Source organism: Eucalyptus grandis, chromosome 7 (assembly GCF_016545825.1).
Source record: "Eucalyptus grandis isolate ANBG69807.140 chromosome 7, ASM1654582v1, whole genome shotgun sequence".
Lineage (NCBI taxonomy): Eukaryota > Viridiplantae > Streptophyta > Magnoliopsida > Myrtales > Myrtaceae > Eucalyptus > Eucalyptus grandis.
Genome location: NC_052618.1, coordinates 9,140,196 through 9,209,823, shown reverse-complemented (window position 1 = coordinate 9,209,823; position 69,628 = coordinate 9,140,196). Strand labels below are relative to the sequence as shown.

Genomic DNA, 69,628 nt, shown 5'->3' with positions numbered 1-69,628 from the left:
ACTTTTGCCTCTGATCGACCAGCTTCTTTCTCGAGAATCACTTCCTTCATTTGTTCGCATTTACTAATTGTTAGCCACTCAAGTTTCATCAGAGTTGTGGCCGTATATTTGGGGAAGAGATATCTCAGGTTAGAGCAATTCTCAACATAGACAAATGTAAGACTAGGAAAATTCAAAACCATTCGGGAGTGGCTCATGACCACGTGTCTAAGCTTTTTTGCTTCACTCACCGACACGTTCTCCAATTTAGGGAGCAATATAATTTTGTGCTCCGCATTTGAATCAGGGGACCCACAATTAAACAATGATTTTATGGAGAGACATCTTTCAACTTTGATCCTTACCAATTCAGGGAGCAATACCACGTTTTGTTCCGTATTTGAATCTAAGGACCCAAAATCAAACAACGATTTCAAGGATGGACAGTTTTCAACCTCGACACTTTTCAGGTTGTGCAATCTCCCTATGATTGTCGAAGGGAAGATGTGGAGTAGGTCAGAGCAATTCTCGATAGTGATGGTGTCTAATTTGTAGAAGGAACTTCTGAAAAGTTCATCGGGCCATATCCTTTTGAAGGATCCCATAGAGTCAAGCTTAAAGTCCTCCAAGTTTGGTAAACTAGCCTGCTCATAAGAGTTATGCGTCGGATTACAGTTGTGAAAAATTTGACAATTTGGCCTAATCCTAACCACCAATCTAATGCAGTGGAAGAATTAATATTCACTAACAAATGTAATTATAAACTATGAACACATTTTAACAAATAAAACCAAATGACAATCTTCAAAGAGATATTATTACCTTGCCCTAGCAAGCCGAGTATCAATGGCTATTGTGGGTAAAATCTCAAGAGAATGGATGTTTACCTTTTTGTCGAAGAAGGAATCCGAATAAGTATTCTGTAAATCTAAAGTAGGGGTTACTAACTCTGTCCCTTCATCTCCTCCTCCTTCATCCATAACCCTCGCCTGAAAGAATATGAATGGACCCAAAGTGTACGAATGGGCTTATCGCTTTTAAAAACGTCAAAAACTTAATCGATCAATATAAAATATTTAAATTTCAATTGAATGGAGAGCAAAAGCTTAAGATCTTTCGATGAGCCTGAGAAAATGGAGAAGGAAAAATCCCCAAACTAGTTGACGTTGACACGGTTATGATGGCATGATATGTTGGAATCAGTTCCAACTTGCATGAAGTTGGGACATGAATTATGTGGACTTTCTTTGCTATGTGACTCTTCGTTCGCCTTCGGTTTATTTAATCTCCGGAGGTTGCTTTATTCATTTTGAAAATATTCAATTCCGTTCATTCATTCCAAGGTTCATTCGTTCAATACACTGTTTCTTCTACTCATTAAAAATGTGACATGAGTAATAAATTAGTCATAGTAGAAACCCTTGAGCTCAAATAATTAGTGCAATTATCTAAAATTGGGAAAAAAAAAAGAAATAAAAAGCATTTGTAGAAAGAGGCTTCCCTCTACCTATTGTTGAATAAACTTATACCCTCTCGATAAGACAAACTGACATGGGAGAAAATGAAGAAGTTACCTGAATTGGAGTACCTTCTGAAGTCATCTCAGCTCTTGAGCAAAAACTCCTCATATTTGGTAAGTTAGCCAAATACAGATGTCGTAGGTAAGGCAACTCAACTCTGCAATCGGCAGGGACCATATCTTTTCTTGCAATGGCTCGCATTGAGTTACAATTCCATACGTCAATATTTTCTAACTGTACAAGATTTTGCACATGTGAAAGACTCCACAAGTATTCCAATCGGTTGCACTTTTTGACGCTCACAGCTTTTAGTTTGCTGAAGCACTCTGCGGCGATGTGACCATGGCATATCTTCCCTAGATTGATAAGCTCGCTAAGGAGCAAAGATTCTAAAATCGTAAAAACACTATTGGATGAACTGACAATATACTTTATTGATGGGCTGTTATGAATGTCGAGATGCTTCAATTGTGGAAATTCTTGAATGCACAACTCGCAAGCGTTCTCAAACTCTCCCAATCTGTCCAAACACAAGTATTGAGTTTTCTGGAGAGTTTTCCGGACCCATATTTTTGAAAGAATACTATCATGCCCTTCCAAGTTGATTTTCATGGTTCTCAAACCTTTAAATTCCCTTCCTTCAACATTTCCTATGTTGATCCAAAATCTAGTCAACTTCTCAAATGGCAGGTCATCAACCTCCAAGAGTAGGATGGGATCACGAATCGATATTTCCAGAGAATTTAGCTTTGTCATGCTCCTCAACTCGACAAGCCTAGCATTACACAATTCCAATGATTTTCATTTTTGCCCATCCATCGATTAAAGCTTCCCTTCATATGTAGCTCTTCTAATTTGATTAAGTGTTTTAGGACACCAGGCTCTATTCTTTGAAGCTCTTTGCAGTTGCTTAGATTCAACGATCTCAAATTTGTAAGTTCCCCGATTTCTTCAGGTAGCCTAGAAATTGGAGACCCTGCGAAGCTGAGAATCTGCAATGCTTTGAGCTTGCCAAGATTTGCCACATCCTCCACATGGCAATTTATGCTTAATGACTGGAGATTTCCGAGGATTTCCATCGAGGAAGGTAAACTGGTGATATGCATGGAGCGAAGATAGAGGACTCGAAGCTCCTCCATGTATGTGAAATCAATTCTACTACGATCTCCCATATCGGCTTGTTCCGACAACATAAGTATCTTCACGTGGGGAAACTGACGTAGCATTAGTTCAGCAAGCTTGTCATTGCCAACATTAACCAGGCATGCCCAACATTTCTCAAGCTTTTCCTTTGGCCATAAGCCATAATTGTTGTTAATCATTAAGGAATCCGGACCACTAAATGCATCTGAGACGACCGCCTCGCTGTAAAGATCATGTATGGTCACACTGTCCTTGTCATTGCCACCATCCAACAACAAACAAGCAGAACGGAGTTCACTGAGCATATCATTCAATCTATCCCTCGACGCTTGTATAGTCTTATTAAATCTTTCAAACAAGCCCAACCCCATGGCTAGTACAAACAGAAGTTCGACTTGAATGGTCCCACCAATAAGACCACAGAGCAAGAATAAGTACTTCGCGTCCTTACTCTTCAAACGGTCATAACTCAACCTGACTATCGTTTCTTTTTTTCTTTATTTGAATCATCTAATTCTATCAGCGCGTTTCTCCATGCGGACTCATCGCTAGATTTCAAAGTGTTTGCAACAGAGATAATCAAAAGAGGCAAACCTGCGAGCTTCTTGACCACTTGATCTGCTATTGATTTCAATTCCTCATTGTCTTTGAGCTTGTCGCCAACCTTGTTTTCAAATAGCCTGGAAGCTTCGCCGTCCGTTAAACCTCGAAGAAGAAATGTTCGATCGGCACCCATCTCTTGCTCCAGCACATCTTTAAATCTTGACGTGAGCAACAACTTGCATTTGCCGCTCACTTCTCCCAGGGAATTCCAACCGCCTCCAAATCAAGTTTTACCCACAGGTTGTCAAATATTATGAGAACCTTCTTATCCGGATCACTCTTCAATCTCTTCGACAGAACATCTGCTTTTCCCTGTGGGCTTTGCTTGTCCTTCAGATCCAGACGCAAGGCGTCAGCGATCTGGTCTCTGATATTGTTCAAGTCTGGAATCTGCGAAACTTCCACTTTGACGATCATGCGGAACGGTCTCCCTGCTTCTCTGAGTTTCTTCTCAACTTCCTTCAACAGCGTAGTCTTCCCCACACCTCCAGGCCCGTACACCCCAATGACTTTGAGCTTCTCATCATCCAGAGCTTTCATTATGTCTTGAAAGATGGAAGCTCGCGAATCGGTGATAGTGTCGCCCCCATCACCAGCCGACGAATGGACGCTGGAAGCGACAATGACAAGCCCTGGCGGAGCACTTTCATAGAAGACCCTCTCGAATCGACCGTCCGGAATGAGTTTCTGGATTGCCTGGACTGTCGTCCTTGCCTCCCTGCCGAGACGATAACGTGCCTTTGGGTTGGGAAGCCACCCGCACAAGCAAGTTTTCTGACCTCTTCCGTTTTCCAGCACGTCGCGCGCCTTGTTAGCGATGGTCTCCACGTCTGCCACCCATTTCTCAACGACAGCTTCAGTCGGCTTCATGTTGTTTCGAGCTTCATCAATTAAATGCTGCACCCTTCGCCTCTCATTTTCCAGTTTCTCACGTTCTTCCTCAAGTTGGCGAACGTAGCTGTCGGCGAATATCACGTAGCCACATTGACGACTGACGGGAGCCACCAGGTACACTGCCGCTTTGGAAGCTAGAGAGCAAACAATATCCGCCATTTCCCCCTTTATGACTTCTATCTTTCCGGTTTTCTTTCCTTCTTCTCTGTGGAGAAATGAAAGTAAAGAATTTATATATGCTGAGGAAGGCGGAACTGAAAGAACCCGAAAACGAAATGACTGAAGAAGAGGAAATATTCAATAAGATGACTTCAAGGAAGAGCTGAGAGAGAGAGAGGCAGGGAGGGAGGGAGGGAGGGAGGGAGGGAGGGAGAGAGAGAGCTAGTGGCTTGAAGAAGACAATGAAGGACACAGAGTGAAAGTGCGAGAGAGGAAATGCGACAGATGTCTGGATGAAATGGGGTGAAGCTCCCAATTTATAGACGTAGATGTTGGCCAAGAAAAGTCCTGGAGACAATCTCATTTTTCCTCGACCAAGAAAAGAATAATTTGGAGAACAATTTCCTATGCTGGAGGAAAAGAATGCTCTGTCACAGAAGACAAGTATCTGAACTGAAAGGTGAGAAAGAATCCTCAACATGAAGGGAAAGAATAAATGAAAGAATCCTCCCGTCTCATGATTTCTTCACTCTGGAACCTTTAAATAAAGCGAAAAAGTATCCTCGAAGCAGGAAAAGATAAATATGAAAGAATCATCTTTCACGAAAGAAATCTCTGCCGCTTCTCTTTTTCTCTCTATCTCTCTCTTCACTTGTACTGCTTTTATAATCTTCCATCGTGATTTCTACGACTTCGACCCGCCAAATGGGGAGATCGGATTTGGGGTCAATATGAACCAGGTTCTATCCTGCTGGATTGTTGCCTTTTTTTTTCTTTTTTTTTGCGATTTCTCCCTTCGATCAAGGAATAACTCTAGCCTCTGGTAAGTAAAAATTTGACCCGACAAAACATAGTGTCTTGTACTTCGTTCCTAATGACACAATATTCTTCTTCTAAAATTAGGGTAAATGTATTTAAAACATCAACAAGAACTAACACAAAACATACGGTACGTAAGCCAAGTACACAAGTGATGGTTCTCCGAGAAGGGACCAACGAAAGCACCTCGCAAGATGTGTAGAAATCAGAGAGTTTGTTCCTACTCTCACTTTTCTTCCACGACACGACGGGCGTAACTATGCCACGCATCGCGGTTCTAGCTTCTGTGAAACAACCATTGATGGTCTGTTGCACTTTGCTGCCTTCACAGAGACAACTGAGAGGCACGATGGAGCCTACCGTGGCCTTCGGACCCTCTGATCGCCTTTCAAGCATGCCACTGGAAAAGCTATTTACCTTAGAACGTGTAAGCATACCCAAGAAGCACTAAGGAAACAAACGCCTAGCCTAGCCTGCGAATGTAATATAGACAAGTAAATACGCTTGTGTATCGATCTTATCAAATATTTATTATGCATAGCAAGAAGAGACCAGTAGATTTCTACGTGAGGTGCACCGTGACAGCAGACAACATAACTCAAGATCGACTCATGTCGTCACCGCATGACAAAATAGTTGGCCAGGGAACGAAAAAGGGGGAATCACTAAAAAAGGCCACTAAGGAAAAGATTCGCACCTACTTATATCTTAGTCAAACTCATTAACTAAAAGAAATACCTGCCTCAGAGAGGAACTTCCCCTCAGAATACCTATGATTCATGAATATGCATAAAAATATCTACGAAGGTTCCCGTAGATTTGGTTGGTAAACCTCCAGCCGACTATGCTTGAGATCAGCTGTCTCTGCAAGTGCACTAGGCCGTGACGTTGTGATGTGTTGATTATGAGTCAAAGTTAATCCCAATTGATTTGAAATTCGACTCATAATTGAATCGCAAAGCAATTTAGGCCATATTAGGAAGTCCAAATTGGACTCTTGCCAAAAGGAGTGTGGGTGATGCAGGAAGGGAAATTAATTTCTCACAATAATTCTTTTCATTATGGAAGATGAAATCAACATTGTTGTCAAAGAAGGGCTGATAATTTCTTTTGCATATAACTATTTTATTATTGAGTTTAGTCTTTTAAGCATGTTGGGTGTGCTTAATATTTATAAAAGCTTGTGAGAGACAGAGACTATTGAGAATCATCATCCAAGCAAGAGAGCCGAGAGTGTGAGAAAACTCATTTCTTGTGACTGATTCTTGTGATACTCTATAATTGGGAAACACTTATGAGTGAGTGTAATTGAGCGGTTGAAATCCATTTTTCGCCGATTATCATGAAACCATCTTGTTAACTCGCCCCATAAAGTAGGTTTTACCATCGGACAATGTAAATCTGCTGTGTTAAGGTTTTACTTATGCAATTTTTTTCTTACTTGAATCATTTTCTTCTGTTCACGTTTCTGCATTAGTCATAACAAACTGGTATCAAAGACTGGAGTAGCTGTTAATTGATTGTTCTGGGTGTTTTGTCAGTTTTTAATTATTGCTATGGCTTCTAAGAGATTCAAGTTGGAGAAATTCACCGATAGGAATAATGTTGGTCTATATGGCTCATTACAATGTCCGCGTTGCTGGAGATATGGGGTTTGGATCTAGCGTTGGAGGGAGATGATGACTTTGGAGAAGAAAATAATAATTTGAATAATTTGAGGAAGAATCTCTATGCTGGAGGAAAAGAATCCTCTATCATGGAAGCCAAGTATTTGAACTGAAGGATGAGAAAAAATTCCTCAACCATCTCATCATTTCTTCACTTAGGAACCTTTAAATAAAGGGAAAAAGAATCCTCAATCATAGAAGCCAAGTATATGAACTGAAAGGTGAGATGCTGAGAGATGAGAAAAAATCCTCAATCATCTCATCTTTTCTTCACTTTAAATCCTTTAAATAAAGTGAAAAAAGAATACTCAAAATAGGAAAAGAAATATATGAAAGAATCATCTTGCACTAAAGAAGTCTCTCTCTCTCTCTCCCTCCCCTTCCTTTTACGGCTCTTAGTTTAGTCTTCCACCGCATATTATGGGACTTCGACCCCAAGTCATTTTAAACGGGTCAATATTTGATCAACATATACCGGGTCCTATTCAACTAGATTTTCCCAATTTTTTGGCCCATTTCTCCCATCGATCAAGAATTATCTCTCTAGCCTTTGGTAAGTAAAGATTTAATGCAACAAAAAATATGGTGTCTTGTACTTTGTTCATGATGACATGATATTGTTCTTCAAAAATATGTTTGAAACATCTACAAGACAACTGGAAAACGTGTGGTACATAAGCTGTGCACGCAAGTAGTGGTTCACAGAGGAGAACCACCTTTCAAGATGCAAAGAAGCCACAGTGCATGTTCCTTCTTTCACTTTCCTTCTAAGGGAAAATGAAACAAGAATAGTCCATAAACTTTGATTTAATATGCAATGTTGCTTATGAACTTGTAATTTGTTAGATGTAGTCTTTGAACTTTTGTAAATGTTCAATGTAGTCCACAAACTCTAAACTATTAACAAAGGTTCAATCTAATTTCTATACTATATCAAATTATTTAATGTCGTCCTTTCATTAATTAAAGTTAATGAAATATGCTTATGTGACTTCCATTCCATTAATTCTGAATTGTAGACAAAAAAGTATATACATGGATCATCCACGTAAGATATTTATCTCAAATCAGAAAAAGAAATTTGCACATGGGATATTTGAAGTCCTAAATGGTTTTTTCCTTTTCTAAAGTAGATAGATAAAAAGATAGATATATTGACTCGTCATTTTTAACAATTCAACTCAACATATAATAATCTGTGTCATCATATTGTTGTTTGAACAAATCGAATGACTATACTAAATATTTACCAATAGTTCAAAGATCACCTTAAACAAATTAGAAGTTTAGAGATTATATTGAACATTTACCAAAAGTTTATGGATCACATGAACAAATTAAAAGTTTGAAGACGACATTGCATATTGGACCAAAGTTCAGAGATAATTTATTGTCCATTGCACTTTGCTACCTTCATAAAGACTATTGAGAGGCACGATGTAGCCCCACCATTGCCTTCAAACCTTCTGATTGCCTTTCAAGCATGCCATTGGAAAAAGCTATTGACCTCAAAAACTATTGGATGCTCGATAACTTCACTTGGGGAGAATGTGAAGGAGAGTTTAAGTTCAAGCTTCTCAACATATCTAGTTTTGGGTCAATTAGGATATATTAACTACCCTACCAATATTCCAATATAGAATTTCTTTAACACAACTTACATTTGTTTCTCATCAATCTCCTCCTCACTCATGTATGACTTCAGTAATTGGTCTGTTCTACCTTAATTCAAATATGAATCTCCACTTTGTTGCGTGTGAGAGCCGCAATAACAACAATGTCCACCTTCATCACAAACTATCGTTGAGACTGCTGTGCTATGCCACGATGCTACGGTGCCCGGAAACCACTGATCATGAGAATTCTTCCTTGACATATTCACTAAACACTGATACAAATTAATTTCCTTGAGATTTTTACCAAACATTAATACACATTGGGAGTCTAGGGAGATTGTCAAGAGAGAATCCAAATCTGAGCCTATCAACATGTCCAGTCGACCTTCAAAAACTTAAGCCAATAAGTTATAGACCAACTATGATATAACTACTTACATCACATCAATTCTTCGATGTGTAACTTTTTAATACAACTCACGCATGTATCTCGACAAAAATCTAGCAATGACATATAGAAAAATAAATATGCTCGTGTATCAATTTCTCAAATAGTCATTATGCATAACAAGAAGAAACTAGTAGAATTCTCCATGAGGTGCAACCGTGACGGCAAATGACATAACTCAAGATCGAATCATGCTATCACCGATTGAGAAAATAGTTGGCCAGGGACCAAAAAAGGAGAATCACTAACGAGGCCGCTAATGAAAAAGATTTGCCCTACTTTAGTCAAACTCATTCCCTAAAAGAAATACCTGCCCTCGGAGAGGAACATAGCAACCCGGGCACATGTTAGGAAAGTCGGGATTCAACTCTTGCCAGCAAGACTCCGGGTAATGCAAAAAGGGTAAGCTATTTCCCACAAGAGTTGTTTTCTTTTTTGAAGATGAAGTCGATGTCGTCGTTAGACAAGGGCTCATAGCTTTTAGCATGTAAATACTCTGTTGTAGAGTTTGGTCTTGTGCGCATAGTGAGTGTGCTTAATATGTGTGAAAACTTGCGAGAGACATTAAGAGCATTGAGAGCTGTCATCTAAAAGAGTTAAGAATATGAGAAAAAAAAATTGGGGATTGATTCATGTGGTTGATATATGTTGTCAAAATCTTTGCTACAATTGAAAATGTCATGAAATTCTCAGTATCCGTTGTTTAAAGTATGGTCTTTTTGCCCACCCGATCAACATAGAGGAAAATCAGAAAAGAAGCTAAGATTGAAGAGACCACCATTTTCGCAAACTAAAATGAAGGTCGGTAATCATCATATATGTCTTCAACTCTCACATTTGAGAAAATCCTGGGACCTATTATTGAGGATCCTGTAATCTCGTTGGTTTGTTGTAATCTTTTCTCAATATGGTGTTATCTTTCATCAAAAGCTTGGTAAGTCTTACCTTAACTTTATTTTGCATGGACTCTGGGAACATTCGCTCAGTCACGTACATTTATCTATGTATTTTACATGTATTGGGCAAGGCTCCATCTGTTATATGTCAGACGTGGCCTTTAAGGTTGTTCTAAGCAGAAGATTGAGATTTGAGTGTAAAGTCCATCATATTCGGAAATTTGCTCGCTAGAGGATGCTATATGTGATAACACACGTGTGTATTAGTTAAAAAAAAAAAAAATTAGAACCATATGTACATATATATATCGCTTGAATATTCTAATAAATAAATAATTGGCTCTAGCTATATATCTCATGTGATAGGAAATGATTAGGTAGTATTGGGTGAAAAGAGAATACAAGTATCCATATGAAGAAAAAGGAAACACATCACTTTAGAAAGAAAGTTAGTTGATTGTAATAAGAAGAGGATTTAGAATCAATTCTTGAAAGTAAGATATTCATATAGATATTTCAATACTTATTTTCATAATTTTAAATTATCAAGAAATTTTAATTTTGTTATGCCGTGTCTACTATGATATATATCTTCACAAAAGACACGAGACATTTAATCTAATTTCTCAACAAAAAGTTTGAGATTAAAATTGTTACTAGGTCTGATTTCTCTGTAGTCGAAACAAAAGATGCGGAGGGCCCTCTTGCAGAAGAACTATTTAGTGAACTAGATTAGGAATGCGGTCTTCACCATCTCCTGACCGCATAGCGCAGTGGATTAGCGCGTCTGACTTCGGATCAGAAGGTCGTGGGTTCGACTCCCACTGTGGTCGATTTTTTCTGCTTCTTCTTTTGCCCCTTCTATTAATTTTGTTACATGCTACTATTTACTTTATTTTTTATTTATCTATTATACCATTGCAAATTTCCATATCTATCTATCAACAATTTGACATGGATTCTCCTTTTATTTAGCTGCAAAATCTATAGTCGAGAATCATGGGAAAGGCTTTTCCCCCAAAACTACAATACTACCCTAACTATTGAATATACATGTCAAACACTAATGACTAATTTTCTATATTTGATTCAGAAAATGACAAGGAATGCTTCAACGCTAAGTAAAGAAAAAAATTTCATTCTGGAAGCACCCTTTATCTCGTGTTACACATGATAGGTACATTGAAATGTAAATTGTCCTTTATTAAGTACAAGAAACAAGTGTCCCTTGAGCATCAATTAACAAGATTCGTTTGGATTGTTTGGCGTAAGTGTTATTGCGAGACAAACCCGTATGGATCCTTCCGGTGATAATTAGTCCCTCTGCTATTCGGAGGAAATTGTTAAAGCTTCCAGATGTTGGCCTCATATTATGCACCTTTTTTGGAGATGGAATAACTACTTATATCTGGCATGACGATTAGCATGTCTTAGGACCTCTGCCAAGAATGTTAACAAGCAAGAGGTTTAAGATTTTGCTATGTCCTACCATTCAAAGGTTGCAGATGTTAATCAAGGCCAAAGTTGGTATTGGCCCACAGCTAGACCTACAAATTTAGTTGAAATTCCAAGCCGTTATTTGTGGTTCTTTGGTTCCTAATCCTTCTATTAAAGATTGCTTCAATGCCAAGTTAAAAAAAAAAAAAAATCATTTTGGAAGCACTCTTTTTCTCATGTTACGCACGATTGGTGCATTGAAATGTAACTATTCATTTATTAGTGAAACAATTAGGTGCGGTTAACTAGTGTCCTAGGGATGTTTTTAACGAGATTCATTCAAATCGCATGGCGTAAGTGTTATTGCGAGATAAACCCTTTTGGACTCTTCCCGTGGTAATTAGTTCATGTTCTTTCCAGAGGAAATTGTTAAAGCTTACATATGCTAGCCTCATATAAAGCACCTTTTTTGGAGATGGGATAACTACTTATCTTTCGCATGACGATTGGCATGTCTTAGGACCTCTGCCAAGTATATCGACAAGCAAATGGTTTTGTCCTACCAGTCAAAGGTTGCAAATGTTATTCGAGGCCAAAGTCGGCATTGGCCCGCAGCTAGACTTAAAGATATAGTTGAAATTCCAAGCCGTTATTTGTGGTTCTCTAATTCCTAATCCTTCTATTAAAGAATGTTCAACGCCAAGTAAAGAAAAAATTTCATTTTGGAAGCACTCTTTTTCTCGTGTTACGCACGATTGATGTATTGAAATGTAAATATTCCTTAATTATTTTTTTGCTATCAGTAAATATTCCTTTACTAGATATGATTAACAAGTGTCCTGGGGGTATTGTTTAACAAGATTCGTTCAGATTACTTGGCGTAAGTGTTATTGCAAGATAAACACTTTTGGACTCTTCCCGTGATAATTAGTTCTTCCATATGCTGGCCCCATATCAAGCACCTTTTTATGGAGATGGGATAACAACTTATCTTTGGCATGATGATTGGCATGTCTTAGGACCTCTGCTAAGAATATTGACAAGCACGTGGTTTAAGATTCTGCTGTATCCTACCATTTAAAGATTGCAGATAACATTCAAGGTTAAAGTCAGCATTGGCCTGCAGCTAGACCTAAGGATTTAGTTGAAATTCCAAGCTGCTATTTGTGGTTCTCTGATTCCTAATCCTTCTATAAAAGAGTGCTTCGACGCCTAGCAGAGAAAAAATGTTCATTTTGGAAGCACTCTTTTTCTCATGTTACACACAATTGATACATTAAAATGTGAATATTTCTTTATTAGGTACGGTTAACAAGTGTCCTAGGGGTATCTTTTAATATGATTCGTCTAGATTGCTTGGCATAAGTGTCATTGCGAGATAAACCCTTTTGGACTCTTCCTGTGATACTCAGTTTCTCTTCTATTCAGGGGAAATCGTTAAAGCTTCCAGATGCTGGCCTGATACTGAGCACCTTCTTGGAGACAAGATAACTGCTTATCTTTGGCATGAGGATTGGTATGTCTTAGGACCTCTTCTAAGAATATTGACAAGCAAGGTGGCTTAGGATTCTGCTATGTTGTACCATTTAAAGGTTGCAGATGTCATACCATTAAAGAGTGCCTCGATGCCAATTAAAGAAAAAATTTCATTTTGAAAGAACACTTTTTCTCATGATAGATGCATTGAAATGTAAATCTTCCTTTATTAGGTAGAATTAACAAGTGTTGCGTGGGCATCGATTAACAAGATTTGTTCGGATTGCTTGACGCAAGTGTTGTTGTGAGATAAACCCTTTTGGACTCTTGCCATGATACTTAGTTCCTCTTTTATCCGGAGGGAACTGTTAAAGTTTCCAGATGCTGGCCCCATAGTAAGCACCTTCTTGGAGACTGGATAACTACTTATCTTTGGCATGAGGTTGGCATATCTTAAGACCTGTGCTAAGAATATTGGCAGGCAGGGTGTTTAAGATTCTGCTATGTCTTGCCATTCAAAGGTTGTAAATGTTATTCAAGGTCAAAGTCGGCATTGGCCCGCAGCTAGACCGGAGGATTTAGTTGAAACCCAAGCTGCTAGTCGCGGTTCTCTGGGTCCTAATTTTCCGTACCTGATCGACTTACTCGGAGGCTGACTACTTCAGTAATTTTCACAGTTGGGACTGCTTGTAATGAGCTTAGGCCTAAGGGTTTGCGAGTTGCTCGAACCGAGTTGGTTTAATCAACCATTCCAAAACATTGCTTCATTGCTTGGTTAGCTATGCTTAAAAGGAGTCATTCGTTTTAAGCTTGTCCTGTTTCTTCCAGGGCCTGGACTGCTGCTCTGCAGCTGCATCTCATCCCTCCAATTCCTGGTAGCTGGGATGAAGTTGTTTGGGGCAGTTTTTAGTTATAAGGGGAAGTTTTATCCAGATCTGCTTTCAAGATCACTTGAAATGCCTATCTCTATAACATTTGGTTGCCTAGGAATGAATGTTTGCGTGACTCTTCTTGATCTGTAAATGTGGATTGGATTGTGGAAAAGATAAAGAAAGTTCTTAGGGATAAAGATTCTAGGGGTGTGCATGGTCTGGGCGGGCGGTTCTCGACCTAGAACCGGGAACCGCCCGCTAAGGACCAGTTCCAAAAAATTGGAACTAGGATCCACCCGTTTGTTGCATGGATCCACTCAGGAACCGGACCGCCGGTCCGGTCCGGTTCCCGAGTGGATCCATGGAATTGATCTTGATGCGAAACAATTTTGATTTTCAACATAGAATGGTTGGGTCTATGAGTTAGGAAGGAGGGGAGAAGGTCTATGGTCGGGTTTTCAACATAGAACGGTCGCAAACAATTTTGCGCTTGTGGCGGCCGACGCGAGGGGGCGAACAGTACTAGCGGAGGAGCGGTGGGCGGCGTCGATCCTCGGGGAGGAATCGAAATAGCAATAGGATTAGGAGGAACCGAGGAAGAGACAAAGAAAGAGAGAACCGAAGACAAAGGGAGTGAGGAGATGAGATCTAATCTAGGGTTTCTTTTAGTAATTTTTTTTAATATTAAAAAGGTTCCGGTGCAGTCAGGGTGGGTGGATCCGCCCATGGAACCGGGAACCGGACCACCCACCGGTTCCAAAAATTGGAACCGGGAACCGGACCGAGTTCCCTCAAGAACCGTCGGTTCCGGGCGGTTCGGTCCTGTTCTAGGCGGTCCGAGCGGTTCCCGGGTATTTTGCACACCCCTAAAAGATTCTTGTACATATGTTCGGAGGAAAATAAACGTTGACACCCGAAGAACATTTTACTCTAAATGGAACCTTCATTAGCTTTTGTAAGTTTTGAGCATGTAGCAGGATTTTGCCCACCTGCTTTTAGTACTTTACAACAACAATAGTAACAATAACAACAACAATGATGATGATGACCGCATTCATCTTTATAAAAAGAAGTGGGTATTTTTTTATTTGTTCCATTGGTGAATAGCTAATTGCGAGCTCTCTCATCCACAACTTCCTTTTTTTTTCACATTTATAGGTACCTCCCCTATCAATTTATCCTCTCTTTTTTTCACGTCTTTTATGAAGATGATGCATGTAGTGTAAAGAAAACCGTTCCCTCCATGTCGCATATGAAATTACAATTTACTTCAACATTACAAGAGAATATTACTATTATCACATGAACTTTAGTTGATATATCAAATGGGCATTTACATAATGAAAATTAAAACAAAGAAACAAAAAAGAGAAAAAAAAAAAAAAAAAGCCCGGTCAATCAATTCATATGGCCAAAAAAATAAAAAAATCAATTCATATGGCCTAATCCGCGCAACTCTGGCCCATCTATAAGATTTGCCCATCTCAGCTTTAGTGGACTTTGGTGCATGAAGCCCAAAGAAGAGAAGAAAAAAGCCCAGTCTTTCTAGGTTACCCAGGAGGAAGAGCTCCAGCTCCGGTCATCTCCTTCAGCAACATTTCACCTCAGGCTTGGCCGCCGCCGTTAGCCTCCGCTGCCGATCACCGTGAATCCCGACTTCATTGCTTCTCACTGCTTTAGCCCTTCCTCAGTCGCCACCGTCCTTTCTCCCCTTCGTCGACGTTTTTTCCGTGAGAATTTCACGCCATACACGACGAGAGAGAGAGAGAGAGAGAGAGAGAGAGAGAGAGAGAGACGAGGAAGACTCGAGGGCGAACGCTTTGTGGGAAGTTGATTCTTGAAATTCGCTCGTCGTCCCCGACGTCGCTCACCATCGTTCGCCGCCGCTGCTGCTGCTGTTGACCAGCGATTCGGGAGGAGAACTGGACTTACTCTGTTCTCCGTTCCTCAGCGTGCCGAGAATATCGAGGTGGCAAAATCGCTCTTGGGACGCGCTCGGTACCAGCGAATCAATCATCGGAGATTTTGCCAAACTCCATCGTTGATCTAGTCGCCGATCGCAGCTCTGTTTCCACGACCCGCCCAGGTAACGCTAATGTCCTGACCTGCTCTGCTTTGATGAAGGACGGAACCGAGATGTCTTGATCTCCGTCGGGACAGGAGTCCGTTTTGCCCATGATGCCTTCCCGATTCTGAACGTCTGTCTCACCACGTTGGTATGAGTCTAATCTAGAAGCCGAACAAACGCGCTTCGACTGTTCGACGAAATGTCTACGAGAATTCAGTCCCAGTTATTTTCGTTTCCGTTTAATCCGAAATCATGTTTTGACCTGGATTAACTGATGCTAATTGATTTTCAAGACATTCGAGTATATTTCGAACTTGTTTCTGCATCCCGTTTTCCTCCACTCGATGTTCTATGTATCCACTGCCGTTAAACTCATCATTGGTCGTGCAAAAGTGACCGAAGCCGATGTCGTCTTTGTATATTCTCCGAGGACGTTCGAGTTTGTTCCCTTACCAGCTCCCGCATTGTCTCGGTGATTCATGGCGGTGATGGTGTACGGTGAATGACGATGGCGACGCGGTGGAGGACGGTGGTGGTGGTGGTGATTTTGCCTGTGTTTAGTTGAGTAGTTTAGCTTTAATTTGGTTGGTGAGATTTGGGGTTAGTTCTAGTTACAGGGCTTGTGAGTGCTGGGATCAAGTTGAAACTTTGGTAAGTTGGGCTTGGTTTGGGTTACAGTGGGTTAGGGCTTAATTCGGTTTTGGGCTGAATTTGAATTTTTAATTAGGTTTGTTTGGGTTGAGATGGGCCCCGATATAATGGCCCGCTCTTTGCTTGCGTCCAAGACTCTTTGACCCAGCGGCCCAGCCCATCCCTACTACCGGGATAATTAAATTTTTTAGAAAATTTGGAAATAAATAATTAGAAAAAGGGAAATGGCTAGGAAAAAGAAGGAGCCTTGATTAGATTGTTAAATCTTGGTAATAAATTTAGTTTGGTTTCAATTGGATAACATGACCTTTAATTTAAGGGTTTTAGGGATTGCCTTGGATATAGCTTATTTTTTTAGAAAATGATTTGAATTAAGCTCATGCGGATTGCTCTCTTGGGGCTTAATAATAAGGCTTTGCTATATTCTTTACTTGACTTGTATCAAGTTATTTTATTACACTTCACCGTTTTATTAACTTTTCATTGCTATTATTGATTGGTTTGTTTGTTGTGATTGCTTTTAATTGTTTTTGTGTTTTGATTCATTTTCTTAGTCGAATGGTTAGGTTATATTCTAAGAAAATAATAAAAACAAAAACATGACATGGATACTTGATGGATGAGAAATTTATAATTTGGTAAAAAGATTGCGTAGATATCTTAGTTGATAAATAATTAAATGGGCAGTAGATAGATAAATAGTGTAATCAAACCTTTGACCTTAAATCTCTACTTAAAAAGTGAGGTCCATATTTCACTTGATTTTTAGCTGGCAACCCCTCATATAATATTCTCATATGATTAATGGAACTTTAAATGAAAATCCCAAGGTCACACTAAGTAAGGGCTTGGGAGAATCGAACTAATTAAGTACAGTTGGTCTCTAAGTCAACATTATCTCTAAATCCGTTCCTTTCCCCAACGTCTTGGTTGTGAGGACTCAACAATTATACATGAGCAATATATTGGATACTTCGAGGGTGGATAATAAGATTATGCCAAGCAAAAATGTTTGATGGCTCTAACACAAATTTGTATTAGTAGGAAAAATAATTTTAAATATATATAAATATATATAAAAGAATAAACGCACAAAATAGCGGAAGTTAATAAGAAAATGGAATTTTAATTAAGTTACAGTGAGAAAATGTTGATTATTTCTCAAATTTCTTAGAGGCGGGCAAGCGGCTGGCGATTTTAGGGCTTTAGCTCAACTCCTGCTCCCTCCCGCTCTGCATTTCTGGCAAATCTCTGAAATTTCCGTAAGTCTCTCTCTCGTCTACGCTCCAATCTGCTTTCCGTAGCGTTAGGTTTCAATGTGGGCGCTTGTCATTTCTTCGCTAATGCCTTCCTTTCGTTCGTCTTTGCGTTGTGCAATCTTGGGTTCGGTTTCTTTTTGTCGTTTGTGGTCATGTTCTTGGGTTCGGTTTCGCGTGTTGGGTTCTTGCCTGTTTGTTTGTTTGAGCAGCTTCGAACGTGTGTTTTATTCCTACCCTTTTCTCCACAGGGGCAGCGCGTTCTTGGTGAATTTGAACCTTTGAAGGGCTCTGTTGGCGAACTTTTTCTCGCCACATATGGCTTCGGTTGGACAGGCGCCGTCTCTGAAGAGGCGGGATCCGCCGGCCGGGAGGGAAGGCGACCAGCTGGTCATCACTCCTCTCGGCGCCGGCAATGAAGTGGGTCGGTCCTGTGTTTACATGTCTTTCAAAGGGAAGACCGTGTTGGTACTGCTTCGTTCCTGGTTTTCGTGGGTTCTTCCGGTTTTAGAGTTTTAGCTGACACGGTCGGCGTCTGTTGTGATCTTTTCATAATCAATTGTATGTGGATGGCAGTTTGATTGTGGAATTCACCCTGCTTACTTTGGAATGGCCGCTCTTCCGTACTTCGATGAGATTGACCCTTCGACGATTGACGTCCTTCTAATTACTCAGTACGTGTTGTCTGCCTTCTCTATTTTAGCTTTGGTAAGGAGGCCCTCTCCTTCCATTATGTGCAGTTGCCTTTCCTGGTGTTTGCTCTTAATTTGCTTCAGGAAAGATTCTTTCTTCCTACGATTTTCCAAAGGAATTCGTTATCGCCCCTTATTCCCGGATCCCTTTCTAGTTGGATCCACTGGGCCGTTATCAAATTATCAGCACCTGTGTAAAGTTTAGGATGGGCTTCTTACTAGCTTGTGTCATTGCTGATTTATATTTCTACCCTTCACTTTGATATTTAGCTTCCACGGTAAAGGTCTCTAGTCTTTATCAGTTGATGTTGACTGCTTGCAGCTTCCACTTGGATCACGCAGCTTCCTTACCATACTTTTTGGAAAAGGTTGGCAGCTACATTAGAGTAAAAACATACTTTTAATTATCAAATTTTACTCTGATACCGATAACCTGAAGTGCTCTCATTTTTCCAGACTACATTTAAAGGACGCGTCTTCATGACTCATGCTACGAAAGCTATATACAAGCTGCTTTTGTCAGATTATGTGAAAGTGAGCAAGGTCTCAGTTGAAGATATGCTTTTTGATGAACAGGATATATTCCGTTCAATGGATAAGATTGAGGTATTTCCTTTATATGTTGAGCCCAGTCTTCACGCCACACAAATTTGCTTGCTAATGTTTGCCTTGGGGATTCCTCCTTTGTGACCAGTTTGTTAAATTTTGCTTGTTCTAGACGGGATAATATCATTGATGAAGAAGTAGAATAATCTTGGTTTTTCACACAGTCGTGGATGGATTGCTTGTGTATGCCATTTACAGTCAGAGGCATGTGCGGGCTTTAGCTATACCTCTGGCTCAGTAGGATTCAATTGTTTTTTTGTTTTTTGGTGAATTGAAGATTCTCCATATGCTCAAACCCACCGTTCCCTGTATGGTACCTTTCAATGAATCAATGTTCAGCATCAAGCATATGAGTTTCATCTGTTTTAAGATAAAGCACGGGATCCTTCATCTGTTGCTGCTCAAGCTGTCTCCAGCCGCTTTTATGTATAATGTAGTTTATTTCCCTAGCTGTGGCACCTGTATGAGACTGGATAAGCTAGTGATCTCAATGGATAAAATAGTTGTCTCGATAGTGATGTGCCGTACAGTTTGTTATACATGTCATATACTTGTAGTATATATTCTACGGGATTTTGTCCTAGGATGATCACTGATTTTGTCTAGTCTGTGAGACATTAGCAATTAACTTCTCATGGATATGTTGGCTTGTGTTTCATGTGACAGTGTCTTCCAATGGAATGTTAATTAATTATTGTAAACGAACTGGCAATCATCTTACTTTTGCTGTTCTTCAAAATTCCTTGAATACATAATATCTAAATTAACGATCCCAATGTGTGTATATCATGTTACCTAATTTTAATTGTAGGTAATTGATTTCCACCAAACGGTTGAAGTGAATGGTATTAGATTTTGGTGCTATACTGCTGGCCACGTTCTCGGTGCTGCAATGTTCATGGTCGATATTGCTGGTGTACGAGTCCTTTATACTGGTGATTATTCCTTCGAAGAAGATAGGCATCTCCGAGCTGCAGAGATTCCACAGTTCTCACCTGATATCTGCATAATTGAGTCCACTTTTGGAGTGCAGCTTCATCAACCTCGTCATATTCGGGAGAAACGCTTTACTGATGTCATCCATTCTACTGTTTCTCAAGGAGGTAGAGTCCTTATCCCAGCATTTGCTCTTGGTCGTGCTCAAGAACTTCTATTGATCCTTGATGAGTTCTGGTCCAACCACCCTGAGCTCCATAATATTCCTATATATTATGCTTCCCCACTTGCAAAGAAGTGTATGGCAGTTTATCAAACATATATCAACTCCATGAATGAGAGGATCCGTAGCCAATTTGCAACCTCAAATCCTTTTGACTTTAAGCATATTTCGCCACTAAAGAGTATTGAGAATTTTAATGATGTCGGTCCATCGGTTGTTATGGCTAGTCCTGGCGGGCTTCAAAGTGGGTTATCGCGTCAACTATTTGACATGTGGTGCTCTGACAAGAAAAATTCTTGTGTTATTCCTGGATATGTTGTGGAAGGGACACTGGCGAAGACCATCATCAATGAACCGAAGGAAGTCACTCTGATGAATGGTCTCACTGCTCCTCTTAACATGCAAGTTCATTATATTTCCTTTGCTGCCCATGCTGATTTTGCTCAGACAAGTGCGTTTTTGGATGAGATAATGCCTCCAAACATTGTTCTTGTTCATGGAGAAGCAAATGAGATGGGAAGGCTCAGACAGAAGCTCATGACTCAGTTTGCTGATCGCAACAACAAAATTGTCATGCCAAAGAATTGTCAATCAGTTGAACTGTACTTCAATTCAGAGAAAATGGCAAAAACTATTGGGAGGCTGGCTGAGAAGACCCCAGAAGTGGGTGAGACCGTTAGTGGCCTTCTGGTAAAGAAAGGCTTCACTTATCAAATAATGGCACCTGAAGATCTTCACGTTTTCTCTCAGTTGTCCACAGCAACTATTAATCAGAGGATCACGATTCCTTATACAGGTGCATTTGGTGTGATAAGCCACCGGCTGAAGCAGATATATGAAAGTGTGGAACCTTCGGTAGATGAGGAATCTGGCATCTCCATGTTACGTGTGCATGATCGAGTAACAGTGAAGCACGAATCTGATAAACATATTTCAGTGCACTGGACATCGGATCCTATAAGTGACATGGTCTCGGATTCTGTTGTTGCTCTTGTCTTGAACATAAGCCGTGAGATTCCGAAGGTTGTGGTTGAAACAGAGGCCACGAAAACTGAAGAAGAAAGTGAGAAAAGGGTAGAGAAGATCATTCATGCACTTCTAGTTTCTCTATTTGGGGATGTGAAGTTTGGTGAGGATGGGAAGCTGTTGATAAATGTGGATGGGAGTATAGCGCATCTGGACAAGCAGAGCGGGGATGTGGAGAGTGAAAATGAAGGCCTTAAGGAAAGAGTAAGTACTGCATTTCGGCGAATCCAGAGTGCTGTAAAACCAGTACCTCTGTCGTCTACTTAGGTAGCTTTCGTGTTTCTTGTAGCTCCTTGTTTCCAGTCTTTTTCTAACTGTAGATTGTAGCATCAAGCTCGTGGTTATGGATATCCCTACCCACAATCTAAGTCCAGCTCGAGTTTTAAGCATCTAAAGTTGGATCTCAGCCCTCAGAACAAGTTTCAACAGTTGCACTTGGATTACTTAGATTTTTGTACTTCTACAAATTTAATTTTGGAAGGCTGGCAAGGCTCCATTGTCACCTTGCGGATTAAACTTTGCCATTTCTTTTCCTCAATGCAATTTTTCCAATTCATGCAAGAAGGGTAGTGAAAGACAGCCTGTGCTACATGATCGATCTGTTTCAACAGTTATAAATGCTTTAGAAATCGATCTGTTTGTTGAACTGACAATCATGCCACCAGATCATGATCATCTTTTGATCATTTGCCAACACTGGACCACGAAGTTTAATGCATTAGGCCTTTGAAGATCATGACCAGCTTGTACTAATGTCAATGGTACAACACGATGATTCATGGGCAAGGCCTTTTCTGACCTACGTTCTACCAATAGTTTTCTTTTCAAGTTCTTACCACTAAACCTGCACCTCTCACTGCACAAACCAATGGCAGCGGGGTGGGTTTGGGGCCACTAGAAATCCAAACTCGACGAGTACCGAATACACATCCAATGTCAAACCCAAAGGACAACTTTTTGAACAACTTTTTGAACGAAGTTCTAATGACATCCGAGTGAAGTACATGAGAACCTTAAACATATAGGAATCTACATGATTGGAGATCAAATTTCACTAGTTACTTTAGTTGCGCTTTGTGCAAGTATGTCTATTTGTTGTTCTCTAAATAGGCTATAAACCAATAATATGAGATGTGATCTAAGAGATAAAGTTAAATTGATTTAATTATATGTTGTCATCTGGAAGAATATCAATATTTGGCGAAAGGACTGTTTCCTAAGTACACAGAACATGAATGGAAAACAAAATGATTTTTAGCATACGATAATGAAAGCTATATTTGAAATAAGTTAATTAAAAAAGTAAATTTTTATAAAATGCAAATGCTCTATGATTTTAAATGAATTGTAATTTAATCATTTTTTATTTAAACATTACATGGTAAGTATGAGATAAAAAAATCATTTTTTTTTTTGTGATATTAAAATAACTAGAGTTATTTATTTGTTTGATTTACTCATAAGAAAAATAAATTTAGTAGATCGTGTTATGATTAGCCATAAGTTTAGTGAAATTCATAATTTCTCAAATCAAAAGAGTTAATTTGTTCACTGTAATTTTTAACACGCTATATCAAATTACTCAAATAAATCAAGTATGATTTAATCAGCAAAAATATATTCATATAACATGTAGTTGCAAAGTGAAACTTATTGAATCAATTATAGGGTTAATATCTGAAAAACCTCAAACTGGTACACCATGTAATAAATTTATCTAAAACTATTTTTTTTACCATGAAAAACCCAAAACTGGTACACTTGTGATAAATTTACCTTGACTGACCCTAAAAAATCCTAAACTGGTATAATTTACCCTAAACTAATTTATCCGACCGCAAAAAACCCAAAATTGGTAAATTTGTGACTAATATACCCTACCAAATTGAGTTAATACAACAAAAAAATCACAAAATTGTAAATTGTGACAAATGAAGCGTAAAATCCAAATTGATATACCAGTCAATTGTTTTTTTTTTTTTTTATGACCAAGGGAAGCCCCGTACACCGCGGACAACTAGAGTAAACCCTAGGGGTGAACTGGAGGACCCACCACCCCAGCCACCGGGCAAGATGCAGGTGATTTTGCGGTGATTCGAACCTTCTCCCTTGAGTAAGGGGTCAGCGGGTCCCCTCACGATGGGGAAAGAACTACCAACGAAGCCACCGAAGTAGGTGGTATATACCAGTCAACTGTTACATGTCATTTAACTTAATAATTTGATAGTAAAATTTAACGAAAACTAATAGAGGGTAAATTTATCACAAGTGTACCAGTTTGGGGTAAATTTGTCAAATATATACCATTTTTGAGTTTTTGGTGGTAAAAAAAAAAATAGTTTGGGATAAATTTATCATAAGTGTACCAGTTTATGGTTTTTCAATGTATTAACCCTTAATTATATGAACTATACTTAAATTATAGCAAAATGTAAATTTTGTACTTGGCCTTCGATGAATACATATTTTAATCACTTCTTACAAGTTTAAGCTTGATAATAGATGAAAAATCTTGATATTTAAGCGATCAACTGATTGACCCAACCTATTCACCGTTGTAATGAGAAACACAAGTCTTTGCAGATTTGCAATATAATATGTCGCAGTTATGAGATAACATAATGTAATTATAACATCATTTTGTGCTATAAATCTTGTTATAAGTTCGTAACAAGCCAAAAACAAAGGAGGTCTCGGACTTGGTCAAGGTTGTTACTTGTTAGGATGTGATCCTACAAAGGATCGATGAAGGTGTCTAAAAGGACTGAATTGTAACATCCTAAAAATTACACCAACAATGCGAAAAATCTTTGCATAGTTGTGTGGAATTTATTAGGTATAAACAATCTGTGTAGTTGAAACTTCAAAATAGCGTGAATTTAAAGTTATGCCATCTTTCTACTGTATATACTAGGAAATTGACTTTTCTATTACCTAAATATAAGTATATACTACATATCAAGATAAACTTATATCAAGGTTGAAGTATGTAAAAATATGATCAATGGGACCGGTAGGATTGTATCGATCCTATGTTCCCTTTTCTTGTTATTTTTGGATCAAGACCATGTAAAGATCCTAGCAATTTAAGATCCTACTTAAGATCAGATCTTTTCTTAAGTTTTTAAACACAGGATCCTTTTGACCCAAAAAAAAAAAAAGAGGTGCTACTTATGCAATTCCATTACTTCACTTGTGAAGATATGGCTCGGTTTCGTTTTTCATGCATAACGGTGAGTACTAAAATGATTCTATTGATTGGTCATGTCATATAGGCCCAAGTCATACATACAATTGCTTCCATTGATGTCCTATCATGAAAAGTTTTTTTAGGCTAGGATGACGGAAATGGCAAGAGAGGGCATTGCGAAGGTAAATTTTCATGGATTGCGAACATGTTTCTACTCTTAAGGCCTATATCACTTGAGGTTTCGTCACAGAGTCCCTGCCTACAGGTTGCGAGGAAAAATGGGGGAAGGCCTTATGCAATTTCCTATTGAAAAGTGGCTTCTAGCGTATTAGCGGTGATGGGGAACAGCCATGTGCTCGATGCTCAACGTGTAACAACCGTTCTAAAAGCTTAAGTTTTGCTGGTCAAGTTTTATGTTGAATTACTCTAATACTTTCTCCCGTGCTTAGTATGGTCTTCTATTCGAATTCAAAACCTATAGCTCTGACACCATGTGAGATTATTGATTGTTCTAAAAATTTAAGTTATTAGATGAAGGTGTGATTTTATTTTTTAATTAATTACTCTAGCACAATGTTTGTACTAGCATTGGCATGAGAATTGCGTGGATACTCCATCAAGCCGAGTCTAGGGACGTTCATACACAAAATCAGGATCACAAAGTTCCCTCGAGCTATTTGGTGATTGATCCGACCTAATAATTTTCCTCCCGGGTTTCCTCCATGTTTGTTAACCATCAAAATAGTGTATGATTCTGATTTTTTGTTCACGGGAGCAGCTTGGAAACAAAATTGTGTTTGGTATAATTTTTATTCCCGGAAACAAATTTCTATTTTTTTGTTCTCGAAAGTAGATTTAAAACAAAATCAAGAATTAAAAAAAAGTTGATTCTTGTTCCCGGGAACAAATTTAAGAATCAAGCCATTTTCTTCTTCTTCTTCTTCTTCTTCTTCTTCTTCTTCTTCTTCTTTTTCTTCTTCTTCTTCATCTTCTTCCACCACCGCCGCGGTTGTCCCGTCCCCGCCCCGGTCGCCTAGCAACCGGTCCAATGAGCTTGCTAGAAGGCTCACCAAGCTAGGGTGAGGTCGGTGAGCTTGCCGAAGGCAAGCCCAACCATCGACGAGGCTCGCCCAGCCCCGTTGGTGGCCAGGCGGGCCTCGCCCAGCCCTGGTGAGGTCCGCCTCTAGCCATTGGCGAGGATGGGCAAGCCTCACGATCGGCTAGGCCGAGCCTCGACAAGGTCGGGCGAGCCTCGTGCAAGGGCCGGCAACACTCGACCACTTGAAGAAGAAGAATAGGAGGGAGAGAGAGAGAGAGAGAGAGAGAGAGAGAGAGAGAGAGAGAGAGAGAGAGAGAGAGAGAGAGAGAGAGAGAGAGAGAGAGAGAGAGAGAGGAAAAAAGATTTTTTTAAAAAAGGAAAAAAAGTAAATAAAATTATTTAAAAATTAAAATAAATTGATTTAGAACAGAATCAATGAGCATAAGTACCAAACACAATTTTATTTCGAATCAAAATTTTGAATAGTTACCAAACAGCTTAAAATGCTTAGAAATTGTTTCCGATAATAAAATAAAAAAGAATCATTCCTGATCAAAATTTATTTCCAGGAACAAAATCATTACTAAACGTGCCCTTAATTCAACATGCCATAATAGAAGCTCTTGAAACCTTGTTGTGGTTTGGCAGGAGCAAAGGACTTGATTTGTCTAGATGATCTTGGTATCGTTCTTCTTAAGGAGGACATGCAAAAGATGTTCGTCTTTGAGAATATGTCCTTAATTCTTTAAAATTAAAGAGATCATCACATAAATAGTTCATGAACTTTGACCTAATATTTAATATTGTCCTTGAACTTTTAATTTGTTCAGTGTAGTCTTTGAATTTTTAACCTAGTGCGTAATGTCATCCCTAAACTTTTGGTATAGGTTTAATTTAATCATTGAATTGTATACTATTCTCGAATTTGAATTAATGAAAGGATAATATAGTCTAGAGACTTAAGAGTTTTAAATAAATTAAAAAATTTGGGATGACATTGCACATAGAGTTAAAATTTAGGGACCTCACCGAAGGAATGGCTGTATCATTTGTCCAAATTTATATGGCGAGCTTCTTTCTTAGAACAACCTACTGCTGTTGACTGAATTTCTAGCAAGAGAATTCGTGCTGGTGCTTCAGTAAACTGTTTAATCCCTTGCAGGAAGAGTTGGTGCATGGGATGCAAGCCCTCAAATTGTTGAAAAGCAAATGGTTTGAAATGTTGTGAATTGGGGAACCAAGACTCATTTTCAGCCAATAAAAACAAAAAAGATAACTTACATAATAAATATATTTGTGAAAATAATAAATGAAAATAAAAATATTCAATAAGTTATAGTGATTACTCCAATACATGCTACAGGTAAAAGTTTCATTGCTAAAAAATAAACTTAAAAAACAAACTTAAATTGGTAAGTGAGATATTCATAAATATTTAAAGATATATAATACATTAAAATTTTTGAAAATTGTGATAAAAATAAGATTGAGTTCTAAAACTTTCAAAAAATGTAAATTAAATTTGTAAATTTACCAATTGATATAATCAAGTCATTTCATTAATTCCGTCAACTTATCTAATGAAAAATGATAAAGTGACATTTTTTATTAGCTTTTCTCTCCTACGTGGCAGCTATCAATTTAGCTAATGCATTACGTTTACTTGTGAAACCAAAACCACCTCCTTTTGACCCATATCCTAGTCGAAATAGGAAAGTATCATCAGTTGAATTAAAGAGGACTGGGTTTTTAACTTGGGAATTACCCTATTTAGAACTTTCTTTCCAAGCAACCAAACATGCACGGAGCAACGCACATCGAGCTTGTTACGCATGGCAGATCAAAGGGAAAAGTCCTATAGATTAAATCCTAACAAAATTTCAGCATTATTAAATTATACCTTCAACTTAAGTTTTTGAAAATGGTGGTCTCACGAAATCTCTCAGTCACATGTGGCATCGATTCACATTGACTTGTACGGAAAAGATTCAAGCGGACATTCACGCCGATATTTTCTGGCGCTTCCACTTGGGCTTCCACCGGAGGAGACGACGCTCTGCCAGCGTCCCCCGGAGCCTGAATGTCGACGGCGGTGTTGGTGTCTCCACGGCCCAACGAAGGCTGGTGGTGCTCCGCAAAGGCCTTCTTCCAGACCTCACGAGTCTTCGATCGCTCCGCCATCAACTCGTCGTGCTTCTGCTGCAACCGGCTCAAAACAAGCGGCAGCGCGCGCTGTGGATCCTCCCTCAAGTGCTCCACCATCTCGGCCCCTCGGTAGTCGTACATCGTCTCGATGAACCTCAGCTCTCCGGGCGTCAAGCGACAGCCGTCGCGGCGCCCGGCCGCCAGATGTTTCCCGATGCGGGACATCGCCGATTGAGCGATGCCGATCGTCACGTCCCAGTTGCACATGTCGTCCTCGTATTGGAATAGGACGCGCTCGTGAGCGTTCTTGACCGGCACTCGGAAGGAACCCCTCGGCCTTTCTCTTTTTATCTCGCCAGTGTTCAGAACCGCGAGTTCGTTCCCCAACCCGCCAAGCGCCTCGCGACTGGCGGAGCCACTGGCGCCGTCGATAGGAGCGGAACCTGCCGACTGAAGTTCCACAAATTCCGCGATCAAATCTTGATGGTCAGCAAAGAGATCGCGCAGCTTCCGAGAACCCACTCCTCGCCCTTCTCCTCGCACAGACTGCAGGTCTCGCAGAACGCCGCGAACACATCTTGGCGGCGCGGGAACCGGATCTTCACCTTGTTGCCGAAATCCACAAGCCGACGGAGCCGATGTTCTCGAGCCACGGCCGGCAAGGCGGTACGCTTTCTTCGAGGGATCGGCACGGGACTGCTCATCTTCTGCTTCTCAAGGGTTTCTCAGAAGGGAAGGGAACAATGGATGATATCAGGCAAGAACTGAGGACGAAACCTTGGTTCTTGTGGTCTTGTAGCGGGAACTGGGCGGTGCTCTTCAACTTAACTGCCGAGACTTTTCCTATATAAGAACTCTGTCCAGCTTGGCAGTGAGAAAAATCTACCTCAAGATCTCCGCTTTGAAATTTTTCTCCAAAATTCAAATAAACATTTCAAGAATTAGGTTAAAATAATCTATAGCTTTGCATGTTCTCCGAGTATTAGTCAAGGTTTCGCTTTTTGAAAAATTATATAAAAATTAAAATGGGAAATGTCTAAGAATAATGAAACTTCGTATCAGTCAAAATTCTCAAAAAAAAAAAAAAAAAAGGAACAAAAGAATTATAAAACTGACTACACTATTTTCTTATGTCTCTTAGGAGACTTACCGATATTTAGTTATTAGTGGTCCCTTGTTATGTGATCTCTAATTAGAGACACTTTTGTTTTGAATGTTGGTGAAATAGATTCGGTTTCCATGATAAGTAACTAGGCTTGGTGAGTTGGCATGGGCACGTCCAAGAGCGCAATGCGTGCATCTCTACAGTTTTCAATCCCCTGCAGTATAAGAAAATCATGAGTGCATTTGATTGTAAGACCAACAAGATCAATAATTATAAATACAGATTCATTGAATAATTATAAAAAAAGGCCTAAATAAATTGTACAAATTTCAATTCGATCCTAAATTTTATTAATCTTATTAATTCAATTCTACACATAACTATTTGTAAGTGTATCGATAGGAATTCATTGATGATTACTTTTAACTATTTTTGATCGGTATATGTGGGATTAAGCAAATAAGGTTTGAACAAGAAAAGCATTATTCCTTACGGCTTTCCTCCCCATCCCAAGAGAACAATGGGAGCCTGGACAGTTTTTTTTTTTTTTTTTTAGAGATATTTACACACGGCTCCCATTAAACTAAAAAGGAAAAAAAAAAAGGAAATCTCCGAGTAAAAATGAACTTCATATATTACTAAAATGCCGGTTGCTCCCAAAACATCCACATCAATAATTTTCAATAAATATTGATTGCATGAATTTAATTGGAAAAACGCAAAAAATATTTGTTATTAAATTGACATAATTCTTGTTTTTTTTTTTGTGGTCCGAAGAGATTATATTATATAGGGTAATTTTGAAGTACGAAAACCTTGTTCCCTTTGTCCTCTTTAATTTATGAGAAAAAGAATTCAATCTGAAAATAGAAAAAAAAAAAAGAGCCACTGGCCCTCGCTGGTGGGCCGCTGCTGCTGCTGCCGCGCAATGCCGGAAAGGGCCCCGGAGGTCGCCGGAGTCTCACCAGCGTCCCGTGACCATCGCTAGCTTTGGGCGAGGCTGACGCAGCCCAACATCTTTCCTCCTGCGTCCATTCCGAACCCGTCCAAAGGTCGCCAATGGCGGTTCGAGTGGGAAGAAGCGGAAGCGCAGGGCGAAGAAAAGCCTCTCGTTCTCAAGCGTCGCCAGGCCGAGTCATTCGTTCAGTTTCACACGCGCCGCCTCTGCATCCGCGAGTGGTGGGGGAGGAGGATATGTGCCGGACGGCGAGTATCCCCCTCGACGTCCTCGAACGGCTTTCTCGATGTAAAGCTGGTCATGGCATCTCGGGCCTGGAGCTGATCATGCTGGCAGGAAGTTGAGAAACCGAAGGAAGTGGAGACTGTGGGATCCACACAGACGGGTCGTTTCGTCAACTTGAGGGTGAAGGGCGTGGAGAAGATGTAATAGATGGTCAATTCTATAAACAGTAGTAATTTCGTCTCGGGCTTTAGCTCGGCTTTGCTCGCTTCTCTCTGCATTTTTGGCAATCTTTGTAATTCTGTAAGTCTTCTCGTCCACATTTCGAACTGTTTTTCGTCCTGTTACAACTCGAATTTTGATCTTTCGATCTGATGCATGTAAACCCCAAATAACTGTCAATAACTATCAATAACTGTCAACTAAACCCCAAATAACTGTCAATAACTATCAATAACTGTCAACTTCGTGTTCCTGCCAAGGTTTTGAGATTTCGAGATGGGGTAATTTCCTTCGCGCTCGGTTTTCTTGGTAGGAGGTGGCGGCCGCAGGGATATGAATTTTGATGCTTGTTATTTGTTAACGCCATCTTTCTTGTTCATCTAGAGTTCGTAAATTTCCGGGTTTGACTTCGAGCGTTGTGTTCTTGCCGGTTGTTTGAGCTGCTTCGGACGTGTTTTTCCTTCTTTTCTTTTCTTTTTCCCCACAGGGCAGTACATTCTTGGTGAATTTGAAGGGCCCGCGCGAATATCTCTCGCCATATGGCTTCGATAGGACAGGCGCCGTCTCTGAAGAGGCGGGATCCGCCGGCCAGGAGAGAAGGCGACCAGCCGATCATGACTCCTCTCGGCGCTGGCAATGAAGTGGGTCGGTCCTGTGTGTACATGTCTTTCAAAGGAAAGACTGTTGGTACTGCTTCTTTTTTGGTTTTCATGAGTTCTTCCGGGTTTAGAGTTTTAGCAGAAATGGGTTGGTTTCTCTCGTGATCTCTTCGTAATTATTGTCTGTGGGTGACAGTTTGATTGTGGAATTCATCCCGCTTACTCTGGCATGGCTGCTCTTCCGTACTTCGATGAGATCGACCCTTCCACAATTGATGTCCTCCTAATTACTCAGTATGCATAATCTGCCTTACCTATTATCATTGACTTGCCTTTGGTGAGGAGGGCCACTCGTTCCATTTTGTGCAGTTCCCTTTCCCAGTGTTTGCTCGTAATTTGCTTGAAGAAAGGTTCTTTCTTCTTACAACTTGCCAGAGGATTTCATCCTTGCCCCTTCGTCTCGGATTGTTTCCTAGTTTGATCCGTTAGGCTGTTGTCAAATTATCAGCACCAATGTCCGTAAAGTTCAGGATGGGCTTCTCAGTTGCTTGCATTATATTACTCATTTATACTTCTACCCTTTCCTCTCATAGTTAGCTTCCACTTTAAAAGAAGTCTCTAGTCTTTACTAGGGGTGTGCAAAAAAACCGGGATCCGCCCGGACCGCCCATAATCGGACCGGAACCGCCCGGAACCGACGGTTCTTGAGGGAACCAGTCTGGTTCCTGGTTCCAATTTATGGAAACCGGTGGGTACCGATCTGGTTCCCGGTTCCATGGGCGGATCCGCCCGCCCGCCCACCTGGACCAGACCGGTTCCCTTTTAATATTAAAATTTTTTTTTACTAAAACAAACCTAAATCTCATCTCACTTCTCTTCGTCTTCGGTTCTGCAGCTGCCTCTCTTTCTCTGTCCTTCCTTGGTTCCTCTTGCACTAAGCGAGGAAATGCCCGTGAAGACACCTATTAAAGTGCCACTACTAATGTCGGAATTGAATAGCTAGTGCTAGCCAATAGGTTGATGCAACCTGAAGCGCCACAAATGCTAACTGTGTCAATAAGCCAAAAAACAGAAGGGTTAATCCTTTCGACACCATTATGTAATCCCAGAACGGCTTCCACCCAGCATCACCAATCTCCTTCTCTTCTTTTGTAAGTTGCACTCCTGGTTTGGCCTTCTCAGATATCTCAACCTGCTTACTCTCTTTAGATTCCTCGTGCTTCACTAAAAAGGAATCTGCAGTTTCACCGGAGATTTCACCATTTGAAGGTCCAAATGTGGTTAAAACTTCTTTGTGAGCATTCACAAGCTGTTCAAATGCTGTTCCTGCAATCAAGAGCTCCTGGTAGCTTCCTGATTGGTTACTTGCAAGCAGGAAATGGGAGAATGTTGCATTCCATCTGTTCGCTTTTTTTTTTTTTTATATATATCTATGAGATACATTTATAGTTGCAACAAATGAATCTTTGTTCCACATACTTAAATTTGGTTTTTCTTTCTTTGGCTTGCTTTGATGTCACGTAGCCGTTCTATGTTGAAAACCAAAATTGTTTCGCGTCAAGATCGGTTCCATAGATCCACCCGGGAACCGGACCGGACCAGTGGTCCGGTTCCCGGGTGGATCCTGGTTCCAATTTTTTGGAACCGGTCCTTAACGGGCGGTTCCCGGTTCTAGGTCGAGAACCACTCGCCCGGACCATGCACACCCTCTAGTCTTTACCAGTCAATGTTGACTGCTTGCGGCTTCCACTTGGATCATGCAGCTTCCTTACCGTACCTTTTGGAAAATTTTGCGGCTAAATTAGAGGGAAAAAGGTGCTCTCATTTTTCCAGACTACATTTAAAGGTCGTGTCTTCGTGACTCATGCTACGAAGGCTATATACAAGCTGTTTTTGTCAGATTACGTAAAAGTGAGCAAGGTCTCAGCTGAAGATATGCTTTTTGATGAACAGGATATATCCCGTTCGATGGACAAGATTGAGGTATTTCCTTCATTTGTTGAGCCCACTCTTCATGCTAACCAATTTGCTTGCTAATGTTTGCCTTGTGGAGTGCTCCTCAGTGATCGACTTGTTGAATTTTACTGATTATAGAAGGAATGATATCGTTGATGAAGAATCAGAATAATCTTGGTTTTCATACAGTCATGGATGGATTGCTTGTGGATACCATTTACATGTCAGAAGTATGTGCAGGCTTTAGCTATACCTCCGGCTTAGTAGAATGCAATTTTTTTTTTGTCTTTAGGTGCATTGCAGATTCTCCATATGTTTAGAACCCACCGTTCCCTGCATGTTACCTTTCAAGGAATCAATGTTCAATGTCAAGGCGATATGAGTTTCATCTCTTTTAAGATAACGCACAGGATCCTTCTTCCGTTGCAACTCAAGCTGTCCCTGCGGATTGTGTGTACAAGATAGTTTATTTATCCCCAGTTGTGGCATCAGTATGAGAAGCTGGATAAACTAGTTATCTCAATACTTTTGTGTCATCCAGTTTGCTATATGTGTCGTATACTTACGGTATCCATTCTACAGGATTTTGTCTAAGGATGATCACTCACTGTTGTCAAGTCTTTGAAATATTGGCGATTGACCTATCATGGATATGTTGGGTTGTGTTTCGTGCGAAAACAATGTCTTCCTATGGAATGTTAATTATTCAATGTAAATGAACTGGCAATGATCTTACTTTTGCTATTCTTCGAAGTTCCTTGCGTGTATAATGTCTATACTATTGATCCCAATACATGTCAGTCATGTTACCTATTTCTAATTGTAGGTTTGTAGCTGATTGATTTCCACCAAACAGATGAAGTGAATGGTATTCGATTTTGGTGTTATACTGCTGGCCATTTTTTTTCTGGAAGAATATTAATATTTGGCGAAGAGACTGTTTCCTAAGTACACACAACATGAATAGAAAAAAAAATGATTTTTAGCATACAATAACGAAAGTTATATTTGATATAAGTTTATTTAAAAAAGTAGACGGTAGAATTATATAAAATGCAAATGCTCCGTGATTTTAATTAAATTGTAATTTAATCATTTTTTACTTAAACGTTAGATGGTAAGTTTGAGAGCAATTAAAAAAAAATTGTAATATTAAAGTAACATGAGTTATTCATTTGTTTGATTTACTCATAGTTATATGAAAGACCGTATTATGATCAGTTATAAGTTTGGTGAAATTTATAATTTCTCAAATCAAGTTAATTTGTTCACTGTAATTTTTTAACACGCTATATCAAATTACTCAAATAAATCAAGTATGCTTTAATAAGCAACAATATATTCATATAACTTGTATCTGCAAAGTGGAACTTATTGAATCAATGGCATGAACTATACTTAAATTATAGCAAAATCTAAATTTTGTATTTGGCCTTCCAAAAATACATATTTTAATCCCTTCTTACAAGTTTAAGCTCAATACTAGATAAAAATCTTGATACACTTTTGTTAAATTGATCAGCCACTTGACCCAGCCTATTCATTGTTGTAATGAAAAACACAAGTCTTTACAGAATTGATCAACCACTATGTCATAGTTCTGAGATACCATAATGTAGTTATAACATCATTATGTGCCACAAATTTTGTTATAAGTTTGTAACAAGCCAAAAACAAAGGAGGTCTCGGACTCAGCCAAGGTTGTTACTTGTTAGGATGTGATCCTCCTTAGGATTGATGAAGGTGTCTAAAAGGACTGAATTGTAACATCCTAAAAATTACACCAACAATGCGAAAAATCTTTGAATGGTCGTGTGGAATTTATTAGGTATGAACAATGTGCGTAGTTGAAACTTCAAAATAGCATGAATTTAAAGTTATGCCATCTTTCAACTTCATATCGTGGGAAGTTGACTTTTCTATTACCTAAATATAAGTATATACTACATATCAGGATAAACTTATTTCAAGGTTGAAGTATGTAAAAATATGATCAATGGACTAGTAGGATTGTATCGATCCTATGTTCCCTTTTCTAGTTAGTTTTGGATTGAGACCATGTAAAGATCCTAGCAATTTATGATCCTACTTAAGGTCCAGATCTTCTCTTAAGTTTATAAACATAGGATCCTTTTGACTAAAAAAAAAGGATAGAATCCTACTTATGTAATTTCCATCTTCTTCAATTGGGAAGATATGACTTGGTTTTGTTTTGCACTCGTAACGGTGAGTACTGAAGCAATTATATTGATTGATCATGTTATATAGGCCCAAGTCGTATATATAATTGCTTCCATCGATGTCATATCATGAAAAGTTTTTTTTTTTTTGGCTAGGATAACAGGAATGGCAAGAGATGCATCGCGAAGGTAAATTTTCATGGATTGCGAACTAATTTTTACTCTTAAGGTCTATATTATTTGAGGTTTCATTACTGGGTCCTTGGCTAGAGGTTGCGAGTAAAAATGGGGGAAGCCCTGATGCGATTTCCTATTGAAAAGTGGATGGTAGCGCATTAGCAGTGATGGGGAGCGACCCGTATGCTTGATGCTCGGCACGTAATAATAATTCTAAAAGCTTAAGTCTTGTTGTCTATGAACACGTGGTTTTATGTTTAATTATTTTAATACTTCCTCTTGCACTTAGTGTTGTTTCTAGTCAAATTTTCAAAACTTGCAAGTCCGATATCATGTGAAATTTTGTGAAAACTCAACATTTGTTCTAAAAATTTAAACTATTAGATAAATGTTTTGTTTTATAATTAATTAGTCTAACACAATGCTTGTATTGGTGTTGGCATGAGAATTTTGTGGAATCACCCAATCGAGCCAGGTCGATGGGCGCCCATACACAAAATCAGGAACACAAAGTTCCCTCGAGCTGTTTGGTGATTCGATCCTGCCCAATAGTCATCCTCCCAAGTTTCCTTCCTCTTGTATATTTTATTCAACGCTGTACCAGAAGCTCCTGAAACCTTGTTGCGGTTTGGCAGTGGAGCAGAGGACCTTGATTTGTTTGGATGATGTCGGTACTGTTCTTCTCAAGGAGGACATGCAAAAGATGCTCATCTTTGAGATCCGTCCTTAATTCTTTAAAATTAAACAGATCGTAGCACAAATAATTCCTAAACTTAATATTTAATATCATTCTTAAACATTTAATTAGTCATTGGAGTGTATACCATCTTTGAACTTGAATTATTGGAATGATAATATTGAATATTTTTATATGGTCCAAAAACTAAAAAAAATTGAACAAATTAAAAGTTTTGGGATAATATTCTACATTGAGTTAAAATTTAGGGACCTCACTGAAAGAATGATTGTATCATTTGTCCGAAATTATATGGCGAGCTTCTTTCTTAGAATAGCCAACTGCTGTTGACTGAATTATTAGCAAGAGAATTCGCGCTGGTGCTTCAGTAAAGCTGTTTAATCCCTTTGGTGCATGGGATGCAAGGCCTCAAAATTGTTGAAATGAAAATGGTTTGAAATGTTGTGAATCGGGGAACCAAGGCTCATTTTCCGCCATAAAAAAAAACAAAAAAGATAACTTACATCATAAATATATTTGTGAAAAGAATAAATGAAAATAAAAATATTTGATAAGTTATAGTGATTACTCTAATACGTTATACACATAAAAGTTTCATTGCTAAAAAATAAACTTAAATTGGTAAGTGAGATATTCATAAATATTTAAAGATATATAATGCACTAAAAATTTTGAAAATTGTGACAAAAATAAGATTGAATTCTAAGACTTTCAAAAAATGTACATTAAATTTGTAAATTTATCAATTCATACAATCAAGTCATTTCGTTAATTCCGTCAACTTATCTAACGAAAAATAATAAGGTGACATTTTTTATTAGTTTTTCTCTCCTACGTGGCGGCGATCAATTTAGATAATGCATGACGTATATTTATAAAACCAAAACGACCTCCTTTTGACTCATATCCTAGTCGAAATGGGAAAGTATCAGCAGCTAAATTAAAGAGGACTGCGTTTTTGAACTTGGGAATTACCCTATTTGGAAATTTCTTTCCAAGCAACCAAACATGCACGGAGCAACGCACATCGAGCTTGTTACGCATGGCAGATCAAAGGGCAAAGTCCTAAATATTAAATCCTAACAAAATTTCAGCATCATTAAATTATACCTTCATCTAATGACTTAAGTTTTTAGAAATGGTGGTCTCACAAAATCTCTCGCTCACATGTGTCATCGATTCACATTGACTTGTACTGAAAAGATTCAAGCGGACGTTCACGCCGATATTTTCTGGCGCTTCCACTTGGGCTTCCACCGGAGGAGACGACGCTCTGCCAGCGTCCCCCGGAGCATGAATGTCGACGGCGGTGTTGGTGTCTCCACGGCCCAACGAAGGCTGGTTGTGCTCCGCAAAGGCCTTCTTCCAGACCTCACGAGTCTTCGATCGCTCCGCCATCAACTCGTCGTGCTTCTGTTGCAACCGGCTCAAAACAAGCGGCAGTGCGCGCTCTGGGTCCTCCCTCAAGTGCTCCACCATCTCGGCCCCTCCGTAGTCGTACATCGTCTCGATGAACCTCAGCTCTCCGGGCGTCAAGCGACAGCCGTCGCGGCGCCCAGCCGCCAGATGTTTCCCGATGCGGGACATCGCCGATTGAGCGATGCCGATCGTCACGTCCCAGTTGCACATGTCGTCCTCGTATTGGAACAGGACGCGCTCGTGAGCGTTCTTGACCGGCACTCGGAAGGGACCCCTCGGCCTTTCTCTTTTTATCTCGCCAGTGTTCAGAACCGCGAGTTCGTTCCCCAACCCGCCAAGCGCCTCGCGACTGGCGGAGCCACTGGCGCCGTCGATAGGAGCGGAACCTGCCGACTGAAGTTCCACAAATTCCGCCATCAAATCTTGATGGTCCGCAAAGAGATCGCGTAGCTTCCCGAGAACCCACTCCTCGCCCTTCTCCTCGCACAGAATGCAGGTCTCGCAGAACGCCGCGAACACATCTTGGCGGCGCGGGAACCGGATCTTCACCTTGTTGCCGAAATCCACGAGCCGACGGAGCCGACGCTCTCTGGCCACGGCCGGCAAGGTGGTGCGCTTTCTTCGAGGGATTGGCACGGGACTGCTCATTTTCTTCTGCTTCTCAAGGGTTTCTCAGAAGGGAAGGGAAGGGAACAATGGATGATATCAGGCAAGAACTGAGGACGAAACTGGGCGGTGCTCTTCAACTTAACTGCCGAGACTTTCCTATATAAGAACTCTGTCCAGCTTGGCAGTGAGAAAAATCTACCTCAAGATCTCCGCTTTCGAATTTTGCTCCAAAATTCAAATAAACATTTCAAGAATTAGGTTAAAATAATCTATAGCTTTGCATGTTGTTCTCCACGTACTAGTCAAGGTTTTGCTTTTTGAAAAATTATATAAAAATTAAAATGGGAAATGTGTGAGGATAATGAAACTTCGTATCGGTCAAAATTCTCAAAAAAAAAAAAAGAAGAACAAAAGAATTATAAAACTGACTACACTATTTTCTTATGTCTCTTAGGAGACTTACCGATATTTAGTTATTAGTGGTGCCTTGTTATGTGATCTCTAATTAGAGACACTTTTGTTTTGACTGTTGGTGAAATAGACTCGGTTTCCATGATAAGTTGATAACTAACTAGGCTTGTGAGCATCTCTACAGTTTGCAATCCTTTGTTAGGTTTGTAGTTTAAGAAAATCACGAGTCCATCTAACTGTAAGACAAACAAGATCAATAATTATAAATTCAGATTCATCGAATAATTATTTAAAAAAAAGGCCTAAATAAATTGTACAAATTTCAATTCGATCCTAAATTTTATTAGTCTGATTAATTCAATCCTACACATAACTATTTGTAAGTGTACTGATAGGAATTCGTGATGTTGATTAGTTTTAACTATTTTTGGCCAGTATATGTGGGATTAAGTTATTTAAGAAAAGCATATTCCTTGAGGCTTTCCTCCCTATCCCAAGAGAACAATACAAGCCTGGACAGTTTTTTTTTTTTTTTTTAAATCTTAGAGATATTTTCACACGGCTCCCGTTAAACTAAAAAGGAAAAAAGAAAAGAAAAAAAAAAGGTCTCTAAGTAAGAAACGAACTCCATATATTAATAAAATGTTGGTTTCTCCCAAAACGTCTACATCAATAATTTCCGATTAATATTAATTAGATGAATTTAAAATAATATTTTATGTTAAATTGACATAATTCTTGTATTTTTGTGGTCCGAAGAGGTTATATTATATTAGGTAATTCTCAAAGTATGAAAACCTTGTCCTTTTTAATTTTTGAGAACAAGAATTCAATCTGAAAAAAAAAAAAAAAAAATAGGAGCCACGGGCCCTCGCTGGTGGGCCGCTGCTGCCGCCACCGCGCAATGCCGGAAAGGGCCCGCGGAGGTCGCCGGAGTCTCGCCGGCGTCCGGCGACCGTCGCTAGCTTCGGGCGAGGCTGACGCAGCTCAACATCTTTCCTCCTGGGTCCATTCCGAATCCGTCCAAAGGTCGCCAATGGCGGTTCGAGCGGGAAGAAGCGGAAGCGCGGGGCGAAGAAAAGCCTCTCGTTCTCAGCGTCGCCGGCTGAGTCATTCGTTCAGTTTCACACGCGCCGGCTCTGCAACCGCGAGCGGCGGGGGGAGGAGGATATGCGCCGGACGGCGAGCTTCCCGTCGACGTCCTGGAACGACTCTCTCGACGTAAAGCTGGTCGTGGCGTATCGGGCCTGGAGCTGATCATGCTGGCAGGAAGTTGGTGAAACGAAGGAAGGGGAGACTGTGGGATCCACACAGATGGGTCGTTTCGTCAACTTGAGTGCGAAGTGCGTGGAGAAGAAGTAATAAATAGTCAACTCTATAACAGTAGTAATTTTGTGCAGGGCTATAGCTCAGCTTTGCTCGCTTCTCTCTGCATTCTTGGCACTCTGTAATTCTGTAAGTCTTCTCGTCACACATTTCAATCTGCTTTTCGTCCTGTTGCAACTTGAATTTTTATCTTTCGATCTGATGCATGTAAACCCCAGGTAACTGTCCATAACTGTCAATGTTCCTGCCAAGGTTCTGAGATTTCGAGATGGGGTGATTTCCTTGGCGCTAGGTCTTCTTGGTAGGCGGCGGCGGGGGCAGTGATTTGAGTTTTGATGCTTGTTATTTGTTAATGCCATCTTCCCTGTTCATCTTAAGTTCGCGAATTTTGCGGGTTTGACTTCGAGCGTTGTGTTCTTGCCAGTTGTTTGAGCAGCTTCTGACGTGTTTGAAGTGCAGTACGTTCTTGGTGAATTTGAAGGGCCTGTGCGAATATCTCTTGCCATATGGCTTCGATAGGACAGGCGCCGTCTCTGAAGAGGCGGGATCCACCGGCAGGGAGAGAAGGCGACCAGCTGATCATCACTCCTCTCGGCGCTGGCAATGAAGTGGGTCGGTCTTGTGTCTACATGTCTTTCAAAGGAAAGACTCTGTTGGTACTGCTTTTTCTTGGTTTTCATGAGTTTTCCCGGTTTTAGAGTTTTAGCAGAAATGGGTTGGTTTCTCTCGTGATCTCTTCGTAATTGTTGTATGTGGGTGACAGTTTGATTGTGGAATTCATCCTGCTTACTCTGGCATGGCCGCTCTTCCGTACTTCGATGAGATTGACCCTTCGACAATTGATGTCCTCCTAATTACTCAGTACGTGTTTTATCTGCCTTCTCTGTATTATCATTGACTTACCTTTGGTGAGGAGGGCCACTCGTTCCATTATGCTGTTTCCTTTCCTGGTGTTCGCTCATAATTTGCTTGAAGGAAGGATCTTTCTTCTTACAACTTGCCAAAGGGATTCGTCCTTGTCCCTTTGTCTCAAATCGATTCCTAGTTCAATCCATTGAGCTGGTATTAAATTATCAGCACTGGTGTTTGTAAATTTTAGGATGGGCTTCTCACTAGCTCGCATTATTGCTGATTTATACTTCTACCCCTCCCTCTCATATTTAGCTTCCACAGTGAAAGTCTCTGGTCTTTTACAAGTCGGTGTTGACTACTTGCAGCTTCCACTTGGATCATGCAGCTTCGTTACCATACTTTTTGGAAAAGGTTTGCGGCTACATTAGAGTGAAAACATACTTTTAATTATTGAATCTTACTTTAATACCGATGAACCGACGTGCCCTCATTTTTCCAGACTACATTTAAAGGTCGTGTCTTCATGACTCATGCTACGAAGGCTATATACAAGCTACTTTTGTCAGATTATGTAAAAGTGAGCAAGGTCTCAGTTGAAGATATGCTTTTTGATGAACAGGATATATCCCGTTCAATGGATAAGATTGAGGTATTCCTTCATTTGTTGAGCCCATTCCTCATGTCATACAAATTTGCTTGCTAATGTCTGCCTTGGGGGAATGCTCCTTGGTGACCAACTTATTGAATTTTACTGATTCTAGAAGGGATGATATCACTGATGAAGAATCAGAATAATCTTGGTTTTCACACAGTCATGGATGGATTGCTTGTGGATGCCATTTGCATGTCAGAAGTATGTGCAGGCTTTAGCTGTTCCTCTGGCTTAGTAGGATGCAATTGTTGTCTTTAAGTGAATTGTAGATTATCCATATGCTCAGAACCCATCGTTCCATGTTTTTAACTTTCAACGAATCAATGTTTAGTGTTGAGCTGATATGAGTTTCATCTCTTTTAAGATAAAGCACAGGACCCATTTTCCGTTGCAACTCAAGCTGTCCCTGCCGTTTTTATGTACAATATAATTTAATTATTCCCAGTTGTGGCATTTGTATGAGAAGCTGGATAAACTAGTTATCTCAATACTTTGTGTCATTAAGTTTGGTATATGTGTCTTATACTTATAGCATCTATTCTACAGGATATTGTCTTAGGATGATCACTCAATGTTGTCAAGTCTTTGAGACATTGGCGATTAACTTATCATGGATATGTTGGGTTGTGTTTTGTGTGAAAACAATGTCTTTTGATGGATATGTTAATTATTCAATGTAAATGAACTGGCAATGATCTTACTTTTGCTGTTCTTTGAAGTTCCTGTCGTGCATAATGTCTATACTATCAATCCCAATGCACGTAAGTCATGTTACCTATTTCTAATTGTAGGTAATTGATTTCCACCAAACAGTTGAAGTGAATGGTATTCGATTTTGGTGTTATACTGCTGGCCATGTTCTCGGTGCTGCAATGTTCATGGTCGATATCGCTGGTGTACGAGTCCTTTATACAGGTGATTATTCTCGTGAAGAAGATAGGCATCTCCGAGCTGCAGAGATTCCACAGTTCTCACCTGATATCTGCATAATAGAGTCCACTTATGGAGTGCAGCTTCATCAACCTCGTCATATTCGGGAGAAACGCTTCACTGATGTCATCCATTCTACTGTTTCTCGAGGAGGTAGAGTCCTTATCCCTGCATATGCTCTTGGTCGTGCTCAAGAACTTCTGTTGATCCTTGACGAGTTCTGGTCTAACCACCCTGAGCTCCATAATATTCCTATATATTATGCTTCCCCCCTTGCAAAGAAGTGTATGGCAGTTTATCAAACCTATATCAATTCCATGAATGAGAGGGTCCGTAGCCAATTTGCAGCATCAAATCCTTTTGACTTCAAGCACATTTCACCACTAAAGAGTATTGAGAATTTTAATGATGTTGGTCCATCGGTTGTTATGGCTAGTCCCGGTGGGCTTCAAAGTGGGTTATCGCGTCAGCTATTTGACATGTGGTGCTCTGACAGGAAGAATGCTTGTGTTATTCCTGGGTATGTCGTGGAAGGGACTCTGGCAAAGACCATCATCAATGAACCAAAGGAAGTCACTCTGATGAGTGGTCTCACTGCTCATCTCAACATGCAAGTCCATTATATTTCCTTCTCTGCCCATGCTGATTTTGCTCAGACAAGTGCATTTTTGGACGAGGTAATGCCTCCGAACATTGTTCTTGTTCATGGAGAAGTACATGAGATGGGAAGGCTCAAACAGAAGCTCTTAACTCAGTTTGCTGATCGCAACACCAATATCATCATGCCAAAAAATTGTCAATCAGTCGAAATGTACTTCAATTCAGAGAAAATGGCAAAAACTATTGGGAGGCTGGCTGAGAAGACCCCAGAAGTGGGTGAGACTGTAGGTGGCCTCCTGGTAAAGAAAGGCTTTTCTTATCAAATTATGGCACCTGAAGATGTTCACGTTTTCTCTCAGTTGTCCACATCAACTATTAATCAGAGGATCACGATTCCTTATACAGGTGCGTTTGGTGTAATAAGCCACCGACTGAAGCAGATATATGAAAGTGTGGAATCTTCAGTAGATGATGAATCTGGTATGTCCACGTTACGTGTGCATGATCGAGTAACAGTGAAGCACGAATCTGATAAACATATTTCAGTGCACTGGACGTCGGATCCGGTAAGCGACATGGTTTCAGATTCTGTTGTTGCTCTTATCTTGAACATAAGCCATGAGATTCCAAAGGTTGTGGTTGAAACAGAGGCCATGAAAACTGAAGAAGAAAGTGAGAAAAGGGTAGAGAAGATCAGCCACGCACTTTTAGTTTCTCTCTTTGGGGATGTGAAGTCTTGTGAGAATGGGAAGCTGGTGATAAATGTGGATGGGAATGTAGCGCATCTGGACAAACAGAGTGGGGATGTGGAGAGTGAAAATGAAGGCCTTAAGGAAAGGGTAAGGACTGCATTTCGGCAAATCCAGAGTGCTGTAAAACCAATATCCCTGTCGGCTTCTTAGGTATCTTTCGCGTTTCAGGTCATTTTCTAACTAGATTGTAGCATCAAGCTCGTGGTTTGTATATCCTCAACTTACAATCTAAGCTCAGCTCATGTTTTAAGCATCTAAAGTCAGATCTCAGCTCTCAGAAAAGTTGCAACAGTTGCACTTGGATTATTTAGCTACTTGTACTTTTACATATTTAATTTTGATGTCTGAAGGCTGGCAAGGCTCGATTGTCACCTTGCAGAAAAGACTTTGCCATTTCTTCTCCTAGTGCAATTTTTCCAATTCGTGCAAGCAGGCTAGTGAAGACAGCCCGTTCTACATGAGAAGATCCATCCGTGCGGTAATGCTGTAACTTTGTGATGTCTAGTTTTCATGTACCGAGGAACAGCCGAAACGCAGACTTTGTCATGGTTACTCATGTGACGAGTTGGAATTGATGAATGGTTGAGTAAACAGTCTGTGCTTGGATCATGCTTATTTAAGATGTCAAGTGGGGCTATATGTTTCTTTTTAGCCCGAGTTCGGGTTTGTCTCACTGATCTGTACCATTTTTATTACAATTCTCTCAATTAAACCAGACGATGTTGTATCAATATATCCCAAATCCTCGGCTGGTTTTGAAAGGATTTGGAAATTACAAGATCTCAAACAATTTAGTATCAATACACCCCTTTCCAGAGAGGATCCAAATCTCATCACACTACCCCCATCTCGCCCCCTTCTGGTCTCTCTCTCTCTCTCTCTCTCTCTCTCTCTCCTTCAGAAGGAAAGTGATTGAAGTTAGAACCTTGATCACATTTCTGATGGGGAAAGAACATTGTTTAAAGGAACAAATATACTTATCTTACATTAATACTCTTACTAGAAATCAGGTTGCCATTCTTGTTCTTAAGATTTGATCACAAAAGTTTCATGAATCAGGCCTGTAAAAGATCATGACCAGCTTGTACCAATGTCAATGAGACAACACAGTGATTAATTCGCAAGGCCTTTCTCCGGCCCACGTTCTCCACTAGTTTTCTTTTAAGTTCTTGGCACTAAACCCACACCACTTACTGCGCTGATCAAGGGCAGCGGGGCAGGTTCGGGACCACTAGAAATCCAAACTCGACAGGTACCATGTGACGCCCGAGTGGCGGTGCGTGGGGAGGAGGGATGGCGGTGCGTCTGCACCTCTGTCCCCGGACGTGCGCAAGGAAGGGGTTCCTCTCTAGTCTCACATCATTTAGGGAATGAGTCATGGGCTAGCTTATAAGAGTTATGTTCCTTTAAGTACACGTTTTCATAAAAAGAAAAAACAAAATTTAGAAATGTCCAAAGCGCTCTTATAAGACTTGGGGTATACCGAATAGACAACCGATGTCGAACCCAGAGGATAACTTTTTGAATGAAGTTCTAAAGACATCCCGATGAAGTACATGAGCAGGAACTGGTGCGATTGGAGATTAGATTTCACTAGTTACTTAGCCTGCGCCTTGTGCAAGCATGTCTACTTGCATATTTCTAAATAGGCATTAAGCCAATAATATGTGATGTGGTGTAAGGGATAAGATGAGATTTGTTTAATGATTATATGCAGTTTTATGGAAGAATATCATGCTTTATGGAGGCGTAAGATTAATATTCGGCAAAAAGGCCGTTTCCTAAGTACACACAACATGACTAGAAAAAAATAATTTCTGGCGGACAATGATGGAAGCTTCATTTAAAATGAAAAACACGGGTCTTCCAAGGTTGTCGGGATGCGATCTGAGTTAGGATCGATGAAGGTGTTTAAACGGACTGGATCGTACTTTAAGAATTACACCACCTATATGCAAAAATCCTAGATGGCCAACCTTTGCCGAGGACTAGGCAAGGGTCTAACGCCGAATTTAGCAAGGAAAGCCTCACCCAGCCCTTGCCAAAAGTCAGTGAGGGCAAGCCTTGCCTATGGCTGGGGAGGGCATCTCGGTCCTTCCCCTCACCAGCCATCTTGGAGGCTGGCGACTCTAAGGAAATAAGTTAAAAAAAAAAAAAAAAAAGAGAGAAGAAAGATTAATAAAAAAATTGAAAAAAAAAATATTTAAAAAAAAAAGAAGCCACCCTACGATGTCTACATTAGCAATTTTCAGCCTAAATCAGTCGAATAATATGAAAAAATTTAGGATTAAATTAATTAAATCAAATTTTTATAACTAAGCTGATAATAAGGTTCGTTGCTTTTTTAATACTTTTCCCTCTGGGAGAGATGGCTTGGTTGTGAGCATTGAAATGATTCTATCGATTGGTCATGTCGTACCAGCCCAAGTCATACATACAGCTGCTTCCGTGCCTGATTTTAGTACTGTGGAAAGCTTTTTTCCAGTCGGGAATGGCGTAGGGTGCAATAGTCAGGAGGGACTATAGCATCACGAAGGTCAATTTTCGTTGCAAAGTCCTTCGGCCTGATGCAATGTCCTATTGAAAAGTGGATTCTAGTGCATTAGCAGCGATGGGAATGACCGAGTGCTCGACGCTCGGCGCGCGGCGGCATGTTTGGCTTTGCTTACATAGGCATCAGTCGCGAGAGCTGCGCGGATTGCCAGGTCGGGTCGGGTCAGTCAAGGGGCATTTGTACACAAAATCGAGATTGCGAAAAAGTTCTCTCGAGCTGGTTTGGTGATTAGATTCTGCCTGATGATCATTCTACTTCCTCTTGAACTTTCTATTCCAGAGGCTGCACCAGAAGTAGTTCCTGAAAACCTTCTTGTGGCTTGGCTTGGCCTGGCCATTTTCTTGGGCAGAAAAGAGAATGGCTAGAGGAGACACAGAACATGGCCACTACTAGTAGATGTTATATTAGTTATTTTTTATTTCTCTCAATTAATCTGGTTCTATTTTAGCAAGTCATCATTCTTATTCTGAAATGTTGTGAATTTGGGACGCGAGACTCATTTTCCGCCAAAAAAGAGGATAACTTCCATTACAAATCTAATTATGGAAAGTACAAACGATAACAAAAATATTTGACAGGTTATAGTGATTGGTAATAATAACAACACTTCGATATGTGCTGCTTGTATAGGTTTTGATGGCTCACGAAAATTTACATTGGTAAGGAAAATGTTCATTAAAATATAAATGGATAAATGCATCAAAAGTTCTAAAATGTTGTCATGAAAGTACAATTAAGTTTATAAATTTTCAGAAATTGCAATCAGATCCTTAAATTTATCAACTTAGTGCAATCGAGTCATTCTATTAAATCCATCAATTTATCTAACAAAATATATTGAGTATGGCATTTTCATGTTAGTTTCTCTTTCCTACATAGCTAAAGCATGATTTTGGCTCAAATCCTAGTTTTTTTTTTCAAATATTTTTTAAATTAGATTTAAAAAATGAAAATGTTAAAATTTATCAAAAAAAGAACCCCGCCTAAAAAAGAAGAGAGCCACGGGGGATTAGTGTGACTGCTGTTTGCTCATTTTGTTTTTCCCTGCTTTTCTATATTGTTGCGTTTATAGCAGAGGCGAGGCCTATTTTGTGCAAGGTTTATGAAGCCTTTCGTGTGAAGCTTCTGATTTGAGGTCTTTCATGTTAAAGATGGAGGGTGCTATTGATGCTGCAGAAGACCGAAAACCGGCGTCGCCTGGGCGTTCCACCGTCGTTCCTGGAGCACGGGAGCCTCTGGCAAGCTCCTTTGTATGAGATAACACTCAACTTCTTGTAAGATATGTTGAACAAAAAACCTCTGGTAAGCACCTTTATATAAAATAACACTCAACTTCTCGAGATAAAAGTTGACAGGAGATGGAAGTTCGTTTCATATCTCTCAATTTCTAGGGTCGGAGAGCCTGTGTTTTTTTTCCCCCTTAAGCTTGGATTCTTTTTTGGTAAGTTTTAGCCTTTTTTCATTGTCTTAATCCAATGTAAGCAAGATTTAGGGAAGAAAACAATAAAAATGCCATGCAGAAAACTGTGTATGATTAAAAATTATGACATGTCATCATTTTTGTGACAAGGATTGTGACTTCTGATGCACTTATTCCAAGATTAGAATGACAAATTCAACAAAACAGTGGAAGTAAGGAAGTAGGAGTGGAATTCAGATTAGGTCACAATGATTGATCATTTTCATTTACAACAGTAGAGGCGGGCAAGCAGGGCGGGGGTACATCTTAGGGCTTTAGCTCAACTTCTACTTCCTTGCGCTCTGCATTCTTGGCACTAATCTCTGAAATTTCTGTAAGCATCTCTCTCTCTCTCTCTCTCTCTCTCTCTGCACTTCAGTCTGCATTTTCTATGTTTGACTTCGAGTACTATGTTCTTGCCTGTCGTTTGACCAGCTTCAGACATGTTTCTTGCTTCTTCTTCTTCTTCTCTTTTTCCCTCCACAGGGGCAGCGCGTTCTTGGTGAATTTGAACTTTTGAAGGGCTCTGTAGCGAGCTTTTGTCATCGTACATGGCTTCGGTTGGGCAGGCGCCGTCTCTGAAGAGGTGGGATCCGCCGGCCGCGAGAGAAGGCGACCAGCTGATCATCACTCCTCTTGGCGCTGGCAACGAAGTGGGTCGGTCATGCGTCTACATGTCTTTCAAAGGGAAGACCGTGTTGGTACTGCTTCTTTTTTCCTGGGTTTTCGTTGGGCTTTTCCCGGGTTTTAGAGGTTTAGCAGAAATGGGTTGGTTTCTCTTGTGATGTTTCCGTGATTATTGTATGTGGGTGGCAGTTTGATTGTGGAATTCATCCTGCTTACTCGGGCATGGCCGCTCTTCCGTACTTCGATGAGATTGACCCTTCGACAATCGATGTCCTCCTAATTACTCAGTAAGCGTTTTATCTACCTTCTCTGTATAATCATTGACTTGCCTTTGGCGGCCACAAGTTGTAAGAACTTGCCAAAGGAATTCATCCTTGCCCCTTCGTCTTGGATCAATTCTGAGTTCGATGCATTGGGCTGTTATTAAGTTATCAGCACCAATGTCTGTAGAGTTTAGGATGGGCTTCTCACATTATTGCTGATTTATACTTCCACCCCTCCCTCATGCATTTAGCTTCCACAGTAAAGGTCTCTGGTCTTTTACAAGTCGGTGTTGACTGCTTGCAGCTTCCACTTGGATCATGCAGCTTCCTTACCATACTTTTTGGAAAAGGTTTGTGGCTATATTAGGGTGGAAAGGTATTTTGATTATTGAATCTTACTTTCGTTCCGATGACCCAACATGCTCTCATTTTTCCAGACCACATTTAAAGGTCGTGTCTTCATGACTCATGCTACGAAGGCTATATACAAGCTGCTTTTGTCAGATTATGTAAAAGTGAGCAAGGTCTCAGTTGAAGATATGCTTTTTGATGAACAGGATATATTTCGTTCAATGGATAAGATTGAGGTATTTCTCTCATTTGTTGAGCTCATTCTTCATGCTACAAGAATTTGCTTGCTAATGTCTGCCTTGGGGAATGCTGCATAGTGACCAACTCATTGAATTTTACTGGTCCTAGAAGGGATGATGTCATCGACGAAGAAGTAGAATAATTCTTGCTTTGCATCCGGTCATGGATGGATTGCTTGTGTAGACCATTTACATGTCAGAAGCATGTGCAAGCTTACCTATACCTCAGGCTCAGTAGACTTCAATTGTTTTTTGTCTTTAGGTGCATTGCAGATTCTCCATATGCTTAGAATCTACCATTCCCCAAGTCTTACCTTTCAAAGAATCAAGTTCGGTATTAAGCTGAAATAGGTTTCGTCTCTTTTAAGATAAAGCACAGGATCCTTCTTTCATTGCAGCTATAGCCATCTCTGCTGCTTTGATGTCCGATATCGTTTATTTATCCCCAGTTGTTTGAGAAGTTGGATAAACTAGCGATCTCAATGGATAAACTAGTTAACTCAGTACTTATGTGTTATACAGTATGCTATATATGCTGTATACTTATAGTGTCTATTCTAGTGGATTTTGTCCTAGGATGATCACTCGATGTTGTCTAGTCTATTGGACATGGCAAATAATTAATCATGGATATGTTGGGTTGTGTTTCATGTGAGAACATGGTCTTCCAATGGAATGTTAATTATTCAATGTAAATGAACTGGCGAAATTGTTAATTTTTGTGCTATTCTTTGAAGTTCCATGCATGCATAACTTCTAAACCATTCATCCCAATGCATTTAAATCATGTTACCTACCTACTTTTACCTGTAGGTAATTGATTTCCACCAAACACTTGAAGTGAATGGGATTCGGTTTTGGTGCTATACTGCTGGCCATGTTCTCGGTGCTGCAATGTTCATGGTCGATATTGCTGGTGTACGAGTCCTTTATACAGGTGATTATTCCCGTGAAGAAGATAGGCATCTCCGAGCTGCAGAGATTCCTCAGTTCTCACCTGATATCTGCATAATTGAGTCCACTTATGGAGTGCAGCTTCATCAACCTCGTCATATTCGGGAGAAACGCTTCACTGATGTCATCCATTCTACTGTTTCTCGAGGAGGTAGAGTCCTTATCCCTGCATTTGCTCTTGGTCGTGCTCAAGAACTTCTGTTGATCCTTGACGAGTACTGGTCCAACCACCCTGAGCTTCATAATATTCCTATATATTATGCTTCCCCTCTTGCGAAGAAGTGTATGGCTGTTTATCAAACATATATCAATTCCATGAATGAAAGGATCCGAAGCCAATTTGCAACATCAAATCCTTTTGACTTCAAGCATATCTCGCCGCTAAAGAGTATTGAGAGTTTTAATGATGTCGGTCCCTCAGTCGTTATGGCTAGTCCCAGTGGGCTTCAAAGTGGGTTATCGCGTCAACTATTTGACATGTGGTGCTCTGACAAGAAAAATGCTTGTGTTATTCCTGGATATGTCGTGGAAGGGACACCGGCGAAGACCATCATCAATGAACCGAAGGAAGTCACTCTGATGAATGGTCTCACTGCTCCTCTTAACATGCAAGTTCATTATATTTCCTTCTCTGCCCATGCTGATTTTGCTCAGACAAGTGCATTTTTGGATGAGGTAATGCCTCCGAACATTGTTCTTGTACATGGAGAAGCAAATGAGATGGGAAGGCTGAAACAAAAACTGGTAACTCAGTTTGCTGATCGCAACAACAAAATTATGACGCCAAAGAATTGTCAATCAGTTGAATTGTACTTCAATTCGGAGAAAATGGCAAAAACTATTGGGAGGCTGGCTGAGAAGACCCCAGAAGTGGGTGAGACTGTTAGTGGCCTTCTAGTAAAGAAAGGCTTCACTTATCAAATAATGGCACCTGAAGATCTTCATGTTTTCTCTCAGTTATCCACAGCAAATATTAATCAGAGGATCACAATTCCCTACACAGGTGCATTTGGTGTGATAAGCCACCGGCTCAAGCAGATATATGGAAGTGTGGAATCTTCAGTAGACGAGGAATCTGGCATTCCCATGTTACGTGTGCATGACCGAGTAACAGTGAAGCATGAATCTGATAAACATATTTCAGTGCACTGGACATCAGATCCTATTAGTGACATAGTTTCAGATTCTGTTGTTGCTCTTGTCTTGAACATAAGCCGTGAGATTCCCAAGTTCGTGGTTGAAACAGAGGCTATGAAAACTGAAGAAGAAAGTGAGAAAAAGGCAGAGAAGGTCATTCATGCACTTCTGGTTTCTCTCTTTGGGGATGTGAAATTTGGTGAGAATGGGAGGCTGGTGATAAATGTTGATGGTAATGTAGCGCATCTGGACAAGCAGAGTGGGGACGTGGAGAGTGAAGATGATGGCCTTCGGGAAAGGGTGAGGACTGCATTTCAGCGAATCCAGAGTGCTGTAAAACCAATAACCCTGTCAGCTTCTTAGATAGCTTTGGTGTTTTCTGTAGCTATCTTTTTTCAGGTCATTTTCTAACTGTAGATTGCATCACCAACCTCATAGTACAGATATCCTCAACTCACAATCTAAGTTCAGCTCAAGTTTTAAGCATCTAACAGCATATCTCAGCTCTCGGAACGTGTTTTGACAGTGGCACTTGGATTACTTAGTTTTTGTACTTTCACGTATTCTAGTTTGGTGTTTGAAGGCTGGCAAGGCTCGTTTGGCACCTTGCGGAAAAGATTTACCAATTCTTTTCGTAAAATATGATTTTTCTAGCTAATGTGAGCAGGCTTGTGAAGAACCAGACAGTCTGTGATGCCTTAGAAGATGCATCCATGTGGTAATGCTGTAGCTTGGTGATGTCCTTGTTTTCGTTCACCTGGGACGGCCAAAACACGGACTTTGTCATTGTTGTTCATGTGACATGTTGATGGGGAATTGATGAGTGGTTGAGTGAAGAGTTTGTGCTTGGATCATGCTTTGTTAAAATGTCTGAGTGGGGCTACATATTTCTTTCTATCTGAGTTGTGGTTTGTCTCAGTGATCTATGCCCTCTTGCTTAAATTTCTACCAGTTCCACCAAACAATGGTGAGAAAATCCCCTTTCAAAGAGGATACTAATCTCATCACCACATTTGCCATCTCTTCCCCTTCTAGGCTGTCTTTTAGAAGGGTAGTGACTGAAGTTTGAACCTTGATTTCATTTCTGAGGGGGCAAAAACATTGTTCAGGGGGGAACACTATGATTATCTCACATTTATGTTCTCAACTAGAAATCGGGTTGTGATTGTTATTCTTAAGATCTGACCACAAAGTATTATGAACTAGGCTTATTGAAATAATAATCAACTTGTACTAATGTCAATGATACAACACAATGATGAAAGGGTAATGGTTAAGGCTTTCTTCCCGCCCATGTTCTCCAATAGTAATCAATGGTAGTGGCATGAAGATTAATATGTGACGAGAAATACGTTATAAAGTAATATCTCTTAAGCACACAGAACATGAATTGAATACAGTGATTGAAGCAACATTTGAAATAAGTCTATTTAAGAACTAGAAAATGAAATTAGATAAAGTACAAATGCTCTATGTTTTAAATCAGCTGTAATTTAATATTGTTTGACTTTAAACATTTTATTGTGAGTGGTAAGAAATAAATTTTTAAATATTTTAAATATTATTTAAGTTTAACATATTTAAAAGAAATATTATATTAAATGGTGTTAAGAATTAGCGAATAATTTTGAAATTTGCATACATTCTCGAACTAAGTGAATTTATTTGTCCACTGTAACTCTTTTTTTATACATTAAATCAAATTACTTGAATAAAGTGAATTATACTTTAATCAGAAATAATATATTCATCAACAACATATATCTTTAAAGTGCAACTTATTCAATTAATCATGTAAGCTATACATAGATTATAGTGAGATACATTTTTTCTAGTTCACGCGGTCAACTTTTATATACCTAATTTGATTCACATAAGGTAAAATAAAGTGATATTTATCCACGTAATAAAGAAAATTTAATACATATGTAAATAGCAATGTTTAAACTGAACGATTTTTTTAACTAATTGAGATCTATTATATAATGAACATACCACATTTGATAAGGGCACAAGATTTTAACTTAAATTAAAATGGATTTCCTTTCACAATCTTATTTCATTAAAATAAACTATACCATTTCAAGGTATATTTAAAAATCATTTCTATTTATTTATTTAAGCACAATACAAGATAATAATTAGGAGACAAAAAAAATCATCAAGTTAGCAACTTATTGGTGGAATCATAGTCTCACATGGCAATCATAGATGTAAATTGAAGTGTCACATGACATACATAGAAACAAGCCATATGTGTTATAAACGAGCAATTTATATTTAACCATATGTGTTTTGATTGAATTGACAAAGTGAACTTAATCTAATACACAAAAGTTTACATACATAACCTGACGCCTTGTGAGAAAAGAATTATTTTTTGACCTTTTTCTTTCTTCTTGGAAGCCACCATCATCCTTGTCTGTACAGTATCTACCTGAATCTCACTCTATGTCGCCTCCTGTTAGTACAAGAGCAAACGGGGCAATCATGGTATACAAGGACGTATACATAATATTATGGGCGTACAATTCTACAGTACATTCTCCATATGCATCCCATCTGAAATGGAACGTAGCATGCCCATGTAGCAGAGTTTCCATGTAGGAGCGGGGCATTGCATCGGCATATTCTAATGTTGTCCGAGGAAAGAGAGCTCAAGAAAGGAAAGCAGCTTCGGAGTTTCCAAACGTTCGACCCCGACCCGATCTTCAAGAAGCAGAGTGGGGGAGAGAGAAAGAGAGAGAGAGAGAGAGAGAGAGAGAGAGAATTCAACCTCTTCAGGTAGGAGGGAGAATCCGGGGATAGCAAGAGAACAGCGAATAGCATCTCATCGTCATCCCCGTAGGAGAAAAGGAAAAAAGGGTTGTCTCCGATTTTGTCATCTCTTTCGACATCGTACTTTTCTCGAGATCTTCGAAAATCCTCTGACCTTCATCGGTACGCCTTTCTCACTCTTCTTTGCAAGAACTTTGATTTCTTTGTGTCTGTTTTCTTGTTTCTTTTAGTGATTTCTTGGTGGGAATCTGTCTCTGTATTCCTTCAATTCGTTTGCAAGAACAGCTTTGGCGATCCTATTGGGTTGGTTGGGTTTATTATGGGTTGCCTCCTGTCCTGTTATTAACAGCTGCTTTTTGTTTGTTCACTGGGTTCTGAATTTTCATTCTTGAGCTTGTGGGTGCCCATAAAGGTTTGGAGCTTTCTTTTTGTTTGTTCACTGGGTTCTGAATTTTCATTCTTGAACTTGTGGGTGCCCCATAAAGGTTTGAAGCTTTTCTTTTTGTTCTTAATCAACTTGGTACGGTCTCTGATTCTGCATATTCGAGTCAATTATGGGATTAATCTTCTATGTGGATGATAAAGGATGGGGCAGTAAATTCATAAGTATGGTTATCGAGGAATAAAGGGCCGTGTATTAATATTGAAGAGCCTCCGAGTGCTTTTTTGTCAAGATGGTGCTTAACGCACATTTGAATAGTGGGCATAGCAGTGAGAGTTTTGATGCATTGCAACTTTTAGGCAAGATGGGAGAAAGAGGAAGAAAAGGAAGAATGTGAGGAATTGAGTGAGATCAAGGAGGAGGGGAATGAGGGACGAAACACAGAGACAAAATTTGGAAAGCTTCGTGTATTCTTATACATGGAAAATCTTACCTACTGAAGATAGATTTATTCTTCGATTATGACAATTATCTTTTGGCTAGACAATCACAACTATCTGAACGCATAGATTAATAATTGTAAAGTTCTAATTTGCTTGTCAAGTCCTTTCTTAAGTTCCTATATGACCTATGACCTATGATGTTTGACGACTTGCGGTTCGGTATTCCTTGGTTGGTCTTCCTCAAGCTTCTTCTTAAGCTTCACTGGGCTTGCCCTCTCTTCAACTTCCCATCTAATGCTTCCATTTTTTCAACACACATGAACTCTTCAGATCTTGGTTTGTGAGATTAGTTCCCGTTCAGTGCGAAAACCCATCAGCGCTTGATCCAGCCAATTCACTTTTGTAATAAAACATACAGGTCTTTCCAGATTTGTGATGTATTATGTCACAGTTGTGAGATCCCATAATGTAACTATAGCATTGTTTATGCTGTAAAGGTCGTTATAAGTTTGTAACAAGCCAAAAGTAATAGAAGACTGACGTTGAAGCTGCATAGAGTATGAGTTGGACATGTGCATTGCTAGGAACAAATAAAATGGTTTGGGTAGGAGGTCTCTGACTTAGCCAAAGTTATTAGTATTTAGGATTGAAGAAGGTATCTATAAGTTGACATCCTAAAAATTTGGCAGCAAGGCAAAATCTTGGAATGTCATATGGAATCTACTAGTTATGAACGTTGTGTGTCATTAAATTCAAAAATAGTGTGAATTTAAAGTTTGTGCCATCTTTATTCTGGATGTACCAGGAAAATCAACTTTTTTAATACCTAAATATGAGGACATACTGAATATGACGATATACTTATTTCAAGGTCAAAGTATGAAAAAGTTGGATCGATGGGACCCGAAGGATCATATTGATCCTATGATTTTTTGGAGCTTAGGATCAGGACCATGTAAAAATCATTGCAAATTAAGATCCTACTTAAGATCCAGGGCATTTCTTAAGTTTCGAATCGCAGGATCCTACTTATGCAATTCCATCTTCTTCATCTGGGAAGATATGGCTTGGTTTTGTTTTGCATGCGTTATGGCTAGTATTGAAATAGTTCTATTGATTGGTCATGTCATTTATAGCCCAGGTCGTGCATACAATTACTTCCATACATGATGTCATATTGTGGAGTTTTTTTGTTGGCTAGGATGGTGGGAATGGCATAGGGTGCAATACTTTAGTTGTCCTAGTAGAGCTTGGTCGTTACTTTTGTAGAGGAATAGTCAGGAGGACTCCAGTGCCTTGAAGATGTTTTTCATGGATCTCGAACTTATTTCTACTCATAGGCCTAAATTAGTCAAGATTTTTTTATATAGTTCTTTGGCTGCTGGTTGTGAGGAAAAATGGGGAAGGCCCCATTGCAATTTTTTATTGAAAAATGGCTCCTAGTGCACTAGCAGTGATGAGGAATGGTTGTGTGCTTGAACTTGGCATGTAATGATGTGGTTTTCTTTTCTTGTAGGGTGCAATACTGTAGTTGTCCCAGTAGAGCTTGGTAGTTATTTTTGTAGAGGAGTAGTCAGGAGGACTCCAGCATCATGAAGATGAATTTCGTGGATCTCAAACTAATTTCTACTCTAAGGCCTAAATTAGTCAAGATCGTGTTATAGAGTTCTTTGGCTACAGGTTGTGAGGAAAAATGGGGAAGGCCTGGTGCAATTTTTTATCGAAAATTGGCTTCTAGCGCACTAGCAGTGATTGGGAACAGTAGTGTGCTTGATGCTTGGCATGTAATGACATGTGGCTTTGCTTTGCTTGGACTGGCATTGACATGAAAATTGTGCACATTGCCTGATGAGCTTGGGTAGAGGGGCATTCATACTCAATCAGGAACACAAAGTTCCCTTAAGCTGTTTGGAGATTAAAATTCTGCCTAATAATCATCCTCTGATGTTTCCCTCTTGAACTTTCTGTTCCAGATGCTATAACCTTCTTGTGGTTTGTCAGGACTAGAGGACCTATGGAAGGATCATGTGGGCGTTTGCATCCACAATGTGTAGTAGAATAGTGGGTGATAGTTAGCTTTGTATATATGCTGATTGTAGATGATTGTTTGGATGATGTTGGAGCTGTTATACTCAATGTGAAGGATGTTCGTCTTTGAGAAGCTGTCCTTTATTCTTTAAAATAAAATGATCAGCTTCTAGTTTAGAACAATCTATGCTTTCTACTTTGGGTTAGTCTGTCAAAGTTTGGTGGAGGATCAAGTTTCACAGAAACAGCAGGAGAAGAAGGAAACAATTATTAAAGTGGATCCTAAGGGGGCAACTTGATGGATTTCTAACTGCTGGTGACTGAATAGCTAGCAAGATCAGAAGTGATCATTCTGGTGCTTCAGAAAGTGAATTCAATTTATGAAGTGCTTGGGCTCTCATTTGGTAGCTGAAAATAGCTTGTGATTTTTGAGGATATAAATCCAGGAGGGGCTTCTAGTAAAGTTGTTTAAACCCTTGTAGGAAGTGTTGGTAGTCTGCAAGGCTTCAATTATTGTTGACATTCATATTTTATGCAAAGGTCTTTCTTACATGTAGAAAAGGAAAAGAAAACACAAGTAAACGAGAAAATTGGATTTTTTGCTATGATTGGATTCTTGCATGTCATGTTTAAGTATTGGTAGGATTATTGAGCGTTTGAGCATACAATTGACTACAGGGATATTTTAGTCATTTCATCTAATGCATGAGGCATTAGTAGTGCTTTTTAGACTTAATCTTGAGTACTGCATTTGAGTGATTTTGCATAACCATCTGGGGTTTGGGACATATTTGGCAATTTCTGGGCAGAAGAGGGAATGGGTGGAGAGACAAAGCGTGGTCACTCGGTATTCTATTAGTTATTTTATTTCTCTTAATTAATCTGTTGCTCTTTAGCAAGTCATTTTTATTCTGAAAAATTGTGAATCCAGGTCTATAGACACATTTCCCTCAAACAAGATAATTTAAATTGCAGATAAATTTAGGGAAAAAAATTGAAAAGAAATACCTTTTTCCACGACCAACATGGATGTGGTGCATGACTTGGTTCATTGGACCAACCCGTAGTGCGTTTTCCACGTGTGCTTAAGTCATGGTTCATTTTGTCTATAGATTATCATTTTTATGGGATATTTAGTGTCTGTTTTTATTTTAGATTCTTAGTAACTGTTAGGGTTGTCTATATATATCTAGCACTCTCTATAACCGGGAATTGTACATTCACCTCTCTAAACATTTTACATGGCGGCATCCCACCTTTTTTTCATGGTGGCATCCATGAACTAGTACCAATTCTCGTTCGCCAAATTCACAAAAGGCACACCCACGTCCAAGCAATTTGTCAGACCAGCATCACCCATTTTCCAATTTTTTACCCTTTATCATCCCATGCACCTTCAATTATAGTCCATTAACATCTTGTGAAAGTCACTACGCCTGTTTGCTTTTCTATGCCACATCACATCTTTGGGATTCATCATTGAGCTGTTGCTAGCATCTGGGAAGTCACAATTCATCATTTCACTGCATCAGGTCGTGTCGAGTTGTTGTTGCTGTAGTGACAGAGTTGCTTCTGCTGTGATGGAGTTGCTGCTGCTGTTTTGAGTGCGTCTGCTTTAGCCTTGTAGCTGTGATGAGCCATTGCGCTGTTGCCCGGATTATCAAGCCTGCATTACTGCTGCTAAATCAGCCTGAGAATCGCCTTTACAATGCTCTCATTGACTCACTCTAGCCCAGCTGTGGTCTGTTATTACGATTTAGAGTGTGCAGCTTTGTCCTATCAAAGGTATATATGCTGGTCTACTATTGGGAAGTTTTTGATTTTAGCTTCAATTAGGTGAAGTAAGTCCCTTGAATGTCAATTTTGGTTTAAGCAAATAACTTAGATGCATACTTAGAGGCTCCAGAGTAGATCCATGCGTATCATGAAATTGCTCTCAAGGATGGATGTTGTGAATTGTTGAAGATGTTGGAACTTTGGGTTTGCTTATTCATTTAGACGTATTTCATGGCACAGTTTTAGTTAGGTTCATACATTCACGTCATATTTTTTTTAAACTATAAAATCATTTGTGGCACTAGTAAAATTCCTTCTTTACACATTTAGATTCTTATGCTTTATTATAATTATCCATTAATGTCTGTCTTAGTGTGCATTTGAGACATTTAGGTTGCATATTAGTTTCCATGTCTCATTTACATGTCATGAAAATCGAATATAAAAATCATGTCTTTCATGTTAGTCATTTTAGATTGCATTTGCATAAAAATTCATTCAGGATTGCACTTGCATTCAGGGTAAATTGCATTTTTGCATCATAATTTGATTTTTTTTCCTAATGCACGGTACACTGTGGAAAAAATATTTTGCACAAGTCATAAAAATTTAAAAATTAAGCATTCTTCCCTTACCAAGATTACACATACCATATTTTAGATTACATTACATTAGATTTTATTTCTATTGTTACCTCATCATAGTCAAGTAATTTATCTAGGATTTATTCTGGCATAGCATGTTAAATTTACATATTTTCTTTCCCTTTGATGCTTTAGTCTACTTTAGGGTAGATACAATAAAATTTTTGAACTTCCCATTTACACTCGAGGAGATCATGTCCTGGGATGTAATAATGAGGTTACGTTCAATTGTTGCTCAATGCGGCTTGGGTTGGTTTATTTCTTTTTATCTTGTTTTATAATTGCCCAAGATGGTTTAGGTTGCAATTTTACTACTTTTTGTCATATGCCATTATTAATTGGTTGCTATGTTTTCTTGATTGCATATTGCATTTAATTGCATGATCTCGTAGCTGCATATTAGGAAATAAAATGATCGTATGAAGAGTTTCCTTTAAAAGAGAAAAGGTACCAATTATTCGGCGTTAGTGTAATCGAGTATAACCAAGTCCTTGAATTCAATTCTCTGGTTCGCAGAGGTAGAGTGATCTCGCGCTTTACTGGGCTCCTGGTGATTCTAAGGTAATAGTAAATTAAGAAGAAAAACCAAGTTGCAATTGTTAGGACTTGAGAGAGTTTGTGCAAAGCGTAAGAGCTGCCTCGCAAGAGGATTATTTGTGTCCATCTAGCAATCCATTAGTTCTCATGGGGTTCACCTTGAGAGGGTCGTGACAATTATGAAAAGACTTTTTGAAAGTTAAGTGAGTAAGTGAGATTATTCTGAGTTTTGCAGGCAAATATCTTTGTGGTTACGAGTTGATGCTGAGAATTCTGGTATGGGACAAACGGTTCCTTTTTGCAGCATGTGTTTAGTTCTGAGGGTAGTTTGGGATTGATCCCTTCTCCTCATGCCTTTCAGTGGTACCATTTGTACATTCTACTTTAGTCGTTTATTGGTAGAGTGGATTGCTGTTTTGGGTTCAGCTGATTGTATTCTATTAGTCTTCTTGTTATTTCAGATGGTTTGGGTTCTTGTGTTGGGAATGTTTCATTAATCAGGTACAGCAATAACGCTGATGCTTACCGGATAAATGCTTGTAATTTATCCAGAAGGGGTGCATAGCATCATATACAAGAGATTACAATAGAGTGGTTTCATGCTGATATCAAAACTAATTATTTGATACTTGACATTGTTAATAGCTCTAATCAGAGAGAAAAGTTTATTTCTTTCTCCTTTTATTTATTTTGATGTATATTTGTAGACTATTAAACATGGATCCGAAGCCCATGTTTCCTGTATCCACAGGAATTTCCTTTCCTAATTTCTGTAAGATGTTTAATGCTGTTGAAATTTATACTTGATGTTGAATACAGTTCTCACCTGCGTTTACCTAGGACATGTAGAATTTGTTTGGGATATTCTTTTGAGAAACTTTGGCATCTAATTAGCCGCTTGATTCATGGTTCACAGAAATTAAAATTGTATTTGAGACTTGCTCATCAACTTAACAATAATATCGGTAGGTTATTCATTTTCGGTTTGGGTCATTTGGAGGATTCATTGATCTGGTCCTACATTCTTACAATCAGTAAATATTAAGCTAGGCATGTCATCTGCAATTGTGCAGCCATTGTTATCTTGAACGTTGTAAGTCTTGCTTGAGTGGTTTGTTTTTCTGTTTTTCTTTCAGTGGTTCCTTCAATTTATAGTTGTCACTTTGAAGATGAGTTTGAATTTAGTGGCAAGATTCCTAGCATTGTCATTGTTACTTTTATTTGTATTGATTGACTTATTGCTGGTTTTTTAAAGTAGGGGCCTAAAGCATTGTGTTGTAAGTACTTTAATCTGTTTATTGATGTGTTAAATTGTCCTTTCACAGGCATCCTTGACATTACCGGATTTGTTATGTCAAATTCCAGACCACCTAGTACCAGAAATTTGACATACTCTGGAAAGCATGTTTTCCTGCCTCCAAAAAGCCCATTCCCCGGCCTTTCGCCTTCATATGTTGATTATATTCCTAACCCTCCAATCGGATCTAAAGCAGTGCAAAGGCCCGGGGAGGGGTATACCCGCCACCAACGAACGTCATCTGAGAGTTTTCTCATGGAGGATCAACCCTCATGGCTTGATGATTTACTTGATGAACCTGAAACTCCTGTACGTAGGGGAGGCCATAGACGCTCATCAAGTGACTCTTTTGCATACATAGATGTAGCTAAGTTTTCTGATCCAGACCATGCAGCTCATGATGAGCACAAGTACAGAAATGTGTTTTCAGCGCCCTATTGGGGAACTCAAGAAATGGATCATCAAAGAGGTGGTCAGCATGCATATTTTGTTGCTGACCAAAACCATGTGAAGCAGAAGAATAGGGTGTGGGAGTCATCTCGCAATGTTGCAACTCCCCCTGGTGCCCCACCTGTGGCTGGAGGTGATGTTGCTACTCAAAATTCTGCACTGATATGTGTATCCCAAGAAGTGGAGAAGTATCCCTCCATGGTAAATGGGAAGCAAGACCAAGTTGAATCTGTAATTGATTTAAAGGCTTCATCTGAAAGGAAAGATGCCTCTCGTGCTAAGCCAACTTCAACTGAGACAGATACTAAACGGGCAAAGCAGTATGTGCTGTGTCCCTTTCTCATTAATGTGTACACATGGTTAGAGATGTTACATTGTGTGGGACATGCTACGGTTTTGTTTTATAAAGCCCAATTAAATGTTTTAGGACAGACTAGTGTCGGACTATCTGAAAGGGAATCCAGAGGGTGTATTGTTGTCATAGGGTTCAAGCAATTATACCACTAGATAGTATACATAAATAAACTTGGCAACATCTTTATGTGAGAGCGTGGTAAACAAGGAATGACTTATTGATTGCTAAAAATACTACAATTTTGCGGATGCATTCTGTGGCCAGGTAATCATAGGCCATAAATGACAATTACATAATAATTTCTATCCTCTTTGTCTGAGAAGTCTTTCATCCAGTGGAGTCAAATGGTTGTTTTCGTTTTTCTAGCTCAAATTTCTCGTGTTATGAGTTGATAGATATGTTAGAAATTTTATACTTTCAGCATGCACCTTTTTATTTTTTTCTGTTTTTGATAATTGGACATTTCAGTCTGTTCATATTTCATGTTTCATGCCCAAACTTGGAGCTAGGAAATTATTCAAGTCTAAGGATAACGATTTATTATAAAAGAAACTGGGACCATTAGGATTTGATTATGGCCCTGATATGTGTAATTTTTTTGTGACATAATTACTAGTAGAGAAAATGAGTTGAGCTTGGTAATGGACCCAAAAGGATCTGTATAATCTTGAGAATAGGTAGGGTCATTATTGGGTATTAGTTGGTGAATTTTTATTTGAAATAATCTGCATATTATTTGAGAGTTGTTAGTGTAATACAACTGATTTTTTGTTTATGAACTTCGACCTGATAATTATGTAAATACTCAGAGTTCCAAAGCCCATGCTGTGATTGGTAAATCTTGTTTAGACTGCCATACCAGCTGTATCTCAATTGTCTTCAAATGTCACTCAATGTCTGACCAGGTTTCTCAAGGTGCAAATGATAAGAAGAAATTGCTCAGATGTAGTAAAGAGAGTGGTAGTGATTTTTTAGGCGACTTGAGTTGGGATCTAACTGGCAACTTTCACAACTGCTGCAGGCAATTTGCACAGCGTTCACGGGTCCGGAAACTTCAGTACATAGCCGAGTTGGAAAGAAATGTGCAAGCTTTGCAGGCAAGAATGAAATGCTGATATATCTTATGATCTCATGATTAAACAGTGCTGAGAAGTTGCTCACATTCTATCTCTGATGAGTGTTATGTTTTAATCTTATGTGCTCCTGTATGCAGGTAGAAGGTTCTGAGTTTTCCGCAGAGGTTGAATTTCTCAACCAGCGACACCTTATCTTGAACATGGAGAATAATGCCCTCAAACAACGGTTGGAAAGTTTAGCTCAAGAGCAGTTGATAAAATGCTGTAAGTTTCTCTCACTAAAGAAGACTGTGAACAATGCGAGCTTTTTGGTTGTTGAAATCTTTCTTTTTATGTGGTTTCTGTTACTTCTGCTACAAGAAAGCTTTTACTTTGAATTTGGAGGTGGCTTTTGAATTTTTTATGACAACTCGAGTAAGCTTTTTGCTTGCATCGGTGTTTTGTGTTTATGTTGATTTGCTTGTTCTTATCAATTTGCATGTGTGAAGGAGTCTACCGTTCCCTGTTTGCAACATATTGTATCAGAGAGTCTGGACTAGGGATGCCGTGACAGCCTATGGCTATATTTTGAAAGTGTTGTAAATGGATCGCGAATAGTTGCCTATAGATATGCATATAAAAACTGTTTGGAGGGTTAAATAATTTGGGTATGTGATTTGCACCATGTCATGGTGAGTTATCTGTTGTTTTAAATGCTTGTTTTTCTTTTTTTCCATTACGGTCTGAAGTGAACATTCTATTTGGAATTTATAGTTGAGCATGAGGTTTTAGAGCGGGAAATAGGAAGATTGAGGGCCATGTACCAGCAACAGCAGAATCAACAGCAGCAGCAACAACCATCTTCTGGCCTTCAACGCAGCAGCAGCCGCAGCACCAGCACCAGCACCAGCAAAGGCCTTGATGCCCAGTTTGCAAACCTCTCGTTGAAACACAAGGATGCTACTTCCAGGCATGACACTACGAGTGGACCTCTTCGTACTTAGTTGCATGATGCAACACCTGTGGGCGATGGTGCCATCTTTTGTTGGAGCCTCTGTCCCTTGTCTTTGCTCGTTTGGCCATCTATATCTTCTCCGTCTCACCTTTTGTCATAATCGATATTTGGTGCACCTGGTTATCATTGCCGATAGTCCTGTTGCCGGCATGTGATATACCTGAGGTGGGTCTCGCCCTTACAGTATGTTGCTGCTCACATCTTAGAATCTATTTGCCAAGTGGTTTCTAGCCATAGAGTTGTCCGACCACCTAATAATACTCAAGGCATTGGTAAAGTTTTTCGTATTCTGTTTTTTTATCTGCCTCTCCAGCGCTAGGCTGGGCATTACTTTGGAATGCTTTGCGAGAAGAAGATTACCATTTGGATGTATTAATTGTTATTATTTGCTCAAACCAGTTCGGCTCCATTGTACAAAAACTGATGGTGCCGTACGAGCATGTCCTTTGATGATTTCTCAGTGATTGTTGAGAGGAACAAGTGGAACTTCATGTAAGTTCACGATCATGTCGTGGCCAATGAATGCTACGAGGAGGCAAATAGTACATGCCCTTAACTCTTGCCACCATTGTCTTCAACGATCGATATCAATCTTTGAATATGTTATAAACATTCCCACTAGTTAACGTGCTACCAAGCATGGTAATTACTCCAATTTTCGTCTACCAAGTAGTCCTCAGAACTTCACAACGTTTCTGAAGCTGTTTCTGAAAGAAATCTTTCAGACAAGACATCTTGGCGAGAAGCAAAGGGTGTGAATAGCTTGGTATAGCAACATTTGATGATATATTGAATATCCTTTCCTACTATGTTATCATAGCTAGGAAACTGTTTCAAGATAATAATAATGAGTACGTCTTTTTTTATAAGTGAGCTTTGATCAAACTGCTTTTGATTAAAATACATCAAGCTTTGCTAAAAGCAATTATTGATTATATCAATGACTCACCCGACTCCGACTTATACAGTTTCTCCCGAAACACGTTGCTTCTGTTCCACAATTACTTGCCATGCGAAGTCCAACGTTAGGAATGCTTTACTAGATCTATTTCTGAATCGCCGATATATACCAAATTCAGACATCCATTTCAAAAGCAATTCCTATTGTATGGTTCTAGCTTATCAGACATCTTTGTATGTTCATAAAAAATTGTTCTGGAGTGACACATTCTTATACAGTGGAGTGAAGTACATAAGAAACAGGACAGAAGGGTTATCCAAATGCCCGCATGATACCGGCTAAAATAGCATAAGGGAAGAAAAAAGCACATATATTCTACTTCATAGCCTCCATGAGGAACAGGACTTGCCCCTAAGGCAAGAGGACTAGCAGAAGTAAGGTACAAGTATTTTAACTGACAGCCACACACAAACACAAAAGCACAAAGGACATGCAAGCGCTTTAGCTTTTATGTATAGGAATGGATTCATCAACACCATCACCACCAAAATCAAGAGGTTTTCAACAGTAGGATAGAATTGCGGTGCCATTTCAACACATAATTGACATCACTTCCGAGGAGCTTATTATAATGTCTAGTATCCTCGTACATGCCAGCATTTGATACCCCAGAAATGTGATGGTTGGCAATGATGTACAGAAAACTTGGCCAGCATTGACGTCCCAGAAACGAAAAGTGGTATATTGTCAGATAGAACATGCCAATCTATACAACAAAGCCGAAGTTTTGGAGGTGATATGACATGAATCCCAGAGTCACGACCTGCAACACCATTGAAGGAGAAAGTGAGATGAATATTCTCATTCATGTTCCATGGTCAACTAGTTGTCACTACTAGGGCAACACATTTACTTAGCAAGAAATGTATTGAATTTGAGTCTGTATGAGTATGACAACCAAGATTAGTATTTTTATTTGACAATTTACAATAGAGTATTATGGTCTTTGGTACTCATAAGGGAGTATTAAGTATTTGAGAGAAAAAGGAGGCCATACCAGATATGGCATAAATGTGCATATTGGAAATTCAAGAGCTTTTAATTTGAATTCATGTATGCCTGCGCCTTTTGGCATTGTCCTCATTGAAGAATTCCCAGTTTCTATGGTCAAGGGAACTAAAGTCATCAAGGTCCGCAATGGCAAGCAAGTACTGAGTAAGCTTCACAAGTTCTTGATCACTGTCTCTGCTTGAATGAGCCTTTCTGAATGGTTTGATAGTCAACCCGTTTTGAGGGTTCATGACAAAATTTCTTCGCAGGTCATCAAACATTATAGTGTTCTTCTCACTGTAATACTGACAAGTCAAGAGACTGTTGTAAGGACTCTTTACCAGAATGTAGAAGTTCTGTATCCACTGACTTTCAAGATGATGTCTTATGTTTCTCATATGTAAGATACAAAATTAGGGACATGCGCAAAGTCAGAAACAATTATGATATTCAGAAAGAGAAAAACTTCTATGAATGTGAAAGTACAACTCAACATAACGCCATAACACAAGATCATGGCAGAGGCAGACTGACTGCCAAATGCTACCTGATTCATGGACAGATGCATGTGCCACGAAAGAGCACCTATATGAGACATGGCAGAGAGGTGATCACACTAAATTTCTAGGCTAAGAATTAGGTTTATTGCAACAATATTGCCACATTGTTCCCAAACGAACTGAACTGATACCTATGTCATAACAGTCTCAACCATGAAAAAAACCAATTGATTCCCAAGAGCATGATGAAGTGAAGCACTTACATTCAAGAGTCACTTGCATGTTAAGTTTAGAGTGAAAGAATCTCAAAACAGATCGGTTTAAGCTACAAAATTGTTTTAGGCTATTTTATCAACAAATGTGTGCATAAAAGGTTTGCAGAACAAATTCTATTGTGTATGTTATTCTCGAGATAAGCGCATTTATTTTATATACATACACGTGTGCCTATATATGTACATCCACATCTGGTAAAAACAAAAAACTCCTGCTGAGGAGATGTATAAAGCAATTTCATCGGGTTACCAGGCCACATGAAGAACATCTGTCAATTTATTATATAAAAGCTATACCTCTGGGAGTTGAGCCCATATTACACCAAGTGGCTTGCAATCAAAGATTCCATGTGAATCTGATTGTACTGTGATCATTGCCATTCGGTCTAAGAGTGCTGTAATTTTGTAATTAGGATTGTCAAGTACCCCTAGCTGTCCCATCTTCAGCTCAACCCACTTCATGCTACAGAAAGAAAATAGACATATTAGAAACAGGGTATCCAACTGTTAGTTTCCAACTAAAATTTTGCTATTCCATCTCATGGTATTTCTGAAATGAATCACTCATAGCACCTTTGGAGAAAACGCAATTCAATCACATAATCTTAATGATTAGGAAAAATGACAAAGGAACCCCCAGAGGTAGAGCTTGGACAAATTACACATCCTACACCTCTATGATGAAAAACAGTCACCACAAAAGATGCTTAGTTATCTCTTCATTTTTTTAGTATCTAAACAAAATGCAGTCTGGTTGCAACAGAAAATGCTTGTAATGAGTGAAATTGGTTGCAAATTAGTTCCATATGCAACAGAACACAATAACTAGAGTGACAGAACCTTTGCTAGGGAGTGAAAGGTATACTTTTGCTTTTAGAAGAGGAGGTAGAGATGCAATTAACAAAGCAGAAGGGGTTTGCACAATTTACTCAAGATAATAAACCAGCAACACAGAAAAATAATCTTAAGACCTGGAAAGGAAATTCAAAACAGAGAAGTCTTTCATACTTTTACCATGAAACCAAGATCAAATAAAGAAACAAGATAATCCATACCTGGTTGCAGACCATATAATGATATCATACTCTGCATAAGCAGCAGTGAGAAACTCATGAAGATCTGCATGTATGGGTTTACAGTTAGCTAGATAGCAAAGAAAATAATTTGTAAATGTGTATAATGCAGACTACTCACAGGGTCTCATCAATTGACGAGGATTTTCTGCTGGGGACCGATGATCAAATAGAGTATAATCAATATCCAAAACAAGCAGTTTTTTTCCTTCACGACAAGGGTTTCGAAGTTCAATCTGCATGACAAATCAATTAATCAGCACACCAACAATGTGCCGCAGGAAGCTCCTCTTATGAGAGCAATTTGAATATCCATGTTACACTTTTGGTAACAATAAGCTGGCTTGCCATTGAGATTTAACCCTAAAATCCAAAGTAGTACAGAATGGTTTCAATTCTATAGGTGAGTTATCCTCTCTCCTTTTAAGATGGAGATCAGAGGCATTATACATCAGTATTCACATATTAGTTCTCCTCAGAAAATAAACGATGAATTTAATTAACCAACATCGTTTCCTCTCAGACAACAATTTAGACAAAAAATGATTTGATGCTTCTCCTAGTAGTGTCTCAAAAACCATGTCTTATGTCTCCTCAAGGAAACTGTTTGTTCTTCCATCTGGATAGATAACACAAGCTTATACACCAGCTAAGGAGTAAGTAGTTAGCTTAAACCACTCCTGTGAAAATGAAATGTTTATGCCTCCAACCAAAAAGGAAATGCATTGAACAGATTCTTTCAGAGATAAAGAAGTCTCCACTCCATCATATGCCCAAGGACAAATGACATTGACTCATAACAGACAGGTCCTCTTAGATAGTTCAAATATCGTGGTTAAAAGGGGGAAAACTGACCTTGTACTGATCTATCCGTCTCCTGAGCTTCCGCTTATTGACATCTTTATCTTTGATGTCAACAACATCATCTTGTCCAAGCTCAAAATCATCGACTATTTCAGGAGAGTCCACTTCATCCACGAGAAGATCATCTTCAACAGTCCTGCAAACAGAAAGCAATAGCCATCCAGCGGAGAGTCAAATAAAAAATAAAAAAAGAACTAAATTTGCTACATAAAGGCCTGTCTATGTACTGTGAAACACGTCTTTTATATTTTCTATAGTCTAATGAAACAATGTGATATTTGAACTAACATTCCAAATATTCATCATCAAAGTTGTAGGGAGACTACCAAATCAAATTTGCTACATACAGAGACTGGTCATTGCTACATGATGCTTGTCCATATACTGCGACAAGACAACACATTTTTTTCCCCTATAATCTGACAAAACAGTATGCCAATCAACTAAAACTCCAAATTTTAATCAAACATAATCAAAAGGAAGTTGGTAACAGACAGGGCAGGCCAAATGCAGGCGCACATTAGGCAGTACAAATTGTGTCCATTGCTGAAGACATAAGAAGAGACCCTTCCCCAATCTAAGTTTCAGCGTGCGCCACTACTTCAGCTTTTACTTAAATTACCATTACTTCATGGACAAAGCAGTCTAATTACTTGAGGCATGCAATTCATCTGACAGACACCACCAAACCGATCCTGACCCACAAAAGATTTCCTAAACTGGAAACAACACCCAACAACCCATCATCTCATTTACACCAAAAAAAAAAAAAAAAAAAAAAAAAAAAACAACCCATCATCTCATATGGCACCAAGATTCCAAATCCAAGAAAATTCAGACAACAAGAATGGAGGACACACAAAGAACAACACGAAAGTCCAAAGCTTTACACAGAGAGAGAGAGAGAGAGAGAGAGGGAGAAGAAGAATAGGGACCCAATCATGGTCATCTTGAGGGAGGACTTGAGGGGGATCTGAGAGAGCAAGAGGGTGTCATCGGCGAGCTTGGAGCCGACCTTCGGGTAGAGGAGCTTCTGGCGCTTGGGCAGCACGTTGGTGAGCTCGCATATCCTCAGCTTCAGCTCCCCCACCGTGTCGTCCCCGCAGACCCGGACCGTGTACTCCTTCCCGCTCCACTTCACCGTCAGCGTCAGCTCCTCCTCCGTCGCCGGCGACCCCACCGCCGCCGCCGCCTCCGCCGAAGAAGAAGAAGAAGAAGCAGAAGGCGACGCCATTCTCTCTCTGTCTCTCTCCTCGGAGGAGGACGATTCGTGGAGAAGTCGAGACGGATTCGGGTCGGGCGCACGCGTTCGGGGCCCGAAAGAGACGACCCGCCCGATAAACCGATCCAACACGACCCGGGGTAAGATTAAGAAAAGTGAATAATTCTTATCCGTCTTGGCCCAATATTTGAAATAGCCTGAGCCGAAGAATTCAAGTAATCTAATTATCTGAACCCGACCCAATTTGATACTGAAAAAATGGAGAATTTTGGGCTTGAACTGATGCATTCCCGAAACCTATTGTGAAATTTTACAAATTGAAATGACCTGTATAAATATATGATGTGTAATTGAATTTAATTGACTTGAAG

At 39.5% G+C, this 69,628-nt stretch overlaps 7 protein-coding genes and 1 non-coding gene across 12 annotated transcripts in view; 5 read left to right on the top strand and 3 right to left on the bottom strand.

Moving 5' to 3' along the window:
- Positions 1-3,378, bottom strand: part of LOC104454990 — a 4,852-nt gene extending 1,474 nt beyond the window's left edge. The window contains exons 1-5 of the mRNA XM_039317396.1: positions 3,237-3,378; positions 2,475-3,015; positions 1,554-2,274; positions 867-968; positions 345-623 (exon numbers count right to left, since the gene is read on the bottom strand). Coding sequence (XP_039173330.1) covers positions 345-623; positions 867-968; positions 1,554-2,274; positions 2,475-3,015; positions 3,237-3,378 — 1,785 coding nt within the window. The remainder of the gene's footprint in view (positions 1-344; positions 624-866; positions 969-1,553; positions 2,275-2,474; positions 3,016-3,236) is intronic.
- A 56-nt stretch (positions 3,379-3,434) lies between these two features.
- Positions 3,435-4,298, bottom strand: LOC120295815 (probable disease resistance protein At1g61190). The gene has a single exon (XM_039317395.1). It carries the CDS (start codon positions 4,296-4,298, stop codon positions 3,435-3,437), a length of 864 nt encoding a protein of 287 aa, XP_039173329.1.
- Positions 4,299-10,503: 6,205 nt separating this feature from the next.
- Positions 10,504-10,577, top strand: TRNAR-UCG. The gene has a single exon. It is a non-coding gene; the product is annotated as a tRNA-Arg (tRNA).
- A 5,019-nt stretch (positions 10,578-15,596) lies between these two features.
- Positions 15,597-21,548, top strand: LOC104452616 (cleavage and polyadenylation specificity factor subunit 3-I). 2 transcript variants are annotated; one of them, XM_010067077.3, is made up of 6 exons: positions 15,597-15,615; positions 17,756-17,972; positions 18,081-18,178; positions 18,519-18,564; positions 18,653-18,802; positions 19,614-21,548. In XM_010067077.3, the coding sequence occupies exons 2-6, from the start codon at positions 17,823-17,825 to the stop codon at positions 21,252-21,254; spliced, it is 2,085 nt and encodes a 694-aa protein (XP_010065379.2). In that variant the 5' UTR covers positions 15,597-15,615; positions 17,756-17,822; the 3' UTR covers positions 21,255-21,548. The 2 variants fall into 2 exon arrangements, with proteins under 2 accessions (XP_010065379.2, XP_018733192.2); XM_018877647.2 differs by lacking the exon at positions 15,597-15,615 and adding an exon at positions 17,422-17,510.
- A 17,743-nt stretch (positions 21,549-39,291) lies between these two features.
- On the top strand, positions 39,292-43,421 carry LOC104452615 (cleavage and polyadenylation specificity factor subunit 3-I). 3 transcript variants are annotated; one of them, XM_010067072.3, is made up of 7 exons: positions 39,292-39,371; positions 39,461-39,543; positions 39,702-39,898; positions 40,006-40,103; positions 40,460-40,505; positions 40,594-40,743; positions 41,538-43,421. In XM_010067072.3, the coding sequence occupies exons 3-7, from the start codon at positions 39,749-39,751 to the stop codon at positions 43,176-43,178; spliced, it is 2,085 nt and encodes a 694-aa protein (XP_010065374.2). In that variant the 5' UTR covers positions 39,292-39,371; positions 39,461-39,543; positions 39,702-39,748; the 3' UTR covers positions 43,179-43,421. The 3 variants fall into 3 exon arrangements, with proteins under 3 accessions (XP_010065374.2, XP_010065376.2, XP_010065373.2); XM_010067074.3 differs by having other exon boundaries at positions 39,667-39,898; XM_010067071.3 differs by having other exon boundaries at positions 39,461-39,898.
- A 3,813-nt stretch (positions 43,422-47,234) lies between these two features.
- Positions 47,235-51,530, top strand: LOC104452614 (cleavage and polyadenylation specificity factor subunit 3-I). The gene is made up of 6 exons (XM_010067070.3): positions 47,235-47,375; positions 47,528-47,742; positions 47,858-47,955; positions 48,236-48,281; positions 48,369-48,518; positions 49,335-51,530. The coding sequence occupies exons 2-6, from the start codon at positions 47,593-47,595 to the stop codon at positions 50,973-50,975; spliced, it is 2,085 nt and encodes a 694-aa protein (XP_010065372.2). The 5' UTR covers positions 47,235-47,375; positions 47,528-47,592; the 3' UTR covers positions 50,976-51,530.
- Positions 51,531-53,178: 1,648 nt separating this feature from the next.
- Positions 53,179-63,928, top strand: LOC104452612 (uncharacterized protein At4g06598). 2 transcript variants are annotated; one of them, XM_010067068.3, is made up of 6 exons: positions 53,179-53,552; positions 57,776-58,028; positions 60,526-61,267; positions 62,324-62,399; positions 62,516-62,642; positions 63,132-63,928. In XM_010067068.3, the coding sequence occupies exons 3-6, from the start codon at positions 60,552-60,554 to the stop codon at positions 63,359-63,361; spliced, it is 1,149 nt and encodes a 382-aa protein (XP_010065370.2). In that variant the 5' UTR covers positions 53,179-53,552; positions 57,776-58,028; positions 60,526-60,551; the 3' UTR covers positions 63,362-63,928. The 2 variants fall into 2 exon arrangements, with proteins under 2 accessions (XP_010065370.2, XP_010065371.2); XM_010067069.3 differs by lacking the exon at positions 57,776-58,028.
- A 694-nt stretch (positions 63,929-64,622) lies between these two features.
- On the bottom strand, positions 64,623-69,287 carry LOC104452611 (ubiquitin-like domain-containing CTD phosphatase). Its single transcript, XM_010067067.3, has 7 exons — positions 68,971-69,287; positions 68,027-68,171; positions 67,293-67,407; positions 67,154-67,217; positions 66,396-66,561; positions 65,331-65,628; positions 64,623-65,096 (listed from the first exon to the last, which is right to left on the bottom strand). The coding sequence occupies exons 1-6, from the start codon at positions 69,267-69,269 to the stop codon at positions 65,383-65,385; spliced, it is 1,035 nt and encodes a 344-aa protein (XP_010065369.2). The 5' UTR covers positions 69,270-69,287; the 3' UTR covers positions 64,623-65,096; positions 65,331-65,382.
- Positions 69,288-69,628: the final 341 nt, after the last annotated feature.

Coding starts and splice junctions, on each gene's coding strand:
- LOC104452615 (XM_010067072.3), top strand. CDS start 39,749: ATGGCTTCGATAGGACAGGCGCCGTCTCTGAAGAGGCGGGATCCACCG. Junction 40,506..40,593: donor TACCATACTTTTTGGAAAAG/GTTTGCGGCTAC, acceptor TCATTTTTCCAG/ACTACATTTAAAGGTCGTGT. Junction 40,744..41,537: donor GTTCAATGGATAAGATTGAG/GTATTCCTTCAT, acceptor TTCTAATTGTAG/GTAATTGATTTCCACCAAAC.
- LOC120295815 (XM_039317395.1), bottom strand. CDS start 4,298: ATGGCGGATATTGTTTGCTCTCTAGCTTCCAAAGCGGCAGTGTACCTG.
- LOC104452612 (XM_010067069.3), top strand. CDS start 60,552: ATGTCAAATTCCAGACCACCTAGTACCAGAAATTTGACATACTCTGGA. Junction 61,268..62,323: donor GATACTAAACGGGCAAAGCA/GTATGTGCTGTG, acceptor CAACTGCTGCAG/GCAATTTGCACAGCGTTCAC. Junction 62,400..62,515: donor GAAATGTGCAAGCTTTGCAG/GCAAGAATGAAA, acceptor TCCTGTATGCAG/GTAGAAGGTTCTGAGTTTTC.
- LOC104452616 (XM_010067077.3), top strand. CDS start 17,823: ATGGCTTCGGTTGGACAGGCGCCGTCTCTGAAGAGGCGGGATCCGCCG. Junction 17,973..18,080: donor TCAAAGGGAAGACCGTGTTG/GTACTGCTTCGT, acceptor TGTGGATGGCAG/TTTGATTGTGGAATTCACCC. Junction 18,565..18,652: donor TACCATACTTTTTGGAAAAG/GTTGGCAGCTAC, acceptor TCATTTTTCCAG/ACTACATTTAAAGGACGCGT.
- LOC104452614 (XM_010067070.3), top strand. CDS start 47,593: ATGGCTTCGGTTGGGCAGGCGCCGTCTCTGAAGAGGTGGGATCCGCCG. Junction 48,282..48,368: donor TACCATACTTTTTGGAAAAG/GTTTGTGGCTAT, acceptor TCATTTTTCCAG/ACCACATTTAAAGGTCGTGT. Junction 48,519..49,334: donor GTTCAATGGATAAGATTGAG/GTATTTCTCTCA, acceptor TTTTACCTGTAG/GTAATTGATTTCCACCAAAC.
- LOC104452611 (XM_010067067.3), bottom strand. CDS start 69,269: ATGGCGTCGCCTTCTGCTTCTTCTTCTTCTTCTTCGGCGGAGGCGGCG. Junction 67,218..67,292: donor TCGTCAATTGATGAGACCCT/GTGAGTAGTCTG, acceptor CCATACATGCAG/ATCTTCATGAGTTTCTCACT. Junction 65,629..66,395: donor TATGGGCTCAACTCCCAGAG/GTATAGCTTTTA, acceptor TTGACTTGTCAG/TATTACAGTGAGAAGAACAC.